Source organism: Schistocerca nitens, chromosome 7 (assembly GCF_023898315.1).
Source record: "Schistocerca nitens isolate TAMUIC-IGC-003100 chromosome 7, iqSchNite1.1, whole genome shotgun sequence".
Lineage (NCBI taxonomy): Eukaryota > Metazoa > Arthropoda > Insecta > Orthoptera > Acrididae > Schistocerca > Schistocerca nitens.
Genome location: NC_064620.1, coordinates 114532710 through 114604798, shown reverse-complemented (window position 1 = coordinate 114604798; position 72089 = coordinate 114532710). Strand labels below are relative to the sequence as shown.

At 41.2% G+C, this 72089-nt stretch overlaps 1 pseudogene; it reads right to left on the bottom strand.

Moving 5' to 3' along the window:
* Positions 1–44544: 44544 nt before the first annotated feature.
* Positions 44545–44662, bottom strand: LOC126196023 (5S ribosomal RNA; annotated as a pseudogene).
* Positions 44663–72089: the final 27427 nt, after the last annotated feature.

The window sequence follows — 72089 nt, the reverse complement described above, 5'->3', positions numbered from 1 at the left end:
GGTTATTAAAATGAGAGACAGATTTGTTGACTTGACAGAATAATTCTTTGTTACAAAAAGGCCGTTTTATAGAAGTTTGTCAATTGACTTCTCTAATTTGCATAAATAAGTAAATAACATGAATTATTAATAATTACATTGGTTTTCGTCTAAAATACGAGTTTTTACGTGAATACTGAGTGGAAACGGTCCTAGTGAACAAATAGGTTTCACTGGGTGAATTTTATTTAAGGACATCCCAAATACGTAAGTTGGCCACTATTTTTCGTACTTCATATTAATTATTTAAGATGAACTTAGTGTTTTTACATGATGACATTTGCTGTATCAGTGATCAAGTGATATTAACTTTTGTGTGGGTCAGTTATTCAGTATAATTTAATGGGTTGACTGTTTATGGCGACATGTTATGCAATCATTGTTAAAATACACAATAACTTTTCTATAATCATAAATAGTCGTTAAACTGGTTGAATTTGGAGGGTATCGCATACTTCGATAAAGTAAAGCCTTTAATAGGCTCCGTTACACACTCCAATTCACGTATCACATCTGTGGCATTATCTCCCCTACTTGGCGATAATACAAAACGAGCTGCCATTCTTTGTGCTTTTTCGGTGTCATCCGTCAGTCTCATTTGATCCAGATCCCACACCGCACAGCAAATACTCCCGATTAGGGCGGACAAGCAAGGTGTAAGCAGTCTCTTTAGTATATCTGTTGCATCTTCTAAGTGTTCTGCCAATGAGTCGCAGTCTTTGGTTTGCTCTACCCACAACGTTATCTATGCGATCTTTCCAATTTGGGGTATTTTCAATTGTAATCCCTAAGTATTTACTTGAATTTACAGCCTTCAGATTTGTGAGACTTATGGCGCAATCGAGCTTTAGCGGATTTCTTTTAGTACTCATGAGAAAAACTTCACATTTTCCTTTATTCACGGTGTCCGTCTTGATAGCTGAGTGATGAGCGCGGTGGGACGCCATACAAAGAGGCCCAGGTTCCATTCCCGGCTGCGTCGGAGATTTTCTCCGCTCAGGGACTGTGTGTTGTGACGTATTCATCATCATACCATCCCCATCGACATACAAGTCGCCGTAGTGGCGTCAACTAATAAGACTTGCACAAGGCGATTAGTCTACCCGACGGGAGGCCCTAGCCACACATTTCAGTTTTATTCAGGGTCAATTTCCACTTTTCCCACTACACAGACATGTTATCTAAATCATTTTGCAATTCGTTTTGGTCGTCTGATGAACTTTACAAGACGGCCAATGACAGCATCATCTGCAAACAATCTAAGACGGCTACTGAGATCTTCTATGTCGTTAATATAGATCAGGAACAATAGATGGCCTATAACACTTCCTTGTGGAACGCTGGATATTACTTCTGTCTTTCCGTCTGTTACTACGAACTGTGATCTTTCTGATAGGAAATCACGAATCCAGTCGCACAACTGAGGCGATATTCCGTAGGCACGCAGTTTGGTTTATAGTGGCGGCGAGAAGTTTTTTTAACTGTAGAGTTACCCTCGCCCCATGGCATCAAATCAAAGACACAGATGAACGTCTACCTCTGCGACTGTGTGGACCACGAACAAAATTTAAATGGAAACAACTTTTTACAAATAGCCAACAGAATATAGGGATATTTAATAAAAGTGGTTTACGGTTATCACATAATTTAAATTGACATAACTGTCTGAAACACCCATCCCTCCACAACACATTGGTAGCATCAGAATTTCTATCATAATTGATTTACTGTGAGAGATTTGCATGTTATTTTTATGTGCTTGCTTAATATGCATGCAGCATACACGTGGTCTTCCGTCATTTGTTTTATAATTTCATCAGATATCTAACAAATAGGCATAAGATACTCTAGGAAAAATTTCTTGCAGAAGAATAAACTAGGTTTTGGATGGAAAGATCTTGCTTTGGCAGTGTTTCTCCAGCCTGCCAAATTATTGAAAAGCACAGAGAATGCAATCACCGCACATACATAGCCTTTACTGACTATGGGAAAGCTTTTAGTAAAGTAAACTGAGTCAAACTGAGGGAAACTTTAGAAAAGAACAGTAGACTTCAGAATCTAATAAAGTGTATATACATCAAAGTACAAAAAGGAGAGGTATTTGCAAGAAACATCTCTGGAGGTGTGAAACAAGGGTGTCCTTTATCACCCACATTATGTAATATATACGTAGGCGATGTAATAAAGACATGGCAGGATAACATAATGCTCCATTACAAGCTTAATAATAAAGTTGTAAATCTACTCCTTTTTTTGAAGATGGTCAAAGAATCTTAATGGACTTGGAAGATCATTTACAGAGAGTAATTTCGTCCTTGGACAAGGTGGTAAATGATTATATGACAATATTTAATGGTAAAACTAAAATACTGGTGTTCCATGGAAAAAGTTAGAAACAAACAGCATTAAAATTTTATAAAGTGATAGGAGTATCAGTCCTCATGTATGGGTCAGAGACTTGGACTCTAACCTCCAGTCAAAGGAGAAGGACTGAGACAGCAGAGACGAGACTATTCAGACCTCTAGCTGGTTACAAACTCTTGGATTAGAAAAATAGGGAAATAAGGAATGAACTGAGTGTCAAAAGCATTCTTCGGATAACAGAAGAGTACATAAATAAATGGCATGAACACATTCAGAGGATGGCAGAAGAATGAATACTTAAATTAATGCACACAGATACACCTGAAACGAAAAGGAATGTTAGGCATCCTAAGAAGAGATGGAAAGATCAATTGCATTCTACTTTATATTGGAACAAGCAATAATGCCTAAACCAGAACTGGATCTGATGATTATGATGATGATCAGCTACCTGCTATTCAAATTTTGTTACAGTGATTTACAACATGCTCTGACTTTGTGGAGGCTGAATATAAAGATTGGTTTCGCATTGCCAACATGACCGAGAACCGCTCTAGAAAAGTCTATGATTTACAATCTCGTGGTCTACCTGTGGTTTGGCGACCTTCGCGCCTGCCTGTGACTTTCGTTATTATATTGCAGACTCCAGATTCAAAGCTGTACCTTTGAGTAGCAGACGTCACATCCGTATCATTTAATGGCCTATGTCGCCCACCTCACTTTGTGTGGCTAGACAAGCATCCTGTCTGCTTTATTCACTGTCGCAGTGTGGATAGGTGTCTCATCTTCCCGGTACATTGTATTATTTCTATGATGCTTTCCTTTTCAAGGCGTAGGTTTTATTTTATTTTCTTCCTTGCTGACATTATTCTCCAGGTTAATGTGACTCTTGTATTTTGATGTTTATTTACTAAAACATTTCGCTGTTGGTTTTTTCAGATATCTTCACCGTTTATTGATGCTGCTAGTACTTGATTTAAACATATAATATTGTCCTTTCTTCACGAAGATTGTGAAGCATATTCCCTAATACATTTTGTGCAGCTTGTGGGGCGGCGAGTTTGTTGGGGGAAAATATGTTGATTGTTGTACAAATGTTTGTATGTTGAATCAGTTTCTAGCTTTTAGAATGTTGTTAATGCTGTCTTTCGCCGTTCTCAACACTGGCTCTCTAATTCCTTTTTAGCCCCCAGAAAGTGATTTAACAAAACGTGAAGCCTGTAATTAGAGTTCCTAGTGCCCACTTCAGATGAGAATATAATTATAGCTGCAGCTTGTAGCTCTGAGGAATTAGGAGATTGTCCGGGATTTCTAATCAAAAACGATTTTCCAAAATAGTTGAGTATATTCTCAAAGTCACAAAAATTAAAAAACACAAGTATCCCTACAACCTAACTAACAGAGCAGTTCACAGTCTAATGCGCTGATGCAACTATAAATGTCCGAATTAAATGTTAAAAAGAATGCTCGCCATAATTTGATGAAAATATTTCATCAAACGCCACGCTAAATTATTGGTAGAATATCTGTTCCGCGACGGCACGTGAAAATACGACAATACGCACACTGAAGCTAGAAAATGAAAATCACTTGAAATGATTTCATGGTTACGCGTATCTCGAGTAACTGAATACGGCATCCGAGGCTGTTAGTAGCAGTGATACCGACGCGACGCGACTGCCGACACAGATGGCGTGTCATTCCGCGTCTGGAGAGAACTGGGGCCTTGCTTCCTCGCGCAGCGTTCTTATATATAAAGCCGCGGTGCGGACGGCTAAGGGAACGCCTGATCAAATCGGCTCTCCCGACTAGCCACTGGGCTAGTAACGCATCACTTCAAATTACATAGCAAATTATAGCTTCTTTTGCTGATGGCCGATGAAGCTCTTAATTTAAATGTGCATTCAGCACGCAGGTAAGTATTGATAATAAAATTTTGACGTGGCTAACTTAAATATTTTGGGCGAGAGAATTAATTTAATTGCACTGCACGCAGCAGATGAGCTCTGAACTGTCCCTTTTGAGATCCGCTATCGCTATAATTTTATAGGTATTCAGAAGAAACTTTTCACATCTTCATAGTCATAGCGGACCTCCAACCTATTTAAATCTAAACATCCTAGCCTTATTTCTTAGCCTACTTAATCTATCTTGCTTCCTTCAGTTTTGAGACGAAAACCACAAAATCATGAATTTCCACTAAAATCTTAATTTGTGAAATCCAAAGTACTGTTCTTATTAAATCATTATGAAAGATGAATCTAAATATAAATTTTGAAGTCTCTAGCTCTTTTCTGTTGCGCCAATGATTTTTACAGAAAAACGTCCAAATTTCGGAAATGGCTTAAGTTATTGAACTGACATTTAACACATATTAATTTAGTATTATTCCTGACATGATAGAAAAGTTTTAGGTCATTTGCTTGATTTTTAAGGTATTGCGCAACATTTATGACGTCAGAGCTAGTTACAGCAGACTGGCTGGCATACAATGGAAAGACTGATGTGAATTTACTACAGCGTGAGTAGGCTGCTTCCCTACATCACCCTCTACTTAAATTTTTTGTTTATGAATGTTAATGAATAAAAAAATTAATTACAAAAAGGGAAGCAAGAGTACAGTTTAACTCCCTATGAAAAATCAAAATTGAAATGTAAACATGTAGAAACATTAAAAGAAAACTGATTACCTACATTAATTATTTAAATTGTGGGCATGTTCACTGCCTTTTAAACAATGTCATTCAAATTTCAAGCAAAGTCAATGAAATATTTTGGCATACATATTGCCTTAGACAAACAAACACAAAGAAATTGAAAAATTATGAAAATCTTAGATCCATTAAATACATTAAATACATTTTTACATACACAAATTCAAAGAAAATGACATAATACATAAACAGATGATTATCTCTTAGCAGTCTTTTCTAAACCTGAAAGAAAAGTTCACAAATGATTTTTACACACGTGGTTGTAGCCGTTTTGGCTGGCGTCCTACACTTCCATTCACAAGGGTAGAGGAGGGGAAGTTGCTATGGAGTGCGTCCTTCACGTTCTCTCTAAATTATATGGGGAAAGGGGAGGGGTCTCTGTGAGTTGTGTCCAAGTCACTCCACGCTTTCATGCAGCTACCAGGCTGCCATTATCTGGTTTGTCCTGTAGAACAAACAAAAAGAGTGCCTCAGACTCTGTTCACTTAATATCTAAGGGTGGGTCACAATGAAATGGGGATATATATATTTTATCCTTCAATATTTTGCTGGAACAAAGTTAACAGAACTTTTTCAGTATTACTCTCGCGGTTACTTAATTGTCATAAAATCGTTAAACAAATTGCTCAAAACGCCTTTAGTCATGTACTAGAGAAAATTTATGCTCCTAAGGCATACAATCATAAATCATATTTAATCTGAATTTATTATTTCTGGGCCGGAACACTGAACCAATGCTCGGTACATTCCTGATACATTTGTATTTTAAGCACTTAACTGACTCATCTTGGATTACCTTATTCTTAGAGATAGTCTCAGCTTCTTTGTACATGTGAGTAACTTTTGGTAATAGTACAGTTGTGAGTGTTCAAAACACACTACGTTTAGTTGACTACTAAATCCACTTATTGGTCCTCTGCTGTTGTGTCAGTTCCACATCTGCAATTGTGTACTTACTTTGAAGTGTATTTATGCTGAGCTAAACTAATGTTTTACGCCTGCCATTATATTACTTATTTACTTTGCTAGTGTATGTACTTATTTAACACTCACTCTATTAATATTTAAAGCATAGGATAGCACATTTTATTTCATAACTTTAGTGTATTGCAGCTGATCAGTTTGCTCACGTGGCAATCCATTTCCACTCGATCGGACGCTGAAACCACAGGTAGTCTCTCTCAGACCTACCACTAAAGTGCATCACGTAATTATGGACGAGCGTAATGCTAATTTCCTTAAACCTATAGGACACCATGAGCTGCTCTGTCTCATCTGACATAAGGGTACCTATGGTCGCATTCACGCCTCCAACTCAATACGTGTAGGTGTATCCTGTCACACACTACACCAAAATAATGTCCAGCTCCAACCTTATAAATACTTCAGGGACGTGTCCTTCACGTCTCAACCACAAACACTGCTCAATTCTATTACACTGCCATTCCTTGCTACACAAGGTGAGTTTAATCTTACAACTTATCTGCATATTTTTCATAACACTAAGCAATCTCTTTCTTACTATTTATTAGTTAGCTCTACAGCATACACTAGGTTTCATTGCCACTTCAGATCCTGCTTGTACATGAATTTGTACATCTTTCTTAAAATATTATTGTGGGACCATTTCCAATAAAACAACACTTTGTACTTACTATATTACCAGGGTACTATACATAATTGTTACTCAAATACATTGTGTCTTAATTACGTCATACTTCTCTATTGTTTGTTACTATTAGATTTGTCACATTAGGTATTTTTCTTCACTAATCGGTAGATAGAATGGTTACATAACTCCTGGCTTGATAGCCATGACAGAAAATTTTCATGTGTTGGAAAGAAGAAGTCGAAATTTTTGTAGATAGGAAAGATGAAGAATGAGTGAGACCTGAAAGGGAAAGAAGATCTCACTCAGCTGGGACTGCACAGCTGCCACCCTGTGTAGAGGTTACAGGACAACCTCCTCCCTACAGCATTCATTAGTTGAATGCTGGCTTAATAGTCATAACGGAAAATTTCATTTGTTGGAAAGAAGAAGTCGAAATTTCTGTGGATTGGAAAGATGAAGAGTGAGACCTGAAATGGGAAAGAAGATCTCACACAGCTGGGACTGCACAGCTGCCACACTGTGTAGAGGTTACAGAACAACCTCCTCCCTACAGCATTCATTAGTTGAATGCTGGCTTAATAGTCATATCGGAAAATTTTGTGCTTGAAAGAAGAGGTCGAAATTTTTGGTAGATAGAAAAGATGAAGAATGAGTGAGACCTGAAAGGGAATTAAGATCTCACACAGCTGAGACTGCACAGCTGCCACACTGTGTAGAGGTTACAGAACAACCTCCTCCCTTCAGCATTCATTAATTGAATGCTGGTTTCAGAAAATTTTCGTAATGGAAAGAAGGGGTCGAAATTTTTGTGGACAGGAAAGATGAAGAGTGAGTGAGACCTGAAAGGGAAAGAAGATCTCACACAGCTGGGACTGCACAGCTGCCACCCTGTGTAGAGGTTACAGGACAACCTCCTCCCTACAGCATTCATTAGTTGAATGCTGGCTTAATAGTCATAACGGAAAATTTCATTTGTTGGAAAGAAGAAGTCGAAATTTCTGTGGATTGGAAAGATGAAGAGTGAGTGAGACCTGATATGGGAAAGAAGATCTCACACAGCTGGGACTGCACAGCTGCCACACTGTGTAGAGGTTACAGAACAACCTCCTCCCTACAGCATTCATTAGTTGAATGCTGGCTTAATAGTCATATCGGAAAATTTTGTGCTTGAAAGAAGAGGTCGAAATTTTTGGTAGATAGAAAAGATGAAGAATGAGTGAGACCTGAAAGGGAAAGAAGATCTCACACAGCTGAGACTGCACAGCTGCCACACTGTGTAGAGGTTACAGAACAACCTCCTCCCTACAGCATTCATTCACTACCTATGACCACGCCACGTCGATCTGAAAATACTTTATGATACCTTTTTAGAACCTGTCTCAGTTCTTCCTTCTGATCGGCTGAAATTTCATCGATTTCCTGCAATTTAGCTTCTATTTTGTCCAAAATTATTGCTTCTTCTTCTTCTTCTTCTTCTTCTTCTGTGTTCAGCTTATTTTTACTAAGATTAACACTTGCGTCCCAATACCTCCTATTTTTCAGAACTCGTATAGGCAGCTCCCAAGTTTCATCATCTGTTATTACATGTTTATTACTAAAAGGTACTATACTTACTCCGGTTATTGGCAAGACCATTTTTAACTGGCTTCTTTCAAAGTCAACAACACTCTGATATTTTGACAAGAAATCTATGCCAATTAAAACCTCAATACTGAGATTGTTTACAATTAAACATGGATGATCAATTAAATTACCATTTATGTTAAAGGGCAGTAAAGCTTCTTGCTTTACCGTTTTTGACACCTTGCCAGTAGCACCAATTATTCTTAGTCCTGATACTCTCATTACTGTAAGCTTGTCTTTACCTGGTAATGCATCAAAGAAGGACTGTGATATCGCACTCACCTCACTTCCACTGTCTAAGAGACAACGTACATTGATACCCAATATATTCACTATTATTATAGGGTGGCTTATTCTAGGTTGTACAGGTGGTTCCTCAAATTCATCTAATAGTTCCTTTTGGATTTGTCTCCAACTAAAGTGATCAACATCTGTCTTCATTACATTTAGGTCACAGTGTGTAGGGGTTTCCTGAATTACATTTTCAGCTGCCTTTTCCAGTCGGTCTATTAATTTTAAATCGAAACACCGCACGACTTCATTACATTTAGTTTGCTGAACATGACTGAAATTACTGTAGTCTGAGCGATTCTGCGCCTCCAGACCGGGCATAACACTAGTTACAGCTAAACAACTTTCACCATTATCGTCGGTTTCCTTCTCAAGTGACAACTGGTCACAGCTACTGGGTTCATCGACCCCCAACAGCTTACCCTCTACATTCTCACTTATCTCCTGTCCTAAATCTATTAGTACATTATCAACATCCCGCACAGGCACTTTAGATAAGAGCACATCATCCTCATCATAAATATAAGCATGAATTTCTTCTGCTTCTTCACCTGACAATTCAGTATTTTGTAGCTCTTCCCTATCGTTACACTGCTGCGCCTTCTCTTTCGCTTCCCACTTAGAAAGCGTCTCTAACACGGTATCTATCAAATACTGTGAGTGATCTAATATTTCTACTGTATTCTTAGGTGCTACCGACTCTTCATCCACATGTTCGGTTTGAGTATTCTGATCTGTCTTACCAATTTTCGTAACTACTGGCTTAGGAAAAGTAACCGCCTGGTGAGCGCCAGTATCCTCATAGACGGGAACTAGTTTTCCTGCTTCGGCCTACTGCTATTTCCTTTATTTTCATTATAGTTAGCTGGCATAGCATTGCTTTCCGTACTGTTGTTTACATGCATATTTCTGTTTGGAACAATATTATTATCCCTTGGACGCCATTGTTGGTTCTTATAATTATTTCCCCAATTCCTACCTCCCTTAGGATGGCGAACACCTACTGTTCTGATGTTTACATTGCCATTTTGCTCGTTCCTAAAATTACTACTATTGTTATTAGCATTTCTGTTATTACGTGCTTGCTCCTCATTGGCAGCAACACGTTCTACACGTTCCAGATACTCAATGAAACGATCCAGATTGTCTCTAGGGGCAGATATAATTCTAGTTTGCCAATACCACGGCAGTTTGGCTTCAAGACCTAATATAATCATTTCCGGTTTTAGCTTTTCCGCCAAATGTGACAAACGTGAGATCCATGACCTAGCAAACTCTTTAATTGATTCCTTGCCTGCATTGAAGCGTTTTCCACTCCAAAATTCTCTCAACACTTCATTTTGCTTATTGCTAGACCAATACTCATTAATGAAAGCTGTTTTAAACTCCGCTAATGTTTTACACTTCAACATAACATCAGCTGACCAACGCATGGCGTCACCTGCTAAATGGCTTCTAATAAATGAGATTTTCTCTCGTTCAGACCAAGTTGGTGGAATCACATCTTCAAAATCGTTCCAGAAATCTAGCGGGTGGATATTTTTATCTGGATCGAACCGCAAGAACTGCCGACACCCGATAAAAGCGGCGTTTGCAGCTACAACTTGTTGTATACTACCATTACCAGAAGTTACTGAAGCTACTTTACTCTCAATGTTAGCAATGTTAGTACTGATTTTTTCTACTTTCATCTCAACATTATCTACTCTTTGTACAACATGAGTAGTATCATTTTTGATTGCATCTATGTCAGCTTGACATATGTTTACTTTTATATTAACATCTTTAAATCTATCTGAGCACAGTTCAGATTCCGCCTCGATCTTTTCTGTTAACTTGTGCTCCAGCTTCGCATCTTCCATTTGGAAGTCTTTGTGAACCTCAGCAACTTCGGATTTTACTGTTTTATACATTTCAGAAAACTGTTGAGCAACCTTTTTCTTGATATCCTCATGATTGTAATCAATTTCATAATTCAAACTGTCTAGATCCTCTTTCAACTTATTGCAACCAGCCTTGAAGGTATTGTCCATTTCCTCCAATCGTTTATTAAAATTAGTTTGGCTGGCCACAATCTCATACTTTAATTCAGCATTCATTCTAGCTGACATTTCTGCATGACTGCTTTTGACCTCAGTTATTTCAGACTTTAATTCAGCATTATTGGATTCTAATTTATTGTCCATTGCCTCAAACCGTTTATTAAAATTTGTTTGGCAGGCCACAATCCTGTTACTTACCTCAATTATATCAGATTTTAAATCATCTGTCATTTGAGCATTACTGGCAGCTATTGCTTGTAATATAACATTTAAATCAACAGCCCCAGCATCTTTGGGTTGCTCACTAGCTGGCTTTTTATCACACTCAGGTGACGAAAAACTAGCTCCAATACCAGAATCATCAAAACTAAATGAAACTTCTGATTGATTAGTCATATCTAACTTCTCCTGTTTAAATTCTACTATCTCTGATGACTGTTTCATTTTTAATTCATCAGAGAAACTATCCTCAAATAAATTTACAATTTCTATTTTCTGCTTTACTACAGGGGTCTCTATTATTGAATCATTGCCCCTTTTTAAACTACTGTCAGGAGACAATATTTCATGTTTCACCTTAACATTACTACTTTCATGCATATTTACACTTGAACCGTTGTCTGAATTTACAGTTCCCTCAACAGACATAGGTTCCAATTTAAGTTTAAACTCGGTTTCTTTTGGCGGTTCCATCGCCGACAGTCTTTTAGTGCAGGTTAGTAAAATTTTTAACAGCTTTTCACTTAACTTAGTTCCCTCTGCACGACGTTGTCGGCGCGGCGTACCAGGATTACTGATGCGACGTGGCACATTGAACTGCAGACGGCACTCCAACGGCTGTTGTGTGTTTGCGTGGCCCGTAACTACAGGCTCAGCTCCGGCTGCTGCGGCGGACGACTGCGGTACGGCAAAACTGGCTTCTCGCGATGCCGGCAGCACCGCTAGACTCAGTGCCAGCTCCATGAATCCAGATGCGTTGTTAATCCAATTGCGTCGTCCACATGCACACGTAACCCTTTCACTGTTCTATTACTCAGCTGCGTGTCGCATTCCACTCGCGAATCCGAATAGTTAAAAATCACTTTCACTTAGTTGATTTCCCGGCCGATGCACCATATGTGGGGCGGCGAATTTGTTGGGGGCAAATATGTTGATTGTTGTACAAATGTTTGTATGTTGAATCAGTTTCTAGCTTTTAGAATGTTGTTAATGCTGTCTTTCGCTGTTCTCAACACTGGCTCTCTAATTCCTTTTTAGCCCCCAGAAAGTGATTTAACAAAACGTGAAGCCTGTAATTAGAGTTCCTAGTGCCCACTTCAGATGAGAATATAATTATAGCTGCAGCTTATAGCTCTGAGGAATTAGGAGATTGTCCGGGATTTCTAATCAAAAACGATTTTCCAAAATAGTTGAGTATATTCTCAAAGTCACAAAAATTAAAAAACACAAGTATCCCTACAACCTAACTAACAGAGCAGTTCAGAGTCTAATGCGCTGATGCAACTATAAATGTCCGAATTAAATGTTAAAAAGAATGCTCGCCAAAATTTGATGAAAATATTTCATCAAACGCCACGCTAAATTATTGGTAGAATGTCTGTTCCGCGACGGCACGTGAAAATACGACAATACGCACACTGAAGCTAGAAAATGAAAATCACTTGAAATGATTTCATGGTTACGCGTATCTCGAGTAACTGAATACGGCATCCGAGGCTGTTAGTAGCAGTGATACCGACGCGATGCGACTGCCGACACAGATGGCGTGTCATTCCGCGTCTGGAGAGAACTGGGGCCTTGCTTCCTCGCGCAGCGTTCTTATATATAAAGCCGCGGTGCGCACGGCTAAGGGAACGCCTGATCAAATCGGCTCTCCTGACTAGCCGCTGGGCTAGTAACGCATCACTTCAAATTACATAGCAAATTATAGCTTCTTTTGCTGATGGCCGATGAAGCTCTTAATTTAAATGTGCATTCAGCACGCAGGTAAGTATTGATAATAAAATTTTGACGTGGCTAACTTAAATATTTTGGGCGAGAGAATTAATTTAATTGCACTGCACGCAGCAGATGAGCTCTGAACTGTCCCTTTTGAGATCCGCTATCGCTATAATTTTATAGGTATTCAGAAGAAACTTTTCACATCTTCATAGTCATAGCGGACCTCCAACCTATTTAAATCTAAACATCCTAGCCTTATTTCTTAGCCTACTTAATCTATCTTGCTTCCTTCAGTTTTGAGACGAAAACCACAAAATCATGAATTTCCACTAAAATCTTAATTTGTGAAATCCAAAGTACTGTTCTTATTAAATCATTATGAAAGATGAATCTAAATATAAATTTTGAAGTCTCTAGCTCTTTTCTGTTGCGCCAATGATTTTTACAGAAAAACGTCCAAATTTCGGAAATGGCTTAAGTTATTGAACTGACATTTAACACATATTAATTTAGTATTATTCCTGACATGATAGAAAAGTTTTAGGTCATTTGCTTGATTTTTAAGGTATTGCGCAACATTTATGACGTCAGAGCTAGTTACAGCAGACTGGCTGGCACACAATGGAAAGACTGATGTGAATTTACTACAGCGTGAGTAGGCTGCTTCCCTACATCACCCTCTACTTAAATTTTTTGTTTATGAATGTTAATGAATAAAAAAAATTAATTACAAAAAGGGAAGCAAGAGTAAAGTTTAACTCCCTATGAAAAATCAAAATTGAAATGTAAACATGTAGAAACATTAAAAGAAAACTGATTACCTACATTAATTATTTAAATTGTGGGCATGTTCACTGCCTTTTAAACAATGTCATTCCAATTTCAAGCAAAGTCAATGAAATATTTTGGCATACATATTGCCTTAGACAAACAAACACAAAGAAATTGAAAAATTATGAAAATCTTAGATCCATTAAATACATTAAATACATTTTTACATACACAAATTCAAAGAAAATGACATAATACATAAACAGATGATTATCTCTTAGCAGTCTTTTCTAAACCTGAAAGAAAAGTTCACAAATGATTTTTACACACGTGGTTGTAGCCGCTTTGGCTGGCGTCCTACACTTCCATTCACAAGGGTAGAGGAGGGGAAGTTGCTATGGAGTGCGTCCTTCACGTTCTCTCTAAATTATATGGGGAAAGGGGAGGGGTCTCTGTGAGTTGTGTCCAAGTCACTCCACGCTTTCATGCAGCTACCAGGCTGCCATTATCTGGTTTGTCCTGTAGAACAAACAAAAAGAGTGCCTCAGACTCTGTTCACTTAATATCTAAGGGTGGGTCACAATGAAATGGGGATATATACATTTTATCCTTCAATATTTTGCTGGAACAAAGTTAACAGAACTTTTTCAGTATTACTCTCGCGGTTACTTAATTGTCATAAAATCGTTAAACAAATTGCTCAAAACGCCTTTAGTCATGTACTAGAGAAAATTTATGCTCCTAAGGCATACAATCATAAATCATATTTAATCTGAATTTATTATTTCTGGGCCGGAACACTGAACCAATGCTCGGTACATTCCTGATACATTTGTATTTTAAGCACTTAACTGACTCATCTTGGATTACCTTATTCTTAGAGATAGTATGAGTATGATTAGTGGTTGTTTTCTCAGCTTCTTTGTACATGTGAGTAACTTTTGGTAATAGTACAGTTGTGAGTGTTCAAAACACACTACGTTTAGTTGACTACTAAATCCACTTATTGGTCCTCTGCTGTTGTGTCAGTTCCACATCTGCAATTGTGTACTTACTTTGAAGTGTATTTATGCTGAGCTAAACTAATGTTTTACGCCTGCCATTATATTACTTATTTACTTTGCTAGTGTATGTACTTATTTAACACTCACTCTATTAATATTTAAAGCATAGGATAGCACATTTTATTTCATAACTTTAGTGTATTGCAGCTGATCAGTTTGCTCACGTGGCAATCCATTTCCACTCGATCGGACGCTGAAACCACAGGTAGTCTCTCTCAGACCTACCACTAAAGTGCATCACGTAATTATGGACGAGCGTAATGCTAATTTCCTTAAACCTATAGGACACCATGAGCTGCTCTGTCTCATCTGACATAAGGGTACCTATGGTCGCATTCACGCCTCCAACTCAATACGTGTAGGTGTATCCTGTCACACACTACACCAAAATAATGTCCAGCTCCAACCTTATAAATACTTCAGGGACGTGTCCTTCACGTCTCAACCACAAACACTGCTCAATTCTATTACACTGCCATTCCTTGCTACACAAGGTGAGTTTAATCTTACAACTTATCTGCATATTTTTCATAACACTAAGCAATCTCTTTCTTACTATTTATTAGTTAGCTCTACAGCATACACTAGGTTTCATTGCCACTTCAGATCCTGCTTGTACATGAATTTGTACATCTTTCTTAAAATATTATTGTGGGACCATTTCCAATAAAACAACACTTTGTACTTACTATATTACCAGGGTACTATACATAATTGTTACTCAAATACATTGTGTCTTAATTACGTCATACTTCTCTATTGTTTGTTACTATTAGATTTGTCACATTAGGTATTTTTCTTCACTAATCGGTAGATAGAATGGTTACATAACTCATGGCTTGATAGCCATGACAGAAAATTTTCATGTGTTGGAAAGAAGAAGTCGAAATTTTTGTAGATAGGAAAGATGAAGAATGAGTGAGACCTGAAAGGGAAAGAAGATCTCACACACCTGGGACTGCACAGCTGCCACACTGTGTAGAGGTTACAGAACAACCTCCTCCCTTCAGCATTCATTAATTGAATGCTGGTTTCAGAAAATTTTCGTAATGGAAAGAAGGGGTCGAAATTTTTGTGGACAGGAAAGATGAAGAGTGAGTGAGACCTAAAAGGGAAAGAAGATCTCACACCGCTGGGACTGCACAGCTGCCACCCTGTGTAGAGGTTACAGAACAACCTCCTCCCTACAGCATTCATTAGTTGAATGCTGACTTAATAGTCATAACGGAAAATTTCATTTGTTGGAAAGAAGAAGTCGAAATTTTTGTGGATTGGAAAGATGAAGAGTGAGTGAGACCTGAAATGGGAAAGAAGATCTCACACAGCTGGGACTGCACAGCTGCCACACTGTGTAGAGGTTACAGAACAACCTCCTCCCTACAGCATTCATTAGTTGAATGCTGGCTTAATAGTCATATCGGAAAATTTTGTGCTTGAAAGAAGAGGTCGAAATTTTTGGTAGATAGAAAAGATGAAGAATGAGTGAGACCTGAAAGGGAAAGAAGATCTCACACAGCTGAGACTGCACAGCTGCCACACTGTGTAGAGGTTACAGAACAACCTCCTCCCTACAGCATTCATTCACTACCTATGACCACGCCACGTCGATCTGAAAATACTTTATGATACCTTTTTAGAACCTGTCTCAGTTCTTCCTTCTGATCGGCTGAAATTTCATCGATTTCCTGCAATTTAGCTTCTATTTTGTCCAAAATTATTGCTTCTTCTTCTTCTTCTTCTTCTTCTTCTGTGTTCAGCTTATTTTTACTAAGATTAACACTTGCGTCCCAATACCTCCTATTTTTCAGAACTCGTATAGGCAGCTCCCAAGTTTCATCATCTGTTATTACATGTTTATTACTAAAAGGTACTATACTTACTCCGGTTATTGGCAAGACCATTTTTAACTGGCTTCTTTCAAAGTCAACAACACTCTGATATTTTGACAAGAAATCTATGCCAATTAAAACCTCAATACTGAGATTGTTTACAATTAAACATGGATGATCAATTAAATTACCATTTATGTTAAAGGGCAGTAAAGCTTCTTGCTTTACCGTTTTTGACACCTTGCCAGTAGCACCAATTATTCTTAGTCCTGATACTCTCATTACTGTAAGCTTGTCTTTACCTGGTAATGCATCAAAGAAGGACTGTGATATCGCACTCACCTCACTTCCACTGTCTAAGAGACAACGTACATTGATACCCAATATATTCACTATTATTATAGGGTGGCTTATTCTAGGTTGTACAGGTGGTTCCTCAAATTCATCTAATAGTTCCTTTTGGATTTGTCTCCAACTAAAGTGATCAACATCTGTCTTCATTACATTTAGGTCACAGTGTGTAGGGGTTTCCTGAATTACATTTTCAGCTGCCTTTTCCAGTCGGTCTATTAATTTTAAATCGAAACACCGCACAACTTCATTACATTTAGTTTGCTGAACATGACTGAAATTATTGTAGTCTGAGCGATTCTGCGCCTCCAGACCGGGCATAACACTAGTTACAGCTAAACAACTTTCACCATTATCGTCGGTTTCCTTCTCAAGTGACAACTGGTCACAGCTACTGGGTTCATCGACCCCCAACAGCTTACCCTCTACATTCTCACTTATCTCCTGTTCTAAATCTATTAGTACATTATCAACATCCTGCACAGGCACTTTAGATAAGAGCACACCATCCTCATCATAAATATAAGCATGAATTTCTTCTGCTTCTTCACCTGACAATTCAGTATTTTGTAGCTCTTCCCTATCGTTACACTGCTGCGCCTTCTCTTTCGCTTCCCACTTAGAAAGCGTCTCTAACACGGTATCTATCAAATACTGTGAGTGATCTAATATTTCTACTGTATTCTTAGGTGCTACCGACTCTTCATCCACATGTTCGGTTTGAGTATTCTGATCTGTCTTACCAATTTTCGTAACTACTGGCTTAGGAAAAGTAACCGCCTGGTGAGCGCCAGTATCCTCATAGACGGGAACTAGTTTTCCTGCTTCGGCCTACTGCTATTTCCTTTATTTTCATTATAGTTAGCTGGCATAGCATTGCTTTCCGTACTGTTGTTTACATGCATATTTCTGTTTGGAACAATATTATTATCCCTTGGACGCCATTGTTGGTTCTTATAATTATTTCCCCAATTCCTACCTCCCTTAGGATGGCGAACACCTACTGTTCTGATGTTTACATTGCCATTTTGCTCGTTCCTAAAGTTACTACTATTGTTATTAGCATTTCTGTTATTACGTGCTTGCTCCTCATTGGCAGCAACACGTTCTACACGTTCCAGATAATGAAACGATCCAGATTGTCTCTAGGGGCAGATATAATTCTAGTTTGCCAATACCACGGCAGTTTGGCTTCAAGACCTAATATAATCATTTCCGGTTTTAGCTTTTCCGCCAAATGTGACAAACGTGAGATCCATGACCTAGCAAACTCTTTAATTGATTCCTTGCCTGCATTGAAGCGTTTTCCACTCCAAAATTCTCTCAACACTTCATTTTGCTTATTGCTAGACCAATACTCATTAATGAAAGCTGTTTTAAACTCCGCTAATGTTTTACACTTCAACATAACATCAGCTGACCAACGCATGGCGTCACCTGCTAAATGGCTTCTAATAAATGAGATTTTCTCTCGTTCAGACCAAGTTGGTGGAATCACATCTTCAAAATCGTTCCAGAAATCTAGCGGGTGGATATTTTTATCTGGATCGAACCGCAAGAACTGCCGACACCCGATAAAAGCGGCGTTTGCAGCTACAACTTGTTGTATACTACCGTTACCAGAAGTTACTGAAGCTACTTTACTCTCAATGTTAGCAATGTTAGTACTGATTTTTTCTACTTTCATCTCAACATTATCTACTCTTTGTACAACATGAGTAGTATCATTTTTGATTGCATCTATGTCAGCTTGACATATGTTTACTTTTATATTAACATCTTTAAATCTATCAGAGCACATTTCAGATTCCGCCTCGATCTTTTCTGTTAACTTGTGCTCCAGCTTCGCATCTTCCATTAGGAAGTCTTAACGAACCTCAGCAACTTCGGATTTTACTGTTTTATACATTTCAGAAAACTGTTGAGCAACCTTTTTCTTGATATCCTCATGATTGTAATCAATTTCATAATTCAAACTGTCTAGATCCTCTTTCAACTTATTGCAACCAGCCTTGAAGGTATTGTCCATTTCCTCCAATCGTTTATTAAAATTAGTTTGGCTGGCCACAATCTCATACTTTAATTCAGCATTCATTCTAGCTGACATTTCTGCATGACTGCTTTTGACCTCAGTTATTTCAGACTTTAATTCAGCATTATTGGATTCTAATTTATTGTCCATTGCCTCAAACCGTTTATTAAAATTTGTTTGGCTGGCCACAATCCTGTTACTTACCTCAATTATATCAGATTTTAAATCATCTGTCATTTGAGCATTACTGGCAGCTATTGCTTGTAATATAACATTTAAATCAACAGCCCCAGCATCTTTGGGTTGCTCACTAGCTGGCTTTTTATCACACTCAGGTGACGAAAAACTAGCTCCAATACCAGAATCATCAAAACTAAATGAAACTTCTGATTGATTAGTCATATCTAACTTCTCCTGTTTAAATTCTACTATCTCTGATGACTGTTTCATTTTTAATTCATCAGAGAAACTATCCTCAAATAAATTTACAATTTCTATTTTCTGCTTTACTACAGGGGTCTCTATTATTGAATCATTGCCCCTTTTTAAACTACTGTCAGGAGACAATATTTCATGTTTCACCTTAACATTACTACTTTCATGCATATTTACACTTGAACCGTTGTCTGAATTTACAGTTCCCTCAACAGACATAGGTTCTAATTTAAGTTTAAACTCGGTTTCTTTTGGCGGTTCCATCGCCGACAGTCTTTTAGTGCAGGTTAGTAAAATTTTTAACAGCTTTTCACTTAACTTAGTTCCCTCTGCACGACGTTGTCGGCGCGGCGTACCAGGATTACTGATGCGACGTGGCACATTGAACTGCAGACGGCACTCCAACGGCTGTTGTGTGTTTGCGTGGCCCGTAACTACAGGCTCAGCTCTGGCTGCTGCGGCGGACGACTGCGGTACGGCAAAACTGGCTTCTCGCGATGCCGGCAGCACCGCTAGACTCAGTGCCAGCTCCATGAATCCAGATGCGTTGTTAATCCAATTGCGTCGTCCACATGCACACGTAACCCTTTCACTGTTCTATTACTCAGCTGCGTGTCGCATTCCACTCGCGAATCCGAATAGTTAAAAATCACTTTCACTTAGTTGATTTCCCGGCCGATGCACCATATGTGGGGCGGCGAGTTTGTTAGGGGCAAATATGTTGATTGTTGTACAAATGTTTGTATGTTGAATCAGTTTCTATCTTTTAGAATGTTGTTAATGCTGTCTTTCGCCGTTCTCAACACTGGCTCTCTAATTCCTTTTTAGCCCCCAGAAAGTGATTTAACAAAACCTGAAGCCTGTAATTAGAGTTCCTAGTGCCCACTTCAGATGAGAATATAATTATAGCTGCAGCTTATAGCTCTGAGGAATTAGGAGATTGTCCGGGATTTCTAATCAAAAACGATTTTCCAAAATAGTTGAGTATATTCTCAAAGTCACAAAAATTAAAAAACACAAGTATCCCTACAACCTAACTAACAGAGCAGTTCACAGTCTAATGCGCTGATGCAACTATAAATGTCCGAATTAAATGTTAAAAAGAATGCTCGCCATAATTTGATGAAAATATTTCATCAAACGCCACGCTAAATTATTGGTAGAATATCTGTTCCGCGACGGCACGTGAAAATACGACAATACGCACACTGAAGCTAGAAAATGAAAATCACTTGAAATGATTTCATGGTTACGCGTATCTCGAGTAACTGAATACGGCATCCGAGGCTGTTAGTAGCAGTGATACCGACGCGATGCGACTGCCGACACAGATGGCGTGTCATTCCGCGTCTGGAGAGAACTGGGGCCTTGCTTCCTCGCGCAGCGTTCTTATATATAAAGCCGCGGTGCGGACGGCTAAGGGAACGCCTGATCAAATCGGCACTCCCGACTAGCCACTGGGCTAGTAACGCATCACTTCAAATTACATAGCAAATTATAGCTTCTTTTGCTGATGGTCGATGAAGCTCTTAATTTAAATGTGCATTCAGCACGCAGGTAAGTATTGATAATAAAATTTTGACGTGGCTAACTTAAATATTTTGGGCGAGAGAATTAATTTAATTGCACTGCACGCAGCAGATGAGCTCTGAACTGTCCCTTTTGAGATCCGCTATCGCTATAATTTTATAGGTATTCAGAAGAAACTTTTCACATCTTCATAGTCATAGCGGACCTCCAACCTATTTAAATCTAAACATCCTAGCCTTATTTCTTAGCCTACTTAATCTATCTTGCTTCCTTCAGTTTTGAGACGAAAACCACAAAATCATGAATTTCCACTAAAATCTTAATTTGTGAAATCCAAAGTACTGTTTTTATTAAATCATTATGAAAGATGAATCTAAATATAAATTTTGAAGTCTCTAGCTCTTTTCTGTTGCGCCAATGATTTTTACAGAAAAACGTCCAAATTTCGGAAATGACTTAAGTTATTGAACTGACATTTAACACATATTAATTTAGTATTATTCCTGACATGATAGAAAAGTTTTAGGTCATTTGCTTGATTTTTAAGGTATTGCGCAACATTTATGACGTCAGAGCTAGTTACAGCAGACTGGCTGGCACACAATGGAAAGACTGATGTGAATTTACTACAGCGTGAGTAGGCTGCTTCCCTACATCACCCTCTACTTAAATTTTTTGTTTATGAATGTTAATGAATAAAAAAAATTAATTACAAAAAGGGAAGCAAGAGTACAGTTTAACTCCCTATGAAAAATCAAAATTGAAATGTAAACATGTAGAAACATTAAAAGAAAACTGATTACCTACATTAATTATTTAAATTGTGGGCATGTTCACTGCCTTTTAAACAATGTCATTCCAATTTCAAGCAAAGTCAATGAAATATTTTGGCATACATATTGCCTTAGACAAACAAACACAAAGAAATTGAAAAATTATGAAAATCTTAGATCCATTAAATACATTAAATACATTTTTACATACACAAATTCAAAGAAAATGACATAATACATAAACAGATGATTATCTCTTAGCAGTCTTTTCTAAACCTGAAAGAAAAGTTCACAAATGATTTTTACACACGTGGTTGTAGCCGCTTTGGCTGGCGTCCTACACTTCCATTCACAAGGGTAGAGGAGGGGAAGTTGCTATGGAGTGCGTCCTTCACGTTCTCTCTAAATTATATGGGGAAAGGGGAGGGGTCTCTGTGAGTTGTGTCCAAGTCACTCCACGCTTTCATGCAGCTACCAGGCTGCCATTATCTGGTTTGTCCTGTAGAACAAACAAAAAGAGTGCCTCAGACTCTGTTCACTTAATATCTAAGGGTGGGTCACAATGAAATGGGGATATATACATTTTATCCTTCAATATTTTGCTGGAACAAAGTTAACAGAACTTTTTCAGTATTACTCTCGCGGTTACTTAATTGTCATAAAATCGTTAAACAAATTGCTCAAAACGCCTTTAGTCATGTACTAGAGAAAATTTATGCTCCTAAGGCATACAATCATAAATCATATTTAATCTGAATTTATTATTTCTGGGCCGGAACACTGAACCAATTCTCGGTACATTCCTGATACATATGTATTTTAAGCACTTAACTGACTCATCTTGGATTACCTTATTCTTAGAGATAGTCTCAGCTTCTTTGTACATGTGAGTAACTTTTGGTAATAGTACAGTTGTGAGTGTTCAAAACACACTACGTTTAGTTGACTACTAAATCCACTTATTGGTCCTCTGCTGTTGTGTCAGTTCCACATCTGCAATTGTGTACTTACTTTGAAGTGTATTTATGCTGAGCTAAACTAATGTTTTACGCCTGCCATTATATTACTTATTTACTTTGCTAGTGTATGTACTTATTTAACACTCACTCTATTAATATTTAAAGCATAGGATAGCACATTTTATTTCATAACTTTAGTGTATTGCAGCTGATCAGTTTGCTCACGTGGCAATCCATTTCCACTCGATCGGACGCTGAAACCACAGGTAGTCTCTCTCAGACCTACCACTAAAGTGCATCACGTAATTATGGACGAGCGTAATGCTAATTTCCTTAAACCTATAGGACACCATGAGCTGCTCTGTCTCATCTGACATAAGGGTACCTATGGTCGCATTCACGCCTCCAACTCATAACCTCAATACGTGGAGGTGTATCCTGTCACACACTACACCAAAATAATGTCCAGCTCCAACCTTATAAATACTTCAGGGACGTGTCCTTCACGTCTCAACCACAAACACTGCTCAATTCTATTACACTGCCATTCCTTGCTACACAAGGTGAGTTTAATCTTACAACTTATCTGCATATTTTTCATAACACTAAGCAATCTCTTTCTTACTATTTATTAGTTAGCTCTACAGCATACACTAGGTTTCATTGCCACTTCAGATCCTGCTTGTACATGAATTTGTACATCTTTCTTAAAATATTATTGTGGGACCATTTCCAATAAAACAACACTTTGTACTTACTATATTACCAGGGTACTATACATAATTGTTACTCAAATACATTGTGTCTTAATTACGTCATACTTCTCTATTGTTTGTTACTATTAGATTTGTCACATTAGGTATTTTTCTTCACTAATCGGTAGATAGAATGGTTACATAACTCATGGCTTGATAGCCATGACAAAAAATTTTCATGTGTTGGAAAGAAGAGGTCGAAATTTTTGTAGATAGGAAAGATGAAGAATGAGTGAGACCTGAAAGGGAAAGAAGATCTCACACACCTGGGACTGCACAGCTGCCACACTGTGTAGAGGTTACAGAACAACCTCCTCCCTTCAGCATTCATTAATTGAATGCTGGTTTCAGAAAATTTTCGTAATGGAAAGAAGGGGTCGAAATTTTTGTGGACAGGAAAGATGAAGAGTGAGTGAGACCTAAAAGGGAAAGAAGATCTCACACACCTGGGACTGCACAGCTGCCACACTGTGTAGAGGTTACAGAACAACCTCCTCCCTTCAGCATTCATTAATTGAATGCTGGTTTCAGAAAATTTTCGTAATGGAAAGAAGGGGTCGAAATTTTTGTGGACAGGAAAGATGAAGAGTGAGTGAGACCTGAAAGGGAAAGAAGATCTCACACAGCTGGGACTGCACAGCTGCCACCCTGTGTAGAGGTTACAGGACAACCTCCTCCCTACAGCATTCATTAGTTGAATGCTGGCTTAATAGTCATAACGGAAAATTTCATTTGTTGGAAAGAAGAAGTCGAAATTTTTGTGGATTGGAAAGATGAAGAGTGAGTGAGACCTGAAATGGGAAAGAAGATCTCACACAGCTGGGACTGCACAGCTGCCACACTGTGTAGAGGTTACAGAACAACCTCCTCCCTACAGCATTCATTAGTTGAATGCTGGCTTAATAGTCATATCGGAAAACTTTGTGCTTGAAAGAAGAGGTCGAAATTTTTGGTAGATAGAAAAGATGAAGAATGAGTGAGACCTGAAAGGGAAAGAAGATCTCACACAGCTGAGACTGCACAGCTGCCACACTGTGTAGAGGTTACAGAACAACCTCCTCCCTACAGCATTCATTCACTACCTATGACCACGCCACGTCGATCTGAAAATACTTTATGATACCTTTTTAGAACCTGTCTCAGTTCTTCCTTCTGATCGGCTGAAATTTCATCGATTTCCTGCAATTTAGCTTCTATTTTGTCCAAAATTATTGCTTCTTCTTCTTCTTCTTCTTCTTCTTCTGTGTTCAGCTTATTTTTAGTAAGATTAACACTTGCGTCCCAATACCTCCTATTTTTCAGAACTCGTATAGGCAGCTCCCAAGTTTCATCATCTGTTATTACATGTTTATTACTAAAAGGTACTATACTTACTCCGGTTATTGGCAAGACCATTTTTAACTGGCTTCTTTCAAAGTCAACAACACTCTGATATTTTGACAAGAAATCTATGCCAATTAAAACCTCAATACTGAGATTGTTTACAATTAAACATGGATGATCAATTAAATTACCATTTATGTTAAAGGGCAGTAAAGCTTCTTGCTTTACCGTTTTTGACACCTTGCCAGTAGCACCAATTATTCTTAGTCCTGATACTCTCATTACTGTAAGCTTGTCTTTACCTGGTAATGCATCAAAGAAGGACTGTGATATCGCACTCACCTCACTTCCACTGTCTAAGAGACAACGTACATTGATACCCAATATATTCACTATTATTATAGGGTGGCTTATTCTAGGTTGTACAGGTGGTTCCTCAAATTCATCTAATAGTTCCTTTTGGATTTGTCTCCAACTAAAGTGATCAACATCTGTCTTCATTACATTTAGGTCACAGTGTGTAGGGGTTTCCTGAATTACATTTTCAGCTGCCTTTTCCAGTCGGTCTATTAATTTTAAATCGAAACACCGCACGACTTCATTACATTTAGTTTGCTGAACATGACTGAAATTACTGTAGTCTGAGCGATTCTGCGCCTCCAGACCGGGCATAACACTAGTTACAGCTAAACAACTTTCACCATTATCGTCGGTTTCCTTCTCAAGTGACAACTGGTCACAGCTACTGGGTTCATCGACCCCCAACAGCTTACCCTCTACATTCTCACTTATCTCCTGTCCTAAATCTATTAGTACATTATCAACATCCCGCACAGGCACTTTAGATAAGAGCACATCATCCTCATCATAAATATAAGCATGAATTTCTTCTGCTTCTTCACCTGACAATTCAGTATTTTGTAGCTCTTCCCTATCGTTACACTGCTGCGCCTTCTCTTTCGCTTCCCACTTAGAAAGCGTCTCTAACACGGTATCTATCAAATACTGTGAGTGATCTAATATTTCTACTGTATTCTTAGGTGCTACCGACTCTTCATCCACATGTTCGGTTTGAGTATTCTGATCTGTCTTACCAATTTTCGTAACTACTGGCTTAGGAAAAGTAACCGCCTGGTGAGCGCCAGTATCCTCATAGACGGGAACTAGTTTTCCTGCTTCGGCCTACTGCTATTTCCTTTATTTTCATTATAGTTAGCTGGCATAGCATTGCTTTCCGTACTGTTGTTTACATGCATATTTCTGTTTGGAACAATATTATTATCCCTTGGACGCCATTGTTGGTTCTTATAATTATTTCCCCAATTCCTACCTCCCTTAGGATGGCGAACACCTACTGTTCTGATGTTTACATTGCCATTTTGCTCGTTCCTAAAATTACTACTATTGTTATTAGCATTTCTGTTATTACGTGCTTGCTCCTCATTGGCAGCAACACGTTCTACACGTTCCAGATACTCAATGAAACGATCCAGATTGTCTCTAGGGGCAGATATAATTCTAGTTTGCCAATACCACGGCAGTTTGGCTTCAAGACCTAATATAATCATTTCCGGTTTTAGCTTTTCCGCCAAATGTGACAAACGTGAGATCCATGACCTAGCAAACTCTTTAATTGATTCCTTGCCTGCATTGAAGCGTTTTCCACTCCAAAATTCTCTCAACACTTCATTTTGCTTATTGCTAGACCAATACTCATTAATGAAAGCTGTTTTAAACTCCGCTAATGTTTTACACTTCAACATAACATCAGCTGACCAACGCATGGCGTCACCTGCTAAATGGCTTCTAATAAATGAGATTTTCTCTCGTTCAGACCAAGTTGGTGGAATCACATCTTCAAAATCGTTCCAGAAATCTAGCGGGTGGATATTTTTATCTGGATCGAACCGCAAGAACTGCCGACACCCGATAAAAGCGGCGTTTGCAGCTACAACTTGTTGTATACTACCATTACCAGAAGTTACTGAAGCTACTTTACTCTCAATGTTAGCAATGTTAGTACTGATTTTTTCTACTTTCATCTCAACATTATCTACTCTTTGTACAACATGAGTAGTATCATTTTTGATTGCATCTATGTCAGCTTGACATATGTTTACTTTTATATTAACATCTTTAAATCTATCTGAGCACAGTTCAGATTCCGCCTCGATCTTTTCTGTTAACTTGTGCTCCAGCTTCGCATCTTCCATTTGGAAGTCTTTGTGAACCTCAGCAACTTCGGATTTTACTGTTTTATACATTTCAGAAAACTGTTGAGCAACCTTTTTCTTGATATCCTCATGATTGTAATCAATTTCATAATTCAAACTGTCTAGATCCTCTTTCAACTTATTGCAACCAGCCTTGAAGGTATTGTCCATTTCCTCCAATCGTTTATTAAAATTAGTTTGGCTGGCCACAATCTCATACTTTAATTCAGCATTCATTCTAGCTGACATTTCTGCATGACTGCTTTTGACCTCAGTTATTTCAGACTTTAATTCAGCATTATTGGATTCTAATTTATTGTCCATTGCCTCAAACCGTTTATTAAAATTTGTTTGGCTGGCCACAATCCTGTTACTTACCTCAATTATATCAGATTTTAAATCATCTGTCATTTGAGCATTACTGGCAGCTATTGCTTGTAATATAACATTTAAATCAACAGCCCCAGCATCTTTGGGTTGCTCACTAGCTGGCTTTTTATCACACTCAGGTGACGAAAAACTAGCTCCAATACCAGAATCATCAAAACTAAATGAAACTTCTGATTGATTAGTCATATCTAACTTCTCCTGTTTAAATTCTACTATCTCTGATGACTGTTTCATTTTTAATTCATCAGAGAAACTATCCTCAAATAAATTTACAATTTCTATTTTCTGCTTTACTACAGGGGTCTCTATTATTGAATCATTGCCCCTTTTTAAACTACTGTCAGGAGACAATATTTCATGTTTCACCTTAACATTACTACTTTCATGCATATTTACACTTGAACCGTTGTCTGAATTTACAGTTCCCTCAACAGACATAGGTTCTAATTTAAGTTTAAACTCGGTTTCTTTTGGCGGTTCCATCGCCGACAGTCTTTTAGTGCAGGTTAGTAAAATTTTTAACAGCTTTTCACTTAAATTAGTTCCCTCTGCACGACGTTGTCGGCGCGGCGTACCAGGATTACTGATGCGACGTGGCACATTGAACTGCAGACGGCACTCCAACGGCTGTTGTGTGTTTGTGTGGTCCGTAACTACAGGCTCAGCTCCGGCTGCTGCGGCGGACGACTGCGGTACGGCAAAACTGGCTTCTCGCGATGCCGGCAGCACCGCTAGACTCAGTGCCAGCTCCATGAATCCAGATGCGTTGTTAATCCAATTGCGTCGTCCACATGCACACGTAACCCTTTCACTGTTCTATTACTCAGCTGCGTGTCGCATTCCACTCGCGAATCCGAATAGTTAAAAATCACTTTCACTTAGTTGATTTCCCGGCCGATGCACCATATGTGGGGCGGCGAGTTTGTTGGGGGCAAATATGTTGATTGTTGTACAAATGTTTGTATGTTGAATCAGTTTCTAGCTTTTAGAATGTTGTTAATGCTGTCTTTCACCGTTCTCAACACTGGCTCTCTAATTCCTTTTTAGCCCCCAGAAAGTGATTTAACAAAACGTGAAGCCTGTAATTAGAGTTCCTAGTGCCCACTTCAGATGAGAATATAATTATAGCTGCAGCTTATAGCTCTGAGGAATTAGGAGATTGTCCGGGATTTCTAATCAAAAACGATTTTCCAAAATAGTTGCGTATATTCTCAAAGTCACAAAAATTAAAAAACACAAGTATCCCTACAACCTAACTAACAGAGCAGTTCAGAGTCTAATGCGCTGATGCAACTATAAATGTCCGAATTAAATGTTAAAAAGAATGCTCGCCATAATTTGATGAAAATATTTCATCAAACGCCACGCTAAATTATTGGTAGAATGTCTGTTCCGCGACGGCACGTGAAAATACGACAATACGCACACTGAAGCTAGAAAATGAAAATCACTTGAAATGATTTCATGGTTACGCGTATCTCGAGTAACTGAATACGGCATCCGAGGCTGTTAGTAGCAGTGATACCGACGCGATGCGACTGCCGACACAGATGGCGTGTCATTCCGCGTCTGGAGAGAACTGGGGCCTTGCTTCCTCGCGCAGCGTTCTTATATATAAAGCCGCGGTGCGCACGGCTAAGGGAACGCCTGATCAAATCGGCTCTCCTGACTAGCCGCTGGGCTAGTAACGCATCACTTCAAATTACATAGCAAATTATAGCTTCTTTTGCTGATGGCCGATGAAGCTCTTAATTTAAATGTGCATTCAGCACGCAGGTAAGTATTGATAATAAAATTTTGACGTGGCTAACTTAAATATTTTGGGCGAGAGAATTAATTTAATTGCACTGCACGCAGCAGATGAGCTCTGAACTGTCCCTTTTGAGATCCGCTATCGCTATAATTTTATAGGTATTCAGAAGAAACTTTTCACATCTTCATAGTCATAGCGGACCTCCAACCTATTTAAATCTAAACATCCTAGCCTTATTTCTTAGCCTACTTAATCTATCTTGCTTCCTTCAGTTTTGAGACGAAAACCACAAAATCATGAATTTCCACTAAAATCTTAATTTGTGAAATCCAAAGTACTGTTTTTATTAAATCATTATGGAAGATGAATCTAAATATAAATTTTGAAGTCTCTAGCTCTTTTCTGTTGCGCCAATGATTTTTACAGAAAAACGTCCAAATTTCGGAAATGACTTAAGTTATCGAACTGACATTTAACACATATTAATTTAGTATTATTCCTGACATGATAGAAAAGTTTTAGGTCATTTGCTTGATTTTTAAGGTATTGCGCAACATTTATGACGTCAGAGCTAGTTACAGCAGACTGGCTGGCACACAATGGAAAGACTGATGTGAATTTACTACAGCGTGAGTAGGCTGCTTCCCTACAAGCTGGAAGACAGAATATTCACTTCCGTGTCCATTTCATATAAAAATGATTTGAACGTCTTAAAATAAAATCTCACTCTTTTATTCCATCTTAAAATAGACCTTTTTAATCTACTTTGTTCTCAGATTTTCATTACTTGAGCTATATGCAGATAAAACAATGCTGTGGAAGACTGTATGCCTAACCCAGACTTCTCTTAGTATCACTGTATAGGGCTTATGCTGCATGTATTAGGAGTTAATGTCTGATTTTTTCTGCTAACATTTGCTCCAGTTTCTGTCTGTTAATGTAGTCAAATGTTTCTACCGTATGTGTTTACTGACACAAGCACTTTGTGATCTAGGCTGCTCCAGAGAATTCAACCTCCACAGATGTCGTGAAAATGGCGGCAACGTCGGTGGTAAACACTCTGGACTCGGTTACCAGCATCATCTTCCAGGTGCTGTTCGCTGCGGTCTGCGCGGTGCTGTATCTGCGCTTCTCCGCCGTTAACTACTGCCTCGAGAACTTCACCAGAGGCATGCATCTTCCGGCGCAACAAATTAGATCTTACCCTCAGGACGTTTCAACAGATAAATTAAGGGCAAATGGAGCTCCTCAAGTTGAGGTTGGAAATATAAGGACCAAAACTTGCAAGCTACGACCTACGATAGCCACTAGGTTAGGTAGGGTTTTCGGAAACAACACTACCGACACAACAGGAACGTGTGTTCGTGCATCCTCCAATCGTGAAGCAAGCGACAGAAAAAGAAAAACGTTTCTTGCAGGACGCCTCATCTCAGTTAAAACCCTAACACCAAGACATAACACAGTCTCTTCTCTAGATGCCGCAGCAGTTGAAACTATTGTACGGCCGAGCAACGTGCACCATATTTTGAATATCCGTTCACAGATTATCAGAAAACGGTTTCTAAGACGGCTGCAAAGAAATGGGCATGTGAAGAATTTTGTTGAACGGCCTGCCAATTCTCAGGGCAACATCAGCGATGAACCAAAACATTACAACCCAGTTACCGGCTTGAATATAAAAGGGACGTGGTTGCGATGCAGGTCCTTCAATTCAGTAACCAGGCCTCAATTTGGAAGCTTTCAGAATGATACACTTCCTACATCTTTTTTTAGAATGAACATACAGCAGAATTTTATAGAAACTGATATTTACAAATCTTCCGAGACTGTTCCAAATGATGAACAATATCCCAGCAATATTTCAGATTGTCGCGTCCTAGATTGCACGAAAGTATTTCGGAGAAACAAGCAGATCAGCCTTTCAGGCAGACAATGTCATGGCGTTTCCCTCGACGAATGTGGAGGGCGACGTACGACTGACATAAACAGGCTTCAAAGAGTTTGGCCACTGATTACGGTTCGATCGAAATGTAGCCAATTATTGAAGACTTTGGCTCCGCAAAAATCGAATAGAAAGTTGCAGCCATGGACTTTCTCAAAGCAAGTGAGGCCGGCAGGTCATCATAGAGATGGGAATGGGAGTGAACAGGATCCTCCCGTTGGGATCCAACTTTTCCAACTGGATGTTCGCCAAATAGACGGAATAAAGCAGGCGGATGACTTCAGTCATGTTCAGACAGAAACTGTCGCTAGTCGACCAGCGGCCCTCGTGGCAGATTCTGCCAGAGGTGATGTACGTGGGGAGTACTACAGTTCATGGACTACTGGGCACCGACTACGTCAGTGGACCAGCTTGGAGAACTGTCAACACTTAATTGGAGGAGGTATGCGCTCCAGGAAACTCACAGTATCCACGCATCTCAGTCGTGTACAGAGAGCAAGTAAAGGGTTTCACGCTGGAGCAAAGCCGCAGACAACACTAAACTGCACAGGTATAACTCATTTCTTACATTAGGTCTTATATGTTGTAAAACGTTGGTAATCAACATTAGTGTGCCATTGGTTACCAGCAAATAGATTCCTTAAGAAATGTGCACGTAAATATTAATGTCTAGTGCTAAGGGACAAGTAGAACACAGAGTCAAGTTATTTGAAGTTTCCATGGATCGTAAGTGTAATTTCTCGCTATGATGTGGCTCGAGTTAGTTCCTCTACTATTATACGTTGAACACACATTCATGTTCAGAAGTATGACTATTTACATTAATATTTAGCTACCTTTTCTAGAGATGGTAATTCAAACGTCTGAGTGCGAAATCTCTGTCATAGGTCCTACCTCGAAAAAGCTATGCAAAAACCGGGTGTTTCAATGTGAATACAGCATTTTAAGGGTTGCAGCATTTATTACATTCAACTTACAATTATAAATAACGTACGATATGTAAGATCAACACAGAAAGTTCTGTTTGTATTAACTGATCACTGCTTCCTGTGTTAGAAAGCGCCAGTAGCAAAGACGGTGAGTGGTAAAGAGACAGCTTTTTTTATTTTTATTTTACAGTTTGCATTAACTGACTCTGTTGTTACAGCGCAACGTGCGGTAAGTATTAGGTTCCAATGTGATCCTCAAATTGCTAATAATGTACGTAGATGGTATCATCAGTTTGAAGACGCTGGCTGTCTTTGCAAAGGGAAGTGTACGAGACTAAAAAGAGTAACTGAAGAACATGTTGGACGAGTGAGAATCGTAGCCCCAAGAAATCAGTTCGGTAGTTTAGTCGTGAATTATCAGTTCCATTGACGTCTGTGTGGAGACTTTTAAGGAGATTCTCACAGCTATGCCTTTATCGTTTGCTGTTGTTGCAAGCTCTAGAGCCTACAGACTACGGTTTACGTACTGACTTTGCAAAGGAAATCTTGCTGCATGACGACGAAGATTTTCTGGATCGTTCATCTTCACTCATGAATCGACATTTCACCGAAATGGAGATACAAACACAGGTAAAGTGCTCGTCTGGGGGTGTACAAATCCCCCCAAGAAGGTACAGTTGCAACGAGACTCCCATAAATCCAATGTTTTTTTGTGCCATATCCTTGGGGAAAGTTGAGGGTCTTTCTTTTTTCGACGAAACAACTGTAACTAGTGTATCTTTTCTTGAAACCCTAGAAATATGGGTCTTTCTTCAACTGGCATTTGCTGAACCACAGAACTTCACTTGGCTGCAAGATGGTGCGCCGTCTCACTGGCTGGCTCAGTACGTAGCTGATTAAACGACGTCGTACCCAACCACTAGATTGGCCCTCAAGGAGTCGGAAGACAGAGCTTATTTCGCAAGGCCACAACGTTTCCCACGATTTTTACTTTCGAGGCGTCATAAAGGGTCATGTGCGTTATGTGCCTCCGCTAGCAGCTGATGCACGCAACTTAAGAAACAGGATTGGACCAGTTGTTACAAAAATTACTCCGGACACTTTAATCCTGGTTTCGGGAGGAGTCGCCTATCGATTCCTGGGTGCCGAATGGTGCTCACACTGAACACTTGTAAGAAAAACTGAGTTGTTATTTCATTTGAGGTATTATTTATACTTGTACGAAGGCTGTAAAAAATGCTGCAAAAGCCCTAAAATGCCGATATTAATTTTGGAAGATGCGGTATTTAGTCATGTCTTGGTAAGATTTCCTAATGGTGTAAAAACAGCAAAATACGTCACACGATCAAAGCTGTAAAACTGTGCAAAAAAATGTTCAAATGCGTGTTAAATCTTATGGGGCTTAACTGCTAAGGTCATCAGTCCCTAAGCTTACACACTACTTAACCTAAATTATCCTAAGGACAAGCACACACACCCATGCCCGAGGGAGGACTCGAACCTCCGCCGGGACCAGCCGCACAGTCCATGACTGCAGCGCCCTAGACCGCTCGGCTACTCCCGCACGGCTGTTAAATAAAAACGTAAAACACTGTCAGTCTACAAAGAAGGTTCGTTACAAAACTGTCGCAAGAAAACCTCTTAGAATATTTCGCAAATGTGTGTGACCAACACCACACAGGATTAACGTTGAACGTATACAAAGAAGGGCAGAGTGAACGATTTCACTTTCGTTTGATCCACGGAAATGACTAAAAACTTGAAGTGGCAGACGCTTGAAGATGGAAGCTGCGGGGCAACTGAAACTCTGGGGATAAAAGAATTTCGTACCGAAAAGAAAACAAACTAAAAGTTAATTGTTGTTTCGTAATATTAATGGTAGCTGTAAATAAAGTTCTTTTATTTCGATGGGTGTAAATCATTGTCTTCAGAGTTACACAGAATGTCGTCAACTTATCATGCTGTTGATGATCTTTTGGCTTCGCAGTATTTTCTGTCTCTGGGAGTTTCTTAAGTGATAACGAGCCAGAGAACTGCATAGTTCTCAGTAATCATGTAAACACAGTTGCTGAATCAGGTGTGTTTACTGCGCGACAGAGTCATCCTCAAAAATCTTACATACTACTACCCGTCCCTACTCTTCCTCTTACATTCTTTATATACTTTCTATAACAATTAGTACACTGTTACATACAGGAAACTCGCCAATTACAACAATTATCAGCAGTTGCAAAAAATAACATCATCACGTAGTTACAACTAAAATGCATAGAAAATGGTACAAAATCAACCACAATTCTTTTAAGGAAATATCGTCGAAATGCTTTGAATAAACAGTGCTGATTAGATTTCTGTTAATTACACAGTAACTACCCCATCCCAAATCTTCCTAACATATCTCAGTTTCAAATAAACTTACATTCTTTTTTGGTGTGAACAGAATTTCAACAAATATTACACTAGTTCAAATAAAATCTTTGTCTACATAGAAATGAGTTTCAGTAGATACTAGCAAGGGAACCTCCCCATCGCACCCCCTTCGGATTTAGTGGGAAGAGTGCACAGTGGACAGCCCGTCGAAAACTGAACACAGATCAACCATTAAAACAGGAAGAAGGGGTACTGACTGAGAAAAAAGAAGCAAAATAGAAACAGCGAATGATGCAATCTCAAGACGTGCAGCATCGAGCAAACTTTGGCGCCGTGGTTATGTGGTTACGGGATTGGAAAGAGAGGGGAGAGTTCCGTATTCAAATCATGCTCATGAAATAACTTTTTTTCACGAAATTATGAACTGTCTGGCCGGTTACTGAAGTGTCTGTTCGCTAAATTCAGATTTGTGTCTGTGTCGTGCTGTAACGAACATTTGCAACAGCGATGTGTAGGAAAGGGTCCTCAAGACATACGTACCTCCTATTTGTTCTACACGGGTAACACATGTTATGAGTCTCACTATTCACCGCATTTACTTGCTACTGTAATATATTCTTACCTATGTAAAGTCTGACAATTGCCAACGCCATAGAAGGAAAAGAGATACGTCAAGGACCAGATGGAAAGTTTAAAATTTTGTGAAAAAAAAAACGAAATTTGGGCAAGAGTGAGATTTGAACACTGATATTCCTTTCGTAGTCCAACACAGAAATCACAGAACCACAACGCAATGGGTACCTAAGCATGCCCGATTCTGCACATCTTGAACTTGCGATGTTCACTGTTCCTATTTTGCTTCCTTTCTCACAGTACAGTATACTTTCTTCTTATTTTCATTCTTGATCCGTGTTCAGTTCTTGACGGGCTATCCACTGGGCCATTTTACAACTAAATCTGAGGGGTTTGTGATGAGTTTCGCTTGTTAGTAACTACGTTTTGTTATGATTAGCTCAAAAATGGTTCATATGGCTCTGAGCACTATGGGACTGAACGTCTGAGGTCATCAGTCCCCTAGAACTTAGAACTACTTAAACCTAACTAACCTAAGGACATCACACACATCCATGCCCGAGGCAGGATTCGAACCTGCGACCGTAGCAGTCGCGCGGTTCCGGACTGAAGCGCCTAGAACCGCTATATGATTAGCTATTCCATAGTTAGTTGACAGTATGTTAAGCATAGCTGGCAAAGGTTGCAAACATTAAAAACAGTATCTTTGGTGTTTCTTTCTGTGGTGTCCCCGCCAGACACCACACTTGCTAGGTGGTAGCCTTTAAATTGGCCGCGGACCGTTAGAATACGTCGGACCCGTGTTTCGCCACTAGGAATGATTGCAGACCGTGCGCCGCCACACGGCAGGTATAGAGAGACTCCCAAGCACTCGCCCAGTTGTACAGCCGACTTTGCTAGCGATGGTTCACAGTCTACATACTCTCTCATTTGCAAGCAAAGAAGGGAAAGCAGAAAGGTGGAAGGAGTATATAGAAGGTCTATACAAGGGCGATGTACTTGAGGACAATGTTATGGAAATGGAAGAGGATGTAGATGAATATGAAATGGGAGATACGATACTGCGTGAAGAGTTTGACAGAGCACTGAAAGACCTGAATCGAAACAAGGCCCCCGGAGTAGGCAACATTCCATTGGAGCTACTGATAGCCTTGGGAGAGCCAGTCCTGACTAAACTCTACCATCTGGTGAGCAAGATGTATGAGACAGGCGAAATACCCTCAGACTTCAAGAAGAATATAATAATTCCAAAGAAAGCAGGTGTTGACAGATGTGAAAATTACCGAACTATCAGTTTAATAAGTCACAGCTGCAAAATACTAACGCGAATTCTTTACAGACGAATGGAAAAACTAGTAGAAGCCGACCTCGGGGAAGACCAGTTTGGATTCCGTAGGAATGTTGGAACACGTGAGGCAATACTGACCCTACGACTCATCTTAGAAGCTAGAAGGGCGAATCTACGTTTCTAGCATTTGTAGACACAGAGAAAGCTTTTGACAATGTTGACTGGAATACTCTCTTTCAAATTCCGAAGTTGGCAGGGGTAAAATACAAGGAGCGGAAGGCTATTTACAATTTGTACAGAAACCAGATTGCAGTTATAAGAATCGAGGGGCATGAAAGGGAAGCAGCGGTTGGGAACGGAGTGATACAGGGCTGTAGCCTATCCCCGATGTTATTCAATCTGTGTATTGAGCAAGCAGTGAAGGAAACTAAACAAAAATTCGGAGTAGGTATTAAAATACATGGAGAAGAAATAAAAATTTTGAGGTTCGCCGATGACATTGTGATTCTGTCAGAGACAGCAAAGGACTTGGAAGAGCAATTGAACGGAATGGATAGTGTCTTGAAAGGAGGATATAAGATGAACATCAACAAAAGCAAAACGAGGATAATGGAATGTAGTCGAATTAAGTCGGGTGATGCTGAGGGAATTAGATTAGGAAATGAGACAAAGTAGTAAAGGAGTTTTGCTATTTGGGGAGCAAAATAACTGATGATGGTCGAAGTAGAGAGGATATAAAATGTAGAGTGACAATGGCAAGGAAAGCGTTTCTGAAGAAGAGAAATTTGTGAACATCGAGTATAAAGTGTCAGGAAGTCATTTCTGAAAGTATTTGTATGGAGTGTAGCTATGTATGGAAGTGAAACATGGACGATAAATAGTTTGGACAAGAAGAGATTAGATGCGTAGATCACATAACTAATGAGGAAGTATTGAATAGGATTGGGGGGAAGAGAAGTTTGTGGCACTACTTGACTAGAAGAAGGGGTCGGTTGGTAGGACATGTTCTGAGGCATCAAGGGATCAACAATTTAGTGTCGGAGGGCAGCGTGGAGGGTAAAAATCGTAGAGGGAGTTCAAGAGATGAGTATACTAAGCAGATTCTGAAGGATGTAGGTTGCAATAGGTACTGGGAGATGAAGAGGCTTGCACAGAATAGAGTAGTATGGAGAGCTGCATCAAACCAGTGTCAGGACTGAAGACCACAACAACAACAACCACAACAACAACCAATTCGGTTAGCAAATGTTGCGCAACTGAAAACTGCTGACGACTCGGGAGAGCAGAATGAGTTTTGTCATTACCAAAGGCGCCGTAGAGCTGAGCCTCTCCTCAGCGACATAAATACTCCATCCGCACTACTTTTCGCACTCGATCAATAGGCTCGAAGGCGTTCGTGTCTTTCACATTCGATTCTCTGGTTATGGTATGGTAATACCTTGCATGTGAGATCGTTCTAGAGTTGGTCTTGTACTTGCTGCCCTACGAGAGGAAGGCACTTCTGACGAAGGCGGATAGACGATTCAACTCTAATAATGCAGATTTAAGCCTGGCGATGAGATGTATTTACAGAACTTACGCAAGCAGAGCCGAGTTCAATGTTCACTGGGGTTTTAATACTACATACATACAAGGTTGACATTCACAGAGGTATCAGCTACTGAATATGGGAATGAATACGTAAAGTTACAAAATGACTCAAGTGATACACGCAACACCAACGCACTGCAGAGCGATGAATGCATGTGGGAATTCTAAGATGTCAAAGAGACAGAACAACCCAAGAAGTTGACAAAGTGAGGTGGCTGTGATAACTGCTTATGACACAGCGGAATATGTTGTCTCACGGCGACTGTAGTCGCCGTGCTGAGTGAAAACGGCGGCGGCTGTGCCCGAGGAACATCACTAGTTTATGATAAAAGTGATGAACTGGCAAACTATAACCTGACTGAAGGTGTCAAGTGTCAGGCGCATATTGTGTTCGCTCGGAGTAAAATGGTTGCAAGCTTTGATGCGAAGAGATGGCGGCACAACAGGAGCGGCAGCAGCTGTGCTCAGCCGTTTCATGAAGTGCCCAGTTTTCAGTGAGCTTTCGACTTTTTCTTTTTATTTATAAAATGGAGTAGCGGTCAAAGACTAAAGACTAACTACTAGGACTTGGAGAACAGGCAATCACACAATGTCGCCGGGCCACAGAGGTTTTGATTCCCTCCTTGGCAAGAACCGTAGAAAATCGGTCGTCTTTGTGTTTCTGGAAGAGATAGCCGTTTGAATTTTTACCTAAATTTAACGCTTGCCCCATCTTGAGCACATAATTAAATTATTTTAAAACGACCAAACTCACAAAACGTTTTGATATTCTCTTCTTCTAAGCATACTGTAACGTATTACACAAGCCGTAAAGAACGAAATGGAAACTACTGGAAGAGCCCTATGTTCAGGGGTGGACATATAGAGGCTGCAAACGAAGTGTGTGCGTGTGTGTGTGTGTTTGTGTGTGTGTGTGTGTGTGTGTGTGTGTGTGTGTGTGTGTGTGTGCGCGCGTGTGTGTATGTGTGTGTGTGTTTGTGTGTGTGTGTGTGTGTGCACGCGCACAGATTTTGGGGAGATATTCATTCATTCGTCAGTATGTCAGAAACAGCAATGATCAACGGCATAAGGATGCAGAAGGCAATGGGAACCACTCCATTAAAGACACATAATGTCTGTCCAGAGACATGTGGACTGCAATTCATAATGGAATGATGATGATCTCTCCATTGGCAAAAGATTCCGGAAAAGTCTCTCATTCTGACCTCCGGGAGAGTACTGCCAAAGGGGAGGTGACCATGAGAAAAAGATTAAATAACTAATGAAAGGATAATGTTCTACGAGACGGGGAATCGAATGTGATAAGCTTGAACGTGGTAAGGAAGTTAGAGAATCTGTAAAGGGAAATGCAAAGACTCAATTTAGATATAGCAGCGACCTGTGAAGTGAAATGGAAAGAAGACACGGACATTCAGATGAGTATAGGGTTATATCAACAGCAGCAGAAAATGGTATAACGAGAGCAGGATTCGTTGTGAACAGGAATGTAGGGTAGAGAGTGTATTGTCCTTGCCAGAAACAATAACAAACCAATACGACAATAATAGTTCAGGAATACGTGTCGACGTCACAAGTTGAAGATGAAAAAACAGACAAAGAATATGAGGATACTGAGAGGGTAATACATTATGTAAAAGGAGGTGAAAATCTAACAGTCATGGGGGTCTGGGATGCAGCTATGGGGAAGAGCTAGAAGAAAAGGTTACAGGAGAATATGGGCTTAGGACAAGGAATGAGAGGGCAGAAAGACTAGTAATAGCGAATACTCTGTTCAATATTCACAAGAGGAGGAGTTACATTTTGTAAAGCCGAGTGATACGGGAAGATTTCAGTTAGATTACAGCATGGTCAGACAGAGATTCCGAAATCGTATACTGCATTGTAAAGTGTACACAATATGTTAGTGATGAAGAGTAGGCTGATGTTTAAGAGATTAATCAGGAAGAATCAACACGCAAAGAAGTGGTATACGGAAATACTAAGGATGACGAGGTACGCTTCAAGTTCTCTAAGACGGCAGATACAGAAATAAGGAATTTGTCAGTAAGCACTACAGTTGAAGACGAATGGTCATCTCTAAAAACAGCAATCACAGAAGTTGGAAAGAAAAACGTAGGTACAAAGAAGGTAACTGCGAAGAAGCCATGAGTAACGGAAAAATACTTCAATTGATCGATGAGAGAAGGAAGTACAAAAATTTCAGGTGAATGCAGGAGTACAGAAATACAAGTCGCTTAGGAATGAAATAAATAGGAAGTTCAAGGAAGCTAAGACGAAACAGCTGCATGAGAAATGCGAAAAATTCGAAAAAGAAGTGATTATCTTAAGGACTGACTCAGCTTATAGGAAAGTCAAAACAGACTTTGGTGAAATTAAAAGAAAGGGTGGTAACATTAAGATTGCAATAGAAATTCCACTGTTAAATGCGGAAGAGAGAGCGGGTAGGTGGAATGAATACATTGAAGATTTGTCTGATGTGGTGGTAGAAGAAACAGGAGTCGGGGAACCAGTATTAGAATAAAAATTTAAGAGAGCTTTGGAGGTCTTAAGATCGAATAAGGCAGAAGGGATTGATTAAATTCCATCAGACTTTCTAAAATCATTGGGAGAAGTAGGAACAAAACGACTATTCACGTTGGTGTGTAGAATGTATAAGTCTGTCAATACACCATCTGACTTTCGGAAAAACTGCAAGAGCTGACGAGTGCGAGAATTATCACACAATCTGCTTAACAGCTCATGCATCCAAGTCGCTGAGAAGAATAATATACAGAAGCATGGAAAAGAAAATTGAGGATGTGCTAGATGACGATCAGTTTGGCTTTACGAAAGGTAAAGTCACCAGAGAGGCAATTCTGACGTTGCGGTTGATAATGGAAGCAAGACTAAAGGAAAATCAGGACACTTTCACTGGATTTGTCGACCTGGAAAAAAGTGTTTGAGAATGTAAAATGGTGCAAGATGTTCGAAATTCTGAGAAATATAGGGGTAAGCTATAGGGAGAGACGGGTTATTTACAATATGTACAAGAGCCAAGAGGGAATAATAAGAGTGGATAACCTAGAACGAAATGCTCAGAATAAAACGCGTGTAAGACCGGGAGGGATGTAGTCTTTCCCACCTACTGTTCAATTTTTACATTGAAGAAGCAATGATGGAAATAAAAGAAACGCCCAGGAAGGGAATTAAAACTCAATGTGAAAGCATATCAATGATACGATTCGCTGATGAGATTGCTATCCTCAATGAAAGTGAAGAAGAACTACATAATCTGCTGACTGGAATAACCAGTGCAATGGTAAGAGAAAAATTCCAAGAAAGATGAAAGTAATGGGAACTAGCAGAAATGAGAATAGTGAGAAACTTAACATTGTGATTGGTGATGTCGACGTAGATGAAGTTAAGAAATTGTGCTACCTAGGCAGCAAAATAACCAGTGACGGACGGAGGAAGGAGGATACAAAATGCATACTAGCACTGACAAGAAGGGGATTCTTGCCCAAGAGAAGATTACTAGTACGAGGGTCAGTCAAAAAGTAACGCCTCCTATTTTTTTTTCTACGTTTAATTGTCAGGAAATTTAAATGCAATTACATAGGTTGAAAACCACAACATTGAGGATCATTTTGTCATTTTTCAATGTAATCTCCGCCCATCTCTACAGTTTTGGTCCATCTTTGAACAAGGGCATGTATCCCAGCACGGTAAAAATCACAGCTCTGCTTCCTAAGCCATTGACGCACGGATGTTTTGACGGCCTCCTCATCTTCAAAATGAATCCCACGATGAGCTTCTTTTAGTGGCCCGAACAGATGGAAGTCTGATGGTGCCAGGTCAGGGCTGTATGGGGGATGAGGCAAAACTTCCCATCCAATTTTGACAATCTAGTCAGAGGTGTGACGACTGGTGTGTGGTCTTGCATTGTCATGCAAAAGAAGAACATCTGCCATTGATTTTGTTGGGCGAACTCGCTGAAGACGTGCTTTAAGTTTTTTGAGGGTTGTGACGTATTGAACAGAATTTATTGTGCATCCCTGCTCCAAAAAATCAACCAGAATCACACCCTCTGTATCCCAGAAAACTGTTGCCATAACTTTCCCTGCCGATCGCACAGTTTTGAATTTTTTCTTCCTCGGCGAGCTTGTGTGACGCCACTCCATTGACTGCCTCTTTGATTCGGGTTCAAAAAAATGCACCCATGTTTCGTCCCCGGTCACAATTTTTTTCAGAAACTCATCTCCCTCCAAACGGAAGCGCTGCAAGTGTTGGGAGGCTATTGTTTTCCTTGCCTCTTTATTCTGATCGGTTAACATTCTTGGAACCCACCGTGCACAAACTTTTGAGTACCCCAATTGTTTAATAATCGTGATCACTCTGCCTTTACTAAGAGAAATAATGCGACACACTTCATCTGCAGTCACCCGACGGTCACCACGAATGATGTCATCAACTTGCTGAATGTTGTGTGGAGTCACTGCACTCACCGGCCTGCCGCTCCGCTTTTCGTCAGTCAACGGTGTTTGCCCTTCAGCTTCCTTACAACGACGAACCCATCGTCTAACAGTGCTGACATCCACTATCACAACACCATACACCTTCTTCAGTCTTTCATGAATGCGTATGGGCGTTTCACCTTCTGCATTCAAGAATTCAATCACACAACGCTGTCTCAAACGAACATCGATGTCGGCCATCTTACAAACTTCTGCTGTGCTGCCACCTGTTGACACAGAAAGTTACTATTGCAGTGGATTGCAGAAGAAGGTTTGAGGAATGGCACCAAATTCAAATTTTTCACTTAACTTAATTTCTTTAAGTAGAAAAAAAATGGGAGGCATTACTTTTTGACCGACCCTCGTATTAAACATAGGCCTCAATTTGAAGAAGTGATTTCTGGGAACGTACATTTGGCGCACAGCGCTGCATGATAGTGAAACATGGACAGTGGGAAAACAGGAATGGAAGACGAATGAAGCATTTGAGATGTGGTGCCACAGACTAATGTTAAAGTTAAGTCCACTGACAAGGTAAGGAATGAGTTTCTGCGCAGAATTGGAGAGGAAAGGAATATGTGGAAAACAGTGGCAGGGAGAAGGGACAGGGTAATAGGATATTTATTAAGACACCAGGGAAAGACTTCTATGGTGCTAAAGGGAGTGGTAGAGGGCAAAAACTGTAGAGCTAGAAAAAGATTGGAATACACTCAGCAAATCATTGAGGACGTAGGTGGCAAGTTTTACTCTGAGATGAAGAGGTTGGCACAGGAGAGGAATTCGTGGCGGGCCGCATCAAACCAGTCGAAAGACACAAAAAAGGGAATGAATGAAAAAACAACAGGGAGTTGATCCGATCCCCGATCCCAATATCAGTACACATCACCCGCGTTTCTGGTGGCTGTTAACAGACTGGGAAGCTTACCGTCATAATGATATGGATTGAAATACATCAAAAGGTTCACACATACTTTGTTGTCTCTTCTGTCGCCAGAATACGAATTAATTTAAGTCAGTCTGCACCGAATTTGTGTCTGTTGGTGATTTCTGCTAAGGTTTACCACTGAACAGATTTTTTTTATTTATACTGGGATTCATTTACAACGAATGTGATGTTTATCGCAGGGCATCAAGGCAAGTAAGCTGAGTAGTTGTGAGTTGTGTTCATTATTGTACTCCTTAACAGCATGTGCTGTGAAATTTTACAATTATTTCGCTTTAAATCAGCGTGTGTTCGTCGTAGCATTATTACAGCAGTCTTCAACAGCATGTGTTCTTTGTTACACTGTTGTGCCAACATGTGTTCAGTATTGCGCTCTGTACTGGCACGTTCTTGTTATTGCAGTCTATACTGGTATGTATCTACACTGGCATGCGTTCATTACTGTACGGTATACCGGTATGAGTTCATAATTGTACTGTGTAGTACCATGTGTCCAATATTGCACTGTGGGAGGGGTGATAAACGGTACTATGCTCTTGATGTGCCTCTGTCTTTGTGCTGAAACAGGAATCAAAGTAATTTTATCGTGTTACATTACGTATCACATTTATTAGCAACTAAACAGAAATTAAATATGAACTCAATCTCGAATTTTGATGTATCAAGCAGTTTGCAAAGGTAATAGATTGGAGAATATTAGACAGAGCTACAAAAAGTGAAATTTCATATCAAAAAAATCTTCAGCGGTGACGGAACGTGTACCATCATCTTTGCAGACATTTACAAAGAACGATATTCTTTGGACAAGTTAGTTATATCTTCCACACTTCATGAATTCTTTTGGCTAGTTTTTGTATCTCTCTTAGTTTTGAGGCCAGTTGACCACTTTGCGCTTACGCATAGGTTTCATTGATTGACAGTAAACCTTACTCTACAAGTTCTAAGGTTTGGTGAGTCAACATTTTTACGTTTTTTGACATTTTAAATTTTATAACAATATTTGAACTGGGATGTTTTTATGGGTACTTAAACTCCCCATTCAGCTTCTAAATTGTTAAAATACTCCATATACCCAGGTCTTACCCCCCGCCCCCTTCTACAAATTGTCATATGGGCGCACTTGGAATGAGTTCACTAATGTGTCTGCATTTTAAATTGCAGTTGTTAAACCGTAGCTAATTCATGTCGAAGGTTGGGAAACATATGTTAACATGGTAAATTACGTTAATGTTGATTCATTTCAAAAGTGTACTGCAACTTTAGAAAACTCACTTTACAGAAGTATTCTTCATTATAATCAAGAACTGCAAAGAATTGATATTTCAATATACATACGTTCACTGTAGATTACAAAAGGCAGCACTAACTCAGTTAATCTTTCCTGAATTGTTGCTTAGGTTACCTAATTAAAGCACTCCGTCTTCAGGCCACAAGTGGCCCATCGGGACCATCCGACCGCCGTGTCATCCTCAGTTGCGGGTGCGGATAGGAGGGGCGTCTGGTCAGCACACCGCTCTCCCGGTCGTTACGATGGTTTTCTTAGACCTGAGCCGCTCTGTTCGGTCGAGTAGCTCCTCAATTGGCATCACGAGGCTGAGTGCTCCCCGAAAAATGGCAACAGCACATGGCAGCCCGGATGGTCACCCATCCAAGTTCCGGCCACGCCCGACAGCGCTTAACTTCGGTGATCTGACGGGAACCGGTGTATCCACTGCGGCAAGGCCGTTGCCCTTACCTAATTAAGAAGAGGGGAAAGTTCTGTCTTGGATATCACATGTGTATAATGGCGTGCAGGCAGTAGCTTGGGACCAATTAAAGCAAAGAAAATTAATTATTACCTTATTATGCATGCAGCTTTACTGTATGGTTAAATGATGATAGCGTCCTCTTGGGTAAAATATTCCGGAGGTAAAATAGTCCCCCATTCGGATCTCTGGGCAGGGACTACTCAGGAGGTCGTCGTTATCAGGAGAAAGAAAACTGGCGTTCTACGGATCGGAGAGTGGAATGTCAGATCCCTTAATCGGGCAGGTAGGTTAGAAAATTTAAAAAGGGAAATGGATAGGTTAGAGTTAGATATAGTGGGAATTAGTGAAGTTCGGTGGCAGGAGGAACAAGACTTTTGGTCAGGTGAATACAGGGTTATAAATACAAAATCAAATAGGTGTAAAGCAGCAGTAGGTTTAATAATGAATAGGAAAATAGGAGTGCGGGTAAGCTACTACAAACAGCATAGTGAACGCATTATTGTGGCCAAGATAGACACGAAACCCACGCCTACAGTAGTACAAGTTTATATGCCAACTAGCTCTGCAGATGTCGAAGAAATGGATGAAATGTATGATGAGATAAAAGAAATTATTCAGGTAGTGAAGGGGGACGAAAATTTAATAGTCATGGGTGACTGGAATTCGAGAGTAGGAAAAGGGAGAGAAAGAAACATAGTAGGTGAATATGGATTGGGGGTTATAAATGAAAGAGGAAGCTGTCTGGTAGAATTCTGCACAGAGCATAAATTAATCATAGCTAACACTTGGTTCAAGAATCATGAAAGAAGGTTGTATACATGGAAGAACCCTGGAGATACTAAAAGGTATCAGATAGATTATATAATGGTAAGACAGAGATTTAGGAACCAGGTTTTAGATTGTAAGACATTTCCAGGGGCAGATGTGGACTCTGACCACAATCTATTGGCTATGAACTGTAGATTAAAACTGAAGAAACTGCCAAAAGGTGGGAAATTAAGGAGGTGGGACCTTGATAATCGGACTAAACCAGAGGTTGTAGAGAGTTTGAGGGAGAGAATAAGGGAACAATTGACAGGAATGGGGGAAAGAAATACAGTAGAAGAAGAATGGGTAGCTCTGAGGGATGGAGTAGTGAAGGCAGCAGACGATCAAGTAGGTAAAAAGACGAGGGCTGGTAGAAATCCTTAGGTAACAGAAGAGATATTGAATTTAATTGATGAAAGGAGAAAATATAAAAATGCAGTAAATGAAGCAGGCAAAAAGGAATACAAAAATCTCAAAAATGAGATCGACAGGAAGTGCCAAATTGCTAAGCAGGGATGGCTAGAAGACAAATGTAAGGATGTAGAGGCTTATCTCACTAGGAGTCAGATAGATACTCCCTACAGAAAGTTAAAGAGACCTTTGGAGAAAAGAGAACCACTGGTATGAATATCAAGAGCTCAGATGAAAACCCAGTTCTAAGCACAGAAGGGAAAGCAGAAAGGTGAAAGGAGTATATAGAGGGTCTACACACGTGCAATGTACTTGAGGACAATATTATGGAAATGGAAGAGGATGTAGATGAAGACGAAATGGGAGATACAATACTGTCTGAAGAGTTTGGCAGAGCACTGAAAGACCTGAGACGAAACAAGGCCCCGGGAGTAGACAACATTCCATGAGAACTACTGACAGCCTTGGGAGAGTCAGTCATGACAGAACTCTACCATCTGGTGAGCAAGATGTATGAGACGGGCGAAATACCCTCAGACTTCAAGAAGAATATGATAATTCCAATCCCAAAGAAGGCAGGTGTTGACAGATGTGAAAAATACCGAACTATCAGTTTAATAAGTCACAGCTGCAAAATACTAACGCGAATTCTTTACAGACGAATGGAAAAACTTGTAGAAGCCGACCTCGGGGAAGATCAGTTTGGATTCCGTAGAAATATGGGAACACGTGAGGCAATACTGACCTTACGCCTTATCTTAGAAGAAAGATTAAAGAAAGGCAAACCTACGTTTCTAGCATTTGTAGACTTAGAGAAAACTTTTGACAATGTTGAGTGGAATACTCTCTTTGATATTCTAAAGGTGGCAGGGATAAAATACAGGGAGCGAAAGGCTATTTACAATTTGTAAAGAAACCAGATTGCAGTTATAAGAGTCGAGGGGCATGAAGGAGAGGCAGTGGTGGGGAAGGGAGTGAGACAGCGCTGTAGCCTCTCCCCGATGTTATCGAATCTGTATATTGAGCAAGCAGTAAGGAAAACAAAAGAAAAATTCGGAGTAGGTATTAAAATCCATGGAGAAGAAGTAAGAACTTTGAAGTTTGCCGATGACATGGCAGGATTCGAACCGGCGACCGTAGTGGTCGCGCAGTTACAGACTGTAGCGCCTAGAACCTCTAGGCCTCCCCGGCCGGCCGTTATGCTGCTCCCTCGGCCGTGGATCACTTCATGATTACCCAATGCGGACTAACTCTCTCTGGGACCAGGATCCGTGTGCAGCCGCCAACCCAGAGATGTTATTGCAGACGCGCAGATGACATTGCGCGCTGTCTGAAAAATAAAGTATGCGCGACTGCCATCTATGTATCCAAGATATAAGGGAAGCTGATATTGAACAAATATCAACATCCCTGTCAGTTTTCAAAGGACATCATGAATAATTATTTCCAGACAACTACTATCGATCAAGCGACCAACTAACGGATTAAAATCACATCAAGTTAAAGGTCGCAGTATCTGTAGCACTTCCGTCCATTATCGCACACATTTCCCAACAGTCACCAAGTGCAAAAATCGACAAATCGTTAAATTACTAAGCGTATTGCTTGGCCAGTTCCGTAAATTATATCGGCCAGTTTATGTTTAGACTTAAGCCACACATCAAGTATAGTGTACATCTAGGCTGTAGCAGAAAGATTTCGTGCAGTGAAGTTGGAAATTATGGCCGATAGGTGACACTAGATACTTTTACGCAAGACCCAGTGGTCACACATAAATCTTAATCTACATCCAAACCCTGCAAACTACTTTGAAGTGCATATTAGAAGCTACTTCCCATTGTACCACACAGAGTGTTCAAAATTTGTAAGTAAGCTTTCGCGGGGTACTTGGTGGCCACTTTGAAGCGTCTACCAGCTCATGTATATCAGTATTTCTGTCATGCTCTCTCGTGCATCAAACATATTTGTGACTATTTCTGTTGCCTTTCATTGTATATATTTAATATTCCCTGCTAGCTCTATTATTTATGAGTGTTTTGTAAATAATCTTCTGCGCGAACTCATTGCATCTTCATGCGTGTATTTGATCATTCCATTTCATATCTCTCCGAATTTTGCAACGAATTTATTTGTATGAGTTGACTGATTGCAGTTATGCCTAATTGACAATGTACTCTTTGTCGCGTTTTGTGAAGATACGTTTTTACATTTCTGAATATTTAACGTAAGCTGGCAATATTTGTACCACTTCGAAACATTATCAAGGTCTGATTTGTGCGGCTTTTTTTAAGACAGTACTTTGATTAAGATCACTGCATCATATGCAAAAAGTGTGGGGTTACAATTTTTACTGACATTTTACAAATTTCTTTTACAGCTGAGACATGTTTACGCCAAAATATTATAATCAAAATTTAGTTGCAAAAGACCAGTAATGCTACACTACCTGGTAAAAAGTATCCGGAGAGCCCTATGTATTACAAACTTGATTACTTGGTGCCATGAGAGACGTATAAAAGGAAGCGGGGGGATTGTGTTGTCCTACTACTTGCGCCACCAATTTACGATGACTACAGTCACTGCAAAATAAGTGTCTAAAGTGGTACCTCAACGCCCCTAGGTGGATCAGAACACTTGAAATCCATCAACATCACAAGAGAACACTATCTGGTAGACAAGATCAAAAATCGGAAGCGATACTGTTCCGAAGAATAGACGAGAACAGAGGAGCTATCCACAAACTAGCAACTGGAAGCACAGTCCTGCCCCAACAATCGCACAAATACAAGGTGTCTAGAGCAACAATCATGAAACGAAGAGATCACTCTGGTTCAGGGACCGGCTACTTCAACAGGTCCACCTCCGCATGTAACTAGCCAACATTCTACTCAACCACCACCTCTACAGAGGTCTGAAGGACTCAGTGAGAGGCCAAGTACTTCTGAAGGTGCAATAAATAAAGTGAAACCCTCTACCAACCGGTCACTCCAGAATTTCGTTGGTTGGCTGGTTTATTTGGCAGGAGGGGACCAAACAGCGAGGTCATCGGTCCCATCGGATTAGGGAAGGATAGGGAAGGAAATCGGTCGTGCGCTTTCAGAGGAACCATTTCGGCATTTGCCTGAAGAGATTTAGGAAAATCACAGAAAACCTAAATCAGGATGGCCAGCCGCGAGTTTGAAGCGTCGTCCTCCCACTACAGAAGTAAAATCGCCAATGACGATCTGTTTTCGACACACACATGACAAAAGAAATGTGTTGTCAGAAAAGAAGCAGTAACAGTGGTATTGGCAGGTCACGAGAGCTCAGCGACTTCGAAAGTGGGCTATCCATTGTATGTCACCTGAGTAACAAATCCATCAAAGACAGTTCATCCTTATAAACATGACGAAGTCGACTGTGTGTAACGCGATCGTGAAGTGGAAACGTTAGGGAACAAACACTGCTAGACAAAATCTGGCAGGCCTCATGCTGACGAACAGCGACCTTCGAGCATTATGGACAGTGGTTGGAAAAAATCGATATTAAATCAGCGGAAGGAATCACTCGTCACTTCCTCAATGCTACCAGCAATCTAGCTAGCACGATGACTCTGTGAAGATAGTTAAAAGCAGACGTTATGGTCGAGCAGCTCTACAAATGCGACTTATCTCTGTATTGAATGCTATACGACGCTTGAGGCGATGTAAAGAGAGACGTCCCGTAATACTGGATGACTGGATACGAGCGATTTGGAGTGATAAATTAGCAAATACCCTGTGACAGGTTACGGGATGGCGAGTGTCGGGAGAAAGTTACGAGGGGCGTTTGATAAGTCAGTGCAAAGTCCGAGAGATGGCACCACCTGCGAGTATCGAGGTCATGCTTAGTTAGTAGCATGTTTGGAAAGAACACACACCAAGTTTCAGCCATATTGGTCTATTTCTCTGTGTTTGAAACTTGTGTGAATCAAGGAAGTCGAGTGATTGTAAAAAAATGGACGAAAAAGAATTTCGTGTAGTGATTAAACATTACTTTACGAAAGGCAAAACGCCCCAGGAGACTAAAGAGAAGTTTTATAGACATTACGGTGACTCTGCACCTTCGATTAGACCAGTTTGTAAATGGTTTCAAAATTTTCGGAGTGGCCTTATGGGCAAAAGTGATGCTGAACTTTCTGGAAGCCCTATGGAGGTTACGACTCCAGAAATCATTGATAAAATTCATGATATGGTGATGGATGACAGAAGAGTTAAGGTGCGTGAGATTGCTAGTGCTGTGGGCATCTCGAATGAACGGGTACATAATGTTTTACATAAACATTTGGACATGAGAAAGCTATCCGCAAGGTGGGTTCAGCGATTGCTCACGCTTGACCAAAAACGGAATCGTGTGAAGTGTTGCAAGGATTGTTTGCAGCTGTTCAGGAAGAATCCGCAGGACATTAACAGTCGTTTCGTCACTGTGGATGAAACATGGATACATTACTATACTCCTGAGACCAAGAACAATCTAAATAATGGGTTACCAAGGGAGAATCTGCACCAGAAAGGGTGAAGACCATTCCTTCGGCCGGAAAGGCAATGGCGACTGTCTTTTGCGATTCGCAAGGGCTAATCCTGATAGACTATCTGGAAAAGGGTAAAACTATTAGAGGTGCATATTATTCATCGTTATTGGACCATTTGAAAATCGAGCTACAAGAAAAACGCCGGTGATTGGACCACAAAAAAGTCCTTTTCCATCACGACGATGCACCAGCCACAACTCAGCAGTTGTGGCCGCAAAATTAATGGAAATAGGATTCCAACTTGTTTCACATCCACCCTATTCTCCAGACTTGGCTCCATCCGTCTACTGTTTGTTCCCTAATTTGAAGAAATGACTGACGGGACAAAGATTTTATTCAAACGAGGAGGTGATTGCATCAACTTATAGATATTTTGCAGACTTTGACAATTCCTATTAGCCGCAAGGGATCAGAAATTAGAACAGTGTTCGCCGAAGTGTGTAAGTCTAAAAGAAAACTATGTCGAGAAATAAAAAAGGATTACCCCAAATACATAAGTAGTTTTTATTTTTGCACGCACTTTTCAAACGCCCCTCGTACCTGTCGCCAGGTGTAGTACCAACAGTGAAGTACGGAGGAGGTAATGTTGTGGTGTGGGGGTGGCTTCCGTGGTTAGTTTGTGGTCCCATTTTTGAGGTTGAGAAAAAAGTGCTGAAGGATATAAAGTTATTTTACAGCACTGTGTACTGGTTACGGCAGAGCAACAGTTCGGAGAATGTAATGCTTTGTATCAGTATAGCAATGCACTCTGCCAGAATGTAAAGCAACATCAGTGATGCAATGTGGATAATATCAACCCTGAAATGAACGTGACGGCCCAGGGTCGTGACCTAAACCCAAAACCTTTGGGATGAGTTCGAAGGGTGACTTGGTACCAGGCTCCAGCGTCCACTGTTACTATCCTATCTTCTTTCTGCTCTTGAGGAAGTACGGGCTGTCGCTCCTCCACAGACACTGAATACCTCATTGAAAGTATCCCCAACAGAGTTCAAACCGTAAGGAAAGCGAAGTGTGGACACACCACAATTGGTTCAAATGGCTCTAGCACTAAGGGACTTAACATCTGAGGTCATCAGTCACCTAGGCTTAAAACTACTTAAACCTAACTAACCTAAGGACATCACGCACATCCATGATCGAGGCAGGATTCGAACCTGCGACCGTAGCAGCAGCGCGGTTCCGGGCTGAAGCGCCTAGAACCGCTCGGCCACAGCGGCCAGCTGACACACCACACATTGATGTCCACTAAAAAGCATCTGGATACTTTTGATCAGCTCATGTATTCTTACCTACAAAATAAATAGAGTACAAGTAGCAATTGATAGAGGATGCCTGAAAATATTAACAACGGAAGAGTCCATTGTTATTTGAGGTGAAACAGCTGGGCACCTCACCCTGCACGCGCAAGAACTGCAGCTTAGTTCCGTCTCGTATCGTCTTAAATTGTATTTGGTATATGTTTCTTGGAGTGATTTAAAACAGAGAGAGATGGCTGCAGATTGGGCCGGTGGCTGAGACGCTTTCTGGCGGCAGGCGTGGCCGACGCCCTGGAGACGCTGCGGGCAGCGCACCGCTGCCTCAGTGAAGCTGTGGAGGCGCTCAGCGTGGCGTGCCAGTGCTACCTCATGGTCGTCTTCTGCAGGAACTTCACGGAGGTGCGGCCGCCGCAGCAGCCTAACTGTACAGTACATGTGTCTGATGCACCCAGGTAACAGAGTAGCGTGTACAGCACAAAAAGCAGACAGTTATTCGTTGGTATAACTACTTTGCCAGATCAAATAATCTTCGAGCTCACCACACATACACTACTGGCCATTAAAATTGCTACACCAAGAAGAAATGCTGATGATAAACGAGTATTCATTGGACAAATATATGACTAGAACTGACATGTGGTTACATTTTCACGCAATTTGGATGCATAGACCCTGAGAAATCAGCACCCAGAACAACCACCTCTGGCCGTAATAACGCCCTTGATACGCCTGGGCATTGAGTCAAACAGAGCTTGGATGGCGTGTACAGGAACAGCTGCCCATGCAGCTTCAACACGATAACACAGTTCATCAAGAGTAGTAACTGGCGTATTGTGACGAGCCAGTTGCTCGGCCCCCATTCACCAGACGTTTTCAATTGGTGAGAGATCTGGAGAATGTGCTGGCCAGGGCAGCAATCGAACATTTTCTGTATCAAGAAAGGCCCGTACAGGACCTGCAACACGCAGTCGTGCATTATGCAGCTGAAATGTACGGTTTCGCAGAGATCGAATGAAGGGTAGAGCCACGGGTCGTAGCACATCGAAAATGTAACGTCCGCTGTTCAAAGTGCCGTCAATGCGAGCAAGAGGTGGCCGAGACGTGTAACCAATGGCACCCCATACCATCACGCCAGGTGATACGCCAGTATGGCGGTGACGAATACACGCTTCCGATGTGCATTCACCTCGATGTCACCAAACACGGATGCGACCGTCATGATGTTGTAAACAGAACCTGGATTCATACGAAAAAGTGACGTTTTCCCATTCGTGCACCCAGGTTCGTCGTTGAGTACACCATCGCAGGCGCTCCTGTCTGTGATGCAGCGTCAAGGGTAACCGCAGCCATTGTCTCCGAGCTGATAGTCCATGCTGCTGCATACGACGTCGAACTGTTCGTGCAGATGGTTGTTGTCTTGTAGACGTCCCGATCTGTTGACTCAGGGATCGAGACGGGCTGCACGATCCGTTACAGCCGTGCTGATAAGATGCCTGTCATTTCGACTGTTAGTGATACGAGGCCGTTGGGATCCAGCACAGCGTTCCGTATTACCGTCCTGCACCCACCGATTCCATATTCTACTAGCAGTCATTGGATGTCGACCAACGCGGGCAGCAATGTTGCGCTACGATAAACCACGATAGACTACAATCCGATCTCTATCAAAGTCGGAAATCTGATGGTACGCATTTCTCCTCCGTAAAATGGTTCAAATGGCTCTGAGCACTATGGGACTTAACATCTTAGGTCATCAGTCCCCTAGAACCTAGAACTAGTTAAACCTAACTAACCTAAGGACGTCACACACATCCACGCTCGAGGCAGGATTCGAACCTGCGACCGTAGCAGTCGCGCGGTTCCGGACTGACGCGCCCAGAACCGCATGGCCACTGCGTCCGGCTCTCCTCCGTACAAGAGGCACCACAGCAACGTTTCACAAGGCAACGCTGCTGAACTGCTGTTTGTGTACGAGAAATCGGTTGGAAACTTTCCTCATGTCAGCACGTTGTAGGTGTCGCCACCGGCGCCAGTCTTGTGTGACTGCTCTCAAAAGCTAATCATTTGCATATCACAGCATTTTCTTCCTGTTGGTTAAATTTAGCGTCTTTAGCACGACATCTTCGTGGTGTAGCAATTTTAATGGCCAGTAGTGTATTTAAGTCAAGAGTCATGGGCACGAAACGTATGAATGACTTAGTTGAATGAAAACTGGCGCTGTAATACCTCACACTCCTGACGATCAGCAGAAGTTTATTCAAGGAATTGGGCTGTTGTAAATCGAGAATTCTTTTGATCTCTTACCCAAAATGATATGCGGATTACTAATTACACTGCCCCACATTGGGTGGCAATGATTAACTGACATTAATATTCAAGGAGACTCAAACAGGAAAAGATTATTAGATTAAGGGATTGGTAAGCGTATGAAACAGGATTTTAGATTACTAAAATAGGAAATATTTGCCTTTTTCTATTGTGCATTTACTACCTTAATTCACATATCCCACTGCCGATTTGTGCGGGCGTGCACACGACTCATTAAGGGAAGGAAAGGGACTGCACCATCTCACCATTCTTGCTGTTTGTTTGCCGCGCGGGGTAGCCGCGCGTTCTGGGGCACCTTGTCGCGGTCCGCGTGGCTCTCCCCGTCGGAGGTTCGAGTCCTCCCTCGGGCATGGGTGTTTGTGTTGTCCTTCGCGTAAGTTAGTTTAAGTAAGATTAATTAGTGCGTAAGCTTAGGGATCAATGATCTCAGCAGTTTGGTCCCACACGACCGTACCACAAATTTCCGTTTTCCTGTTCGTTTGCCGTGTACTAATGTCGACAGCAGGCACTAGGTCGCTACGGCACATCGCTTCAGAGCTGTGCGGCGTGAATCGGTCCCTGTCCCCGGTGACCCACGGCTAGGCATCGAAGGCTCCAATTGCTTGTTGTGGGTTGTGTAGTCGAAGCTGCGATATCAGAGTGTCAGGTGACAGCTGTAGACGATGGATGGAAGAGCCCTCATGTCCTCCTGCTTCCGCAATGTCTCACCAATTGTCTCCTCACTTCCCTCCTCATTCTCCTAATCTCAAAGACTCCTCAGATTTTTCCTTCTCTTAGCGCTGTCATTGGTAAACTAAATTTGTAATGCCGCGGAGTGACTGACTTGCCGTTTCATACCCAAACCTCCCCGCACAGGGTGGAAGTTTTCAAACTTGCGTGAAATTTTGTATGACTCTAGAATTGGCGTGTTTCTCTCGATTTGACTACCATTGCAGTTACCAGCGTCAGTCACACATTCTTCCGCCGGCCGAAGTGGCCGTGCGGTTAAAGGCGCTGCAGTCTGGAACCGCAAGACCGCTACGGTCGCAGGTTCGAATCCTGCCTCGGGCATGGATGTTTGTGATGTCCTTAGGTTAGTTAGGTTTAACTAGTTCTAAGTTCTAGGGGACTAATGACCTCAGCAGTTGAGTCCCATAGTGCTCAGAGCCATTTTGAACACATTCTTCCGATGTTTTTCTGCAGGCGTAAGTTGCTGTGAAAGGAGCTAAAAAACACTTCTTTGTAATGGATATCTCTGCGTGAGGCCTGGACTATCTCATGCTGGTGCTTCGTTTCTGGATCTGCTGGCGTTCGTGAGTTACAAGTACCTTCCTTACTGCCCAGCAAACATCTTTATAAGCAGGCTTACTTCTTTCTCTGTACTTGACTTTCATACGCCTCCCTGGGTGAATTCTTGGCGCTTTGTGTCTACACTGTCTGCAGGGAGTCTCTCAGTTATCAGCACGTTTCACATTGTCCGCCAGGCTGTTTGCATGATCTTAGGCGAGGGAAGGGCACCTTTCAGCCTACCCTGCGTGTCTGCAGAATGCGTCCTTGGTGCTCGCCTTATGACGTCGATTTTCCTGTCGTCCTGGTTCAAAAATGGCTCTGAGCACTATGGGACTCAACATCTGAGGTCATTAGTCCCCCAGAACTTAGAACTACTTAAACCTAACTAACCTAAGGACATCACACACATCCATGCCCGAGGCACGATTAGAACCTGCGACCGTAGCGGTCGCGCGGTTCCAGACTGAAGCGCCTAGAACCGCTCGGCCACAGAGGCCGGCCCTGTCGTCCTGGGCCATGGGCGCTGTGAATTGGGGAAAGTGGCCCCCGGCCGATGTATCACGGCATATTCTGACTACTTCTTCTCAGTAAAAGTGTTCCGCGGCATAACTAGGCAGTCGGGATGCAGGCCCTCTCTGCTATTTCCGAGGAGGCGCAGTTCACCAACAGGAGAGAAACAAGCAAATCAGCACCTGTTGGCAGACGGAATGTCTACCAAAACAGTGTAATGAAGCCCTAGTATTCCACTATAAAGGGTGTCCTACTTATCTTTACCACCCGAAATACATTTTTGTCCAGAAGCAGATTAAAAACATTATCTAGAAATGGCGTTTACCTACCGGGCGGGGGCATTAACAAGCACGATTGCCTTACATGTTGCCATTACGAAGGTATGAACAGCGGTACGGTTTTTTGAAATAGTATTACGCGTTTTTATTCGGTAATCAATTTTTTACTTTCTCTCCTGAAGACCGTAGTACAAACATGTCACAATGTGTCATTCACGTAAACATAACGTTATTGAAACCGTAACACTATACTGACTTCGACCTTCGTGCATTAGCATTTAAGCGGGGTAACTCTTCAAGTTGCTCTAATTGGTAACAAGCAAATGGAATCGCAAGGCTACAGTCTGGAACCGCGCGACCGCTACGGTCGCAGGTTTGAATCCTGCCTTGGCCATGGATGTGTGTGATGTCCTTAGGTTAGTCAGGTTTAAGTAGTTCTAAGTCATAGAGTACATGTACATTACATGTACCCATGTTGTAAATAAAAAAACATTTTTTGCAATTGCAGTTACTATTCTGCTGACTTACAGTCGTCGTAGACGAGTACCATTTCTAACTATTCAGTGTGTGGTGGTATACGAAAAAGGAAACGGATGATACGGTTTAACGTTCCATCGACATCGAGTTGATTAGAAACGTAGCACAAGCTCAGGTTGTGTCAAGGATGGGGGAGAAAAACGGCCGTGTCCTTTCAAAGGAAACGTTCAGGGATTTTCCTGCAGTGACGTAGCAAAATCACGGAAACCTAAACCTGGATGGCCGGACGTTCGTCTGAGCAGTCGTCCTTCCCGTTGCGAGTCTGCTAACTACTGACCCATTTAGCATGGTGTGTTGGTGTACGAGTTACGGGGGTAGTTTTCAAAATAGTATGACGTCATCTTTCGTCGGGTGACAATCTGTGCCGCACGTGAATGTTTTCGCACTTGTATATGCCAGGTTGTGTTGCATTTTAGCGCTCCCTGCGCTCTGGCGGGTTTTTTATTTTTCATTAACAATTGTAAATAATTGTCTTGAGTCGCCAAGACTATTTTCGTGCTATTAACATAACAGGTTACATTTCACAAATGAAATAGAAAATTACTCGTTCAGTAGAAAATCAAGTCGTTATTTCTATGCCATTTGAGTTATTAATTTTAGTGATACGTGCATAATTTGTTTTAATTGTCTCTGTAACACGAGGCCGAATACTTTATGTATAAAGGCGTGAGCTATGTGGTTACAATAAGTAGAAACTTGCATATTTCACGTAACAGCGAGTAATCACAGTGCAAACTTCTCTTCTTTTTCAAGACCAAAAGAGAAAAACACAGGATAGGCTGCATGTAAATTCCAATAAGTCCAACAAATTCCAGCGTTACTATTATTTGATAAAAATATTTAACGTTATAATGGTGAAACATGTTTCATTTAACGGAAGTTGTGTCGTAGATACTCATTTATAATATCCCGCGTCCGACCATCTTGATTTAGGTTTTCCGTGATTTCCCTAAATCGCTTCAGGCAAATGCCGGGATGCTTCCTTTGAAAGGCCACGGCCGACTTCTTTCCCCATCCTTTCCTAATCCGATGAGACCGATAACCTCGCAGTTTGGTTTCCTCCCCCCAAATCAACCAACTCATTTATAATAGAGACTCAAGAAAAGTATGTTGAATTACACGCGACCGCCAATGTGAAGAAGGAGTTGAGTTTACGCTAAATCGAGTGAAATTAATTTTGCCTAGACGCAATATAGATTCAGCTATCAAAAGAGAAACATATCCAAAATTTAATTCTTCTCTTTCCTTGTCAGCTGTGGTATGTTGTCCCACCTGATGGAAATCTATCGCAACGAAAAATTTACCTGCTTTTTTGCTTCTTTTTTTAACCTATCGACGCCGTAGATTTGTAGTTGCCATATACACTACACTGCTAGAGGGCCCAGTATAAACAAATAAACAAAAGCAATATTCCCAACAGCCATTTCAGGAAGATTCAGAAACAAAATTCCTCAATATAAATGGAATATATTTATAGAATTGTATCAGTAAAATACGTTCCTAAATAAATAACGACTTTTCTCTGGATGTACGCACATCTTCTTCTGATTTCAATTAATGATTTGATGTGACTCATTAAGAACTGGAAGAGTAGGGACACACAATTTTCAAATGCATTTGAACAGAATATATGTAAATAAATGAAAATAGAAACAATCCTGCTGGAGGTACATCCGCAACTGAGCATTATAGTAGAGATTGAAAATACCGCTACAGTTGAAAGATGTTTTTTTTTCTATTTTCGATGCGTAGACCATGACCCGTTTTGGGCTGGTACACGTCCATCACCAAATATGATACTGAAAATAAAGAGATCGAAGCTAATAATAATTTTTACACACAGTAATACATGTGAGAAGACACAAAGAACAGGTACCATATAACATCTTTAGAAAATATTGGTCGGACTAGGTGAGGTAAAATATAAGCCAAAGCCAAAGCGACATCTTACAGTATAACGGACTGCCCGGGTAAATATGAACACCAGGACACTTACATTTTGTGCCGTAGCACAGACGGTAGCACTGTGAATATAGGACGCGGTTTACCACCAGCAAGTGCAGAGCACTGACAAGGGGAAACTTCCCCCCCCCCCCCCCCAGAATTTAGTGGTGAGATAGCCCAGTGGATAGCCCGTCAAAAACTGAACACGTATCAAGCATGAAGGCAGGAAGAAGGTGTGCTGAACTGTGAAAAAAAAAGCAGAATAGAAACAGCGAAGAAGTACAATATAGAGCTACACTACTGGCCATTAAAATTGCTACACCAAGAAGAAATGCAGATGATAAAAGGGTATTATTGGACAGATATATTATACTAGAAGTGACATGTGATTACATTTTCACGCAATTTGTGTGCATAGATCCTGAGAAATCAGTACCCAGAACAACCACCTCTGGCCGTAATAACGGCCTTGATACGCCTGGGCATTGTGTCAAACAGAGCTTGAATGGCGTGTACAGCTACAGCTGCCCATGCAGCTTCAACACGATACCACAGTTCATCAAGAGTAGTGACTGGCTTATTGTGACGAGCCAGTTGCTCGGCCTGTGAAGGCATTGCTAATTACGCATATAAATTTTTTTTCGTGATTTTCTTTAGATTTCTATTCTTTTTCTTTTGTTCATATGGGCATTTCTAATTGTGATTATGTAACGTTCTACTGTGGTTTTTAAATGTTAAGATGTAATTATGATTATTTCGTTTGCCAATGGCTAAATATGTTTCTTGCTCTGTACCTGTGGTAAAGTTTCTAGAGTTCTCTTTTGGAATATTATTAATTGTGAAAAATGCAGTCAATAACATTTATAAAGGTATATGTAATTTACAATAACGATATAACATCTATAGACTGGGGACAGCGACAGTGATATCAAGAGTCGAAAGGGTGTTGCGTAGTAGAGGGGATGGTGGATGGCTGTCTGTGAAGCGTGCGCGGGAAAAATAGTACTGTGTTCCATGAAAAGCATACGTAATTGTATGGACAGTGATACCGAACTATCAGATTGTTAATTCTCTTTACCACTGCGGTATGTAATGCCATCGCCAGCGAACTTCAAAGAGCAAATAAACCGGACTGTGAAAGTGCCGCTAACATTACTTTGTTGGGGCCGACACGAACTGTGCTTTTATGCGAATGAACTTTGCTGGTGTTGGTTTTGGGTGGTGGAGCCGTTGTATATCACTTTCTATCAAGCCGTGAAAGTGAAGAGTAATTAACTGTACAATATAAATGGCTTTCAGTGACGTTGTCGAAGTTTGAAATGCGAGAACAGAGTGGACATTGTTTACGGTGTGCTTCACACACAAGAACAATTCTATGAACTGTGTATTTGTGGCTAAGACTATATGAATGTATGAATCGTGTAATTATGGACGATAGCGTCACGGACAGTGCATAAAGTGTAAAAACGAGCGATGTCTACGTCATGTCTACGTCATGTTAATGATACAGCTGTGCCGGAACTTTATTTGCATTTCGCCGGAGAAGATTAACCCGCGGAACCGTCTGTATCCTGCTCTCATCATCGTAACCCGCCGACATCGTGCTGCCTAACGCAACGCTTCGTATGCAACAAAAAGTTAAGGGATTTCGCTGAACGCTATCCCCTGACCTAGAAACTTTCTTTCTCTATTAAAAGTATAAGAATTACAGACTCTGTTTAATTAAATTATTTGTTTAGTTTGTTTGCTTTCTGCTAACGAAAATAAAATTACAATCAGTGAATTAAAAGTTGCCTGGTAGTCATTGTTGAAACACCAGTAAATATAAACTTCTTCCTCCCATTAGGACTAATTCTCCTTGCATGTCAAAATCATTGTAGTTATTTTATGCAGTTTTATGTATTGTTATGAGACTAGATATATGACAATAACTAAAAGAGTATATTGTCGCGAAATATGGCTTCGCGCGAAAATTACGGCGACAGCCACATTTGCTTGCGTTCTGACCATTAATGTAAAAGCTGCTATTCCCGTATTGCTGCTTTTCCTGACGTGAGCGGGAATTATAAATGTCAGCTGTCAAATCACGTAGTGACTGTTTACCCAGCAATAAAAGTTTTTTGATATTGTATTGCTACGAGTCGTAGTATTAAGAGACACTGGTTATACTGAAAAGTGGGTAGATGTATGGTGAAACCCCCCAGTGTTCATGCGATTGTTAACAGTATTGTGTGTGATTCACGAAATTTGGTCACTTTTTCTAATTCCTTTGAAGTTTCAGAGAATATATACACAATTTTGTTGGTTCAGGTTAATTTCAGAGCTGTTTCTCGTGAATATTAGAGTTTTCAGTTCATAAACAAAGTGGGATCGTGACAAATTGAGAAGTATAGCAAAGAGTGTGGTTTTACAACTAGAATTTTGGATGGCTTCACAGTTCGGATTTTGGTAATTATTTTTCCTGCGGGTTGAGGTCATCACAGGCCCCCATTGACCAGACGTTTTCAGTTGGTGAGAGATCTGGAGAATGTGCTGGTCAGGGCAGCAGTCGAACATTTTCTGTATCCAGAAATGCCCGTACAGGACCTGCAACATGCAGTCGTGCATTATCCTGCTGAAATGAACGGTTTCGTAGGGATCGAATGAAGGGTAGAGCCACGGGTCGTAACACATCTGAAATGTAACGTCCACTGTTCAAAGTGCCGTCAGTGCGAACAACAGGTGATCGAGGCGTGTAACCAATGGCACGCATCACGCCGGGTGATACGCCAGTATGGCGATGACGAATACACGCTTCTAATGAGCGTTCACCGCGACGTCGCCTACACAGATGCGACCATCATGATGTTGTAAACAGAACCTGGATTCATCCGAAAAAGTGACGTTTTCCCATTCGTGCACCCAGGTTCGTCGTTGAGTACACCATCGCAGGCGCTCCTGTCTGTGATGCAGCGTCAAGGGTAACCGCAGCCATGGCCTCCTAGCTGATAGTCCATGCTGCTGCATACGACGTCGAACTGTTCGTGCAGACGGTTGTTGTCTTGTAGACGTCTCGATCTGTTGACTCAGGGATCGAGACGGGCTGCACGATCCGTTACAGCCGTGCGGATAAGATGCCTGTCATTTCGACTGTTAGTGATACGAGGCCGTTGGGATCCAGCACGGCGTTCCATATTACCCTGCTGCACCCACCGATTCCATATTCTGCTAACAGTCATTGGATGTCGACCAACGCGGGCAGCAATGTTGCGCTACGATAAACCGCGATAGGCTACAATCCGATCTCTATCAAAGTCGGAAATGTGATGGTACGCATTTCTTCTCCGTACACGAGGCACTACAACAACGTTTCACCAGGCAACGCCGCTCAACTGCTGATTGTGTATGAGAAATCGGTTTGAAACTTCCCTCATGTCAGCACGTTGTAAGTGTCGCCACCGGCGCCAACCTTGTGTGAATACTCTGAAAGCCGGCCGCGGTGGTCTCGCGGTTCTAGGCGCGCAGTCCGGAACCGTGCGACTGCTACGGTCGCAGGTTCGAATCCTGCCTCGGGCATGGATGTGTGTGATGTCTTTAGGTTAGTTAGGTTTAAGTAGTTCTAAGTTCTAGGGGACTGATGACCACAGCAGTTGAGTCCCATAGTGCTCAGAGCCAATACTCTGAAAAGCTAATCATTTGGATATCAGGGCATCTTCTTCGTGTCGGTTACATTTCTCGTCTTTAGCACGTCATGTTCGTGATGTAGCAATTTTAATTGCCAGTAGTGTACTTGCTGCAGCTAGCACATCTTGGTTAATTCGTCGCAGTGTTGGAACCCACAGAGGATTAGCCATGTTCAAAACTAACGACATCGTGTTCTTTTTCTTTTTCTCAAAAACATTATGAACTGTTCGTCCGGTCATTGAAAGGTTTATTCTCTTTCTGTATTCTTGGCAGATATCATGCTATCCATTGGTATTAGAATATGAGTCATGTGGTAAGAATACGTTACCGCCGCAAGTAAACGTAATGAATAGTGAGAGCAGGTGAGATACCACATAGACGTCTCATAGAGATGAAAACAACGAATAAAAGTGTGTGAACTATGTTACACTATAGGAATTCAAGAGTCAAATCTTCCAAAACGGAGAGCACCTTCAATAACCTTAAGAACAAATGTTTTGTCAGGGCACAGAGAAACTGTGTGATAGTGTAACAGTTGCGTTCATTTGTTGCAGCTTATGTGACAGACTATTATGTTTTCCTCATTTCCTTGGGAGTGATCACATTCATAAGAACACCTAAATCCAGCAAAGAGTCATACCTCACTCATGCATACAAAGTAGGCGCGTCGATAAGAGATTCCTATCATACGACACACGTACTGTCAGTAATGCCGTGTACGACACACCAGACGTGTTTTCCAAGTCGAGGATTCGGTTAACTTGTAGCGTTGTTATCAATCGTTTTCGGTTCCCATTCAAAATCTACTTCCTTTTGGTTGCTGATACATTAGTTGTGAAGAATCGGTTGTCACTATAGGTCTCTTCCTTACATGTCGCTGTTGCAAACAGACGTTACACCACGGCACACAAATTTGAATAAAGCGAACAGAGGGGAAAAAAAAGAAAATTGGAAGGAGGCCGACCGCTTGGAAATCAACAACCGTGAGAATGTAATCACGACGCTGTTGCTCCTTGAAATCGCTCTATATTGCACTTCGTATCCTTGGAGCGTTCACTGTTTCTTTTTTTTTTTTTTTTTCTCGCAGCTCAATATACCTTCTTCTTGTTTTCATGCTTGATCTGTGTTCAGTTTCTGACGGTCTGTCCGCTGGACCCTCTTACCAGTAATAAACCTATGGAGGGGGGGGGGGTGTTGAAGGGGAGTTTCCCTTGTGATTAGTACTGACGGGAAGAATTTCGCAGGACCAAATAGCCCGGCTGTTCACAATTCTGAATTTGTGATTGACATGCAAAACGGAAAAAAAAACATTACAAAAAAGCTGCATGAAAAGCGTTAAGAGTACGTTATGAGCGGTAAAGGAACACAGTGAAGCAGGGGCAGTATAGAACTTCAGTAAAACTCCTAGTTGCATGCCGGTGACTTAAAGCTCTTGCTTGGACCATAAAACACAATGAATTTTATCTTTCTTTTCCACGAATCAACCTCTGAATAAGAATAGGATAACGACCGTAGCAGTAATCGAAGTTTCTCTGTTTACGCATAATATCGACAACTGGTTTCTCCACCAATTCTTAGTAACAATGACGCATAGTGGGCAACTAAACTAAAGCAGCAGGTGATAGATTAGTTTATACTGTTTTGTTTCATCAGCTGTATGAAGTTGCATTAGCTTTATTATTTACGTTAAGCACTTCTAGAAATTTCACTTCCAGCTAGATTCATAAAATCGCTAACATAGTTTCGTCTGTCACAAAAAGCCATTGAGGCACCACCCTCGTCGAGTCTGAGATTTTATCTCGTCGTCAATGGAGCTAGTAACATTGCATCCTTCCTTTCGCAGCACAAATATAATCTGTATGCAATAACAAAATGTCATGTGACTAGGGCCTCCCGTCGGGTAGACCATTCGCCGGGTGCAAGCTTTCGATTTGACGCCACTTCGGCGACTTGCGTGTAGATGGGTATGAAATGATGATGATTAGGACAACACAACAGCCAGACCCTGGGCGGAGAAAATCTCCGACCCAGCCGGTAATCGAACCCGGGCCCTTAGGATTGACATTCTGTCGCGCTGACCACTCAGCTACCGGGGGGCGGACATCTGTATGCAATAAACGTTATATGAACGCGTGGTATCCGTCCTTTCGGAATGTCCGAAAGAACAGACCCCAAGCGTTCATATAATCGATTCACCTAGATGCGAAATGGATCCACCTTTTTCAGTGCAAATGCACAGGTACGTCCGAACTCCTGAGAAAATCTCAGAGGAACGGGCAAGGAGAAAATGAACAGGGGCCAAGGATAGGCGGCGGTCGGGGGGATGTGGGGCGGCCGTCACACGTGACAAGATGGTCCGCGCAGGTGCGATAACGCTGTGCCCTGGATGACGGAGCGATTAACGCAGCTGCCTAGTAAGCAGCAGACCCCAGGTTCGAAACCCGCTACACAGTGTCGCCCGTCGCCGCTGATTAAGCGTAATGTCCCCCCATGCACCTGACATCATTAATCCATTCTCTTTCCTTTCTCATTTTTGTGTTAGTGTCACCACACACTTTTTGCCATACCTTGACAAAAAATAAATCAGCAACAAACCTTGTTTGTATGGGACATTATTAGTTACACGGGCTTAAGACTGATCTTCAGATAAATTACGAGATCAGTGGCCACCCACAACGTGTTTCAGAGCTATCTGACATCATTGTGGCAGTGCTATAGAGTGTGCTCCGTTGTTAACAGTAATATGTATGACAACGAACGCAACTAGCGATCTAGACCATTCTATTTTTCGAAATAATGTTTGTATACGACAAGGCTGTCGCAGGCACATTCACTCACACATTATGACTTTTGTATTAAACAAATACACCACGCCAAAAAATCTGGTATAGGTGTTAGGTTAGGTTAGATAGAGATGTAAACAGGCAGAATACGGCGCTGCGGTCAGCAACGCCTATGTAAGACAAAAAGTATCCGGCGCAGTTGTTACATCGTTTACTGCTGCTACAATGGTAGGTTATCAAGATTTAAGGAGTTTGAAGGTTGTGCTATAGTCAGCGCACGAGCGATGAGATACAGCATCTCCGAGGTAGAGATGAAGTAGGGATTCGAGCCATGGGACACAGCATCTTCGAGATAGCGATGAAGTGGGTATTTTCCCGTACGACCATTTCACAAGTGTAGCGTTAATATCAGGAATCTGCTAAAACATCAAATCTCCGACATCGCTGCGGCCGGAAGAGGATCCTACAAGAAAGGGGCCAACAACGATTGAAGACAAACGTTCAACGTGACGGAAGAGCAACCCTTCCGCAAATTCTGCAGATTTCTATGGTGAGCCATCAACACGTGTCAGCGTGCGAACCATTCAACAAAACATCACCGATATGGGCTTTCGGAGCCGAAGGCACATTCGTGTAAACTTGATGGCTGCACGACACAAAGCTTAACGCCTCGCCTGGGCCCGTCAGTACCGACATTGGACTGTTGATGACTGGAAACATGCTCCTTGGTCGGACGAGTCTCGTTCCAAATAGCATCGAGCAGATGGACGTGTACGGATATGAAGACAACCACATGATACCATAGACCCTGCATGTCAGTAGAATACTGTTCAAGCTCGTGGAGGCTCTGCAATGGTGTGGTGCGTGTGCAGTTGGAGTGTTATGGGACCCATGATACGTTTAGATACGACTCTGACAGGTGACACGTACGTACGCATCCTGTCTAATCACCTGCATCTATTCAAGTCCATTGTGAATTCCGACAGACCTCGGCAATTCCAGCAGGACAATGCGACATCCCACACGTCCAGAATTGCTACAGAGTGTCTCCAGGAACACTCTTCTGAGTTCAAATACTTCCGCTGGCCACCAAACTCCAGACCTTAACATTATTGAGCTTATCTGGGATGCCTTGCAACGTACTGTTCAGAAGAGATGTTCACCCCCTCGTATTTATAGACAGCCCTGCGGGATTCATGGCTCCAATTCCCTCCAGCACTACTTCAGGTATTAGTCGAGTCCATTCCACGACGTTTTTCGGAACTTCTGCTAGCTCGCGGGTGCGTTACACGATATTAGACAAGTGTACCAGTTTCTCTGTATCTGCAGTGTATATTAATATGTTATTGGAATGGTAATTAATTTAGGGGGAAGACAGCAATTGAGCTTATCGGTTGGGGGGAGAGATGAGCTGGAACAATTACTCTAAGAGATATCTCTGTGCTGGGCACGCAAGTTTTCTGACAAGTCTCCGGCGATAGGGTTGATCGAGTGCCGTTTCCAGATTTTCGCCTAGGGAGCTAATGCCAAAACCGCGGATATAGAGCGTCGCGCATCAAGGGTAACGTTGAGTTGCATTTACGTCTGAAGACAGTGTCGAGGCCCGTTGCAGTGTGTTGAGCAGTGCACGGCACGGCACAGTCGATATCGACCGAACAAAGCCTTAAGAAGGCGGCAGATACTGGAACAGGCGGTTGTCGAACCGTGGCAGTCACGTTGGACAGCCGTCGGAAATTGAACAGATGGGAGCTGAGCTCTAATTTGCCGATCGTGCTACGGTCGCAGGTTCGAATCCTGCCTCGGGCATGGATGTGTGTGATGTCCTTAGGTTAGTTAGGTTTAACTAGTTCTAAGTTCTAGGGGACTAATGACCTCAGCAGTTGAGTCGCATAGTGCTCAGAGCCATTTGAACCATTTGCCGATCGTGGTGAGCATTGGAGCGTCTGGCCATTAAGCAGATTTTAATTTTTCTCTCATCGTGGTGAGCATTGCGGCGTCTGGCCATTAAGCAGATTTTAATTTTTCTCTCACCCAGGCACTTGTAATGAATTGTGCTCATTTGGCTATAAGTTAGGCTGAGTGCATTCAGGCCCTTGGCTTCACCTGTTAAATTGCCACAAGCCTACTGAACTTTTAATCAGCGTCACCCGACTGAACTATATGAAACAAAATCGTCATACTTCTGAACGGTTGCGTTACGACGTTCAAACTGCACGGTTGGCCGAGGGGAATGATGGGTTTGGCTTGGTTTTGCGACTAAGCCCACTCTCATTCGTTTGCGTTCGTCAATAAGCAAAATTGGAGCATTTGGGGGACTGACAATTCGCATTTCGCTATCGAGAATCTCTTCAACCTCAACGGGTGCCTGTGTGTTGTGTAACGTCCAGTAGCGAGATAATTGATGCGATATTCCTTGATGGCACGGTGACTACCGAACGGTATGTGAATATTTTGGGAGATGATTTCATCCTCATCATCCAAAGTGACCAAGATTACGACAAGATGTGGTTCCTGCAAGACGGAGCTCAACCACATCGAAGGAAGAGAGTGTTTGATATCCTGGAGGAGCACTTTGGGGACTGCATTCTTTCTCTGGATTACAAAGAGGCCACTACCATGGGCTTCGATTGGCAGCAATATTCTCCGGATCTTAACACATGCTACTACTTTTCGTGGAGCTATATTAAAGACAAGGTATGCAGGAATAACGACAAAACCACTGATGAGCTGAATACTGCCATTCAGGAACTCATCGACAGCGTCGATGTTCCGACACTTCAGTGGGTCATGCAGAATTTCGTTATTAGTCTGCGCCACATCGTTGTCAATGATGGCATGCGTATAGTGCATGTCATAACAGTAAATCCGGATATCTGTAGTGACGTTTACATATTGAATAAAGTCTGTGCACGACGTAGTTTGTGACTAATCTACGTTTTTCTTCATATTATTCAATAATTGTCACTCTATACCACCTGTATTATGTGATCTACCCATCTAATCTTCAGCATTCTTCTGTAGCACCACATTCTATTCTATTCTTGTCCAAACTATTTGTCGTCCATGTTTCACTTCCATACATGGCTACACTCCATACAAATACTTTCAGAAACGACTTCCTGACACTTAAATCTATACTCGATGTTAACAAATTTCTCTTCTTCAGAAACGATTTCCTTGTCAATGCCAGTCTACATTTTATATCCTCCCTACCTCGACCATCATCAGTCATATTGCTCCCCAAATAGCAAAACTCCTTTACTACTTCGTCTCATTTCCTAATCTAATTCCGTCAGCATCACCCGACTTAATTCGACTACATTCCATTATTATCGTTTTGCTTTCGTTGATGTTCAGCTTATATCCTCCTTTCAAGACACTCTCCATTCCGTTCAACAGCTCTTCCAAGTCCTTTGCTGTCTCTAACAGAATTACAATATCATCGGCGAACCTCAAAGTTTTTATTTCTTCTCCATGGATTTTAATACCTACTCCCAATTTCACTTTTGTTTCCTTTACTGCTCGCTCAATATACAGATTGAATAACGTCGGGGAGAGGCTACAACCCTGTCTCACTCCCTTCCCAACAACTGCTTCCCATTCATGTCCTTCGACTCTTATAACTGCTATCTGGTTACTGTACAAATTGTAAATAGCCTTTCGCTCCCTGTATTTTACTCCTGCCACCTTTAGAATTTGAAAGAGAGTATTCCAGTCAACATTGTCAAAAGTCTACAAATGGTAGAAACATAGGTTTGCCTTTCCTTAATCTTTCTTTTAAGATAAGTCGTATGGTCAGTATTGCCTCATGTGTTCCAACATTTCTACGGATTCCAAACTGATCTTCCCTGAAGACGGCTTCTACCAACTTTTCCATTCGAATGTAAAGGATTCGCGTTAGTATTTTGCAGCTGTGACTTATTCAACTCATAGTTCGGTAATTTTCACATCTGTCAACAGCTGCTTTCTTTGGGATTGGAAGTGTTATATTCTTCTTGAAGTCTGAGAGTATTTCGCCTGTCTCATACATCTTGCTCACCAGATGGTAGAGTATTGTCAGGACTGGCTCTCCCAAGGCCGTCTGTAGTTCCAATGGAATTTTGTCTACTCCGGGGGCCTTGTTTCGACTCAGGTCTTTCAGTGCTCTGTCAAACTCTTCACGCAGTATCATATCTCCCATTTCATCTTCATCTACATCCTGTTCCAATTAAATAATATTGTCCTCAAGTACATCGCCCTTGTATAGACCCTCTATATACTCCTTCCACCTTCTGCTTTCCCTTCTTTGCTTAGAACTGGGTTTCCATCTGAGCTCTTGATATTCATACAAGTGGTTCTCTTTTCTCCAAAGGTCTCTTTAATTTCCCTGTAGGCAGTATCTATCTTATCCTTAGTGAGATAAGCCTCTACATCCTTACATTTGTCCTTTAGCCATCCCTGCTTATCCATTTTGCACTTCCTGTCGATCTCATTTTTCAGACGTTTGTATTCCTTTTTGCCTGCTTCATTTACTGTATTTTTATATTTTCTCCTTTTATCAATTAAATTCAATATTTCTTCTGTTACCCAAAGATTTCTACTAGTCCTCGTCTTTCTACCTACTTGATCCTCTCCTGCCTTCACTACTTCACCCCTCAGAGCTACCCATTCTTCTTCTACTGTATTTCTTTCCCCCATTCCTGTCAATTGTTCCCTTATGCTCTCCCTGAAACTCTGTGCAACCTCTGGTTTGTTCAGTTTATCCAGGTCCATCTCCTTAAATTCCCACCTTTTTGCAGTTTCTTCAGTTTTAATCTACAGTTCATAACCAATAGATTGTGGTCAGAGTCCACATCTGCCCATGGAAATGTCTTGCAATTTAAAACCTGGTTCCTAAATCTTTGTGTTACCATTATATAATCTATCTGGCAACGGCCTTGCCGCAGTGGCTACACCGGTTCCCGTGAGATCACCGAAGTTAAGCGCTGTCGGGCGTGGCCGGCGCTTGGATGGGTCACCATCCTGCCGCCATGTGCTGTTGCCATTTTTTCGGGGTGCACTCAGCCTCGTGATGCCAATTGAGGAGCTACTCGACCGATTAGTAGCGGCTTCGGTCAAAGAATACCGTCCTAACGGTCGGGAGTGCGGTGTGCTGACCACACGCCCCTCCTTATCCGCATCCTCCTCGGAAGATGACACGGCGGCCGGACGGTCCCGGAAGGGCCACTTGTGGCCTAAAGACGGAGCTTTATTATATAATCTATCTGATAGCTTCTAGCATCTAAAGGATTCTTCCATGTATACAACCTTCTTTTGTGATTCTTTAACCAAGTGTTGGCTATGATTAAGTTATGCTCTATGCAAAATTCTACCAGATGGCTTTCTCTTTCATTTCTTATCCCCAATCCATATTCACCTACTATGTTTCCTTCTCTCCCTTTTCCTACTATCGAATTCCAGTCACCCATGACTATTAAATTTTCGTCTCCCTTCACTACCTGAATAATTTCTTTTATCTCATCATACATTTCATCAATTTCTTCATCACCTGTTGAGCTTGTTGGCATATAAACTTGTACTACTGTAGTAGCCCCTTCCAAGGGCACCCACGCATCTTGAACACTTCTGTGCGGTGCATTCAAGTTCAGGATTTAACCTGAAACCCGGCAATGCCCTTGGATAATTGCATGATATAAAAAAGATCATGAATTTACTGTCCGGGTTCTAGCCCAGATAATGATCTAAGATAATGTCACCGCTCCCTGCACATTTGGTTTATGCTAATAGGCTGGCTTAAAAAATAAACACGAAATAGCAATCCCTCTCTCTTTTAGCCCTTAGGAATCAAGTTCCCCCTCCCCAATTCCTTTAATTAATTCCAAATGCATGAGCCTCATCATCCTTATTCTGTTCAGCATAGTGAAAGGGTCAGAGAGTGGGTATTTTGTAGATGACAACAGGTACATAAAAATCGATCAAACGTTTATCAAAAATTGTTTACAATACTTTGTGTTTTATTAAAAAGTTTACAGAGTCGTTTACAGTACGTTATTTTTATGTCTTAATAGTAAACTTATATATACATACACACATATTCTGAGCCGCCCCCCCCCCCCCATGAACCATGGACCTTGCCGTTGGTGGGGATGCTTGCTTGCCTCAGCGATACAGATAGCCGTACCGTAAGTGCAACCACAACGGAGGGGTATCTGTTGAGAGGCCTGACAAACGCGTGGTTCCTGAAGAGGGGCAGCAGCCTTTCCAGTAGTTGCAGGGGCAACAATCTGGATGATTGACTGATCTGGCCTTGTAACACTACCCAAAACGGCCTTGCTGTTGTGGTACTGCAAACGGCTGAAAGCAAGGGGAAACTACAGCCGTAATTTTTCCCGAGGGCATGCAGCTTTACTGTATGGTTAAATGATGATGGCGTCCTCTTGGGTAAAATATTCCGGAGGTAAAATAGTCCCCCATTCGGATCTCCGGGCGGAGACTACTCAAGAGGACGTCGTTATCAGGAGAAAGAAAACTGGCATTCTACGGATCGGAGCGTGGAATGTCAGATCCCTTAATCGGGCAGGTAGGTTAGAAAATTTAAAAAGGGTAATGGATAAGTTAAAGGTAGATATAGTGGGAATTAGTGAAGTTCGGTGGCAGGAGGAACAAGACTTCTGGTCAGGTGAATACAGGGTTATAAATACAAAATCAAATAGGGGTAATGCAGGAGTAGGTTTAATAATGAATAAAAAAAATAGGAGTGCGGATAAGCTACTACAAACAGCATAGTGAACGCATTATTGTGCCAAGATAGACACGAAGCCCACGCCTACTACAGTAGTACAAGTTTATATGCCAACTAGCTCTGCAGATGACGAAGAAATTGATGAAATGTATGATGAAATAAAAGAAATTATTCAGATAGTGAAGGGAGACGAAAATTTAATAGTCATAGGTGACGGGAATTCGGTAGTAGGAAAAGGGAGAGAAGGAAACGTAGTAGGTGAATATGGATTGGGGGTAAGAAATGAGGGCAAGCCGCCTGGTAGAATTTTGCACAGAGTATAAGTTACTCATAGCTAACACTTGGTTCAATAA